This window comes from Medicago sativa, chromosome 5 (assembly GCF_051527215.1).
Source record: "Medicago sativa cultivar Bolivia chromosome 5, Bolivia_mono, whole genome shotgun sequence".
Taxonomy (NCBI): domain Eukaryota; kingdom Viridiplantae; phylum Streptophyta; class Magnoliopsida; order Fabales; family Fabaceae; genus Medicago; species Medicago sativa.
In genome coordinates this window covers 36,475,779-36,547,867 of record NC_140753.1, presented here as the reverse complement: position 1 = coordinate 36,547,867, position 72,089 = coordinate 36,475,779, and the positions used below count along the sequence as shown (strand labels likewise).

The 72,089-nt window shown below is 35.6% G+C and overlaps 3 protein-coding genes and 2 pseudogenes across 3 annotated transcripts; 2 read left to right on the top strand and 3 right to left on the bottom strand.

The window, feature by feature from the left end:
- The first annotated feature begins 1,380 nt into the window (after positions 1 to 1,380).
- On the top strand, positions 1,381 to 3,716 carry LOC146922048 (uncharacterized). The gene is made up of 5 exons (XM_085715184.1): positions 1,381 to 1,960; positions 2,141 to 2,198; positions 2,500 to 2,583; positions 2,678 to 2,819; positions 3,218 to 3,716. Exons 1-5 carry the CDS (start codon positions 1,597 to 1,599, stop codon positions 3,494 to 3,496), a joined length of 927 nt encoding a protein of 308 aa, XP_085571310.1. The 5' UTR covers positions 1,381 to 1,596; the 3' UTR covers positions 3,497 to 3,716.
- Positions 3,717 to 16,008: 12,292 nt separating this feature from the next.
- Positions 16,009 to 16,659, bottom strand: LOC146922047 (uncharacterized). The gene has a single exon (XM_085711442.1). It carries the CDS (start codon positions 16,657 to 16,659, stop codon positions 16,009 to 16,011), a length of 651 nt encoding a protein of 216 aa, XP_085567568.1.
- Positions 16,660 to 19,839: 3,180 nt separating this feature from the next.
- On the bottom strand, positions 19,840 to 20,749 carry LOC146922046 (uncharacterized; annotated as a pseudogene).
- Positions 20,750 to 61,293: 40,544 nt separating this feature from the next.
- Positions 61,294 to 63,177, bottom strand: LOC146922045 (uncharacterized; annotated as a pseudogene).
- Positions 63,178 to 65,343: 2,166 nt separating this feature from the next.
- LOC146922044 (protein TRANSPARENT TESTA 16-like) lies at positions 65,344 to 68,576 on the top strand. Its single transcript, XM_085710813.1, has 6 exons — positions 65,344 to 65,562; positions 66,746 to 66,830; positions 67,025 to 67,192; positions 67,623 to 67,664; positions 67,793 to 67,834; positions 68,053 to 68,576. Exons 1-6 carry the CDS (start codon positions 65,375 to 65,377, stop codon positions 68,182 to 68,184), a joined length of 657 nt encoding a protein of 218 aa, XP_085566939.1. The 5' UTR covers positions 65,344 to 65,374; the 3' UTR covers positions 68,185 to 68,576.
- Positions 68,577 to 72,089: the final 3,513 nt, after the last annotated feature.

Genomic DNA, 72,089 nt, shown 5'->3' with positions numbered 1-72,089 from the left:
ACATCTTGCATTGAGACAAACACTACAACAACCCTCACTATCTTTCTCTTACAAAAATTTTCTGACTAAAACGGAAAACAAACACCATATGAAAAGATTAAAGTTCTTGGGTGAAGATCTTTTAATACTGTTTTTTATTAACCTTGCTCTATTTAAAACCTTTTGCATAATATGAATTTAATGAATTTCATTGTTTAATCACGTTATTTTAACATGATAGTCACATTTGTCGAGCTTTAAATAAATTAAATATTATCTTTTTGAGCAAAAATTAATTAAACATTCATGTTTATACAATCTTTTGTCAAAAAAAATAAAATGATTATACAATCTTAAATTGATATATGCTTGTATTCTAAAGAGTAGGTTATACATTAAATTTTGTTTTCTAATAATGCATTTATAATATTTAAATAATTTATCAAACTTTTGTGTACCTTATCTTTTTTTAAAAAAATTTATGCGAAATGTTAACAAGTACTGTTAAGACACTTGTTTAAAAATCTAAAGAAGAAATATTTTCTTAGAAATTGTGTATTCAACACATTAAAACTTAAAAAAAAGAACTTTTTCTACATTAAATTTATAAATCATTTCTTCTTTTGAACCCTTAATAAGTGTCCTTCGAAAAATGACACTTGTTAGCGTAATCCATACTTTAAATTCAATAATTGGATTGTATCATATCATATTCCATACATAGTCAAACCGAGTAAAATTAGACTACAATGGAGTGGGTGTGGGTGTGTAGGTTGCTTAATTTGAGGTATAGATAATGATAAATCATGAGAAGGAAAAAGACTGGCTAAATAAATGGACTGCTGACTATACAAATCATGGCAATCCTTGTTTTAGTCGGCATATTCAACAAGAAAAGCAGCAATAAATTTGTTATTAGGGTATCATTTCTTTTTTGTTGCTAATTATGAGTATTGTTTAAACTACTCCCTCCGGTTTCAAATGTAAGAAACTTTTCACTTTTTAAATTCATTTAATAAATGATGTATGTGGTCTTTATTATAGACCACATACATCATTTATTGAATGAATTAAAAAAGTGAAAAATTTCTTACATTTGAGACCGGAGGGAGTATTAATTACAGACGAATGGAAGACATGCGGACAACAAGCTGTGCCCGTTAGACAATTTTGAATTGCAAAATGAATTTTCGTAAATACAACATTCATACGTTTAGGAGACATAATATTATTGTGCTTGACCTTTTAAACTCTACGAAGAAAGTCAACCATCTCTAACACTAGAAAGTCAAAAGTGTAAAAAAAAACATAAAATAATGTCGATAAAGATTCGAGAATATATGATGCTAATATTGTTATAATACATGTTGCCAAACATTGAAGTATCCTTATCAAGAAAAGTTCCATATCTTATAGACTTAAATATGTTTCTTAAAAACAAAGAACCAACAAATATTTGACAAACTTCTTTAAAAATAATATTTGACAAACTTGAAACTCACGTTTCACCAACCTCCTTTAAGAATTTTCCCCTACTTGATTTCAATTTCATAACCAACCCATACAAAATCATTCAACTTGATTATAACATTATAATTTTTCCTCATCTTCCCAAGCATGTCTAAAGTAAATGCAAAAGGGCATGCAATGGAGAAAATAACAAGTGACCAAGAATCAAAGAAATTGAACCAAATATTTTTCCACAAACACCTCAAAAGAGTGTACCCTATAGGATTACAAAAAAGTTCTTCATCTTCATCCATACCTTCATTTTCATCATCACTGTCACAAAATTCAAATGACTCTTCTTTCACAGATTCTTTAACTATAGCAGATGAACAAGTCTCATTTGCACTTCATTCGATTTCACCACGTCAGAGAAGAGAACATACACTTATTAATATTTCACAGCAACAGCAAAATCCACACGCGGCCGAGCTTGGTGAATTGAAAAGATGCAACTGGATCACAAAGAACTGTGGCATAAGCATTTTGAATATTTTATTTTTTTCATTTTCCTTTCTGTTGCATAAATATAATCAATTCTACTATAAGACAGTTACAATTTTTTGCATACAAAACATTAAGATAAATTCCAATAACATTTTCACCAAGAGAAATTACAATAAGAAGTAAGAAATGATAAAGAGGTATTGTGCAGATAAGGCATACATAGAATTTCATGACGAGTGTTGGGGAGTTCCAGCTTATGATGACAAGTAAGAATTGTTCAATATGTTACAGTTTTCTCCTTTTTCCTTCAAAAACAACATTTATTTGCATGTGCATTCACTATAGTCAATATGTCAGCACAGTTGGATAAAAATGAGACGGTTCATATTTTAAATTCGGTAAACTAGATTTAGAAAGCAACTTGAAATGTGAGATACTCAATCTTTTATCCAACAGCTCTGATAGAAATTACTCTATAGTGACTTGGTATTTTGACCGGAACGGAATCCATTTCCATATGTTCGTATGCATTTTCCAACAAGCTAAATTTCTTGAACACTGAGACAGAAAACTGTTCGAGCTGCTTGCATTGTCGGGATTGCTGATAGATTACAACTGGACAGAAATTCTAAAAAGAAAGGAAGTTCTAAGGTAAAATTCATTATGCTGCAAAAAAATTCTATATGCATGTTTGTTTCGTTCGAAATTACATTAACATGTTTTTATAATTTTGTTCTTGACGCAGACAAGTTTTTGCTGGATTTGATCCTTACATTGTTTCCAAAATGGAGGAGAAGGAAGTCATGGAGATAGCATCAACCACAGAACTTGTTTTAGCTGAATGCAGAGTTCAGTGCATAGTGGACAATGCCAAATGCATGATGAAGGTAAGTACAGAACATATATTTAATGTTTATATATCCACATTTTTGTTGACTTAATTTCTTTGGATAAAGAACCGTTGTTATCTTTGTTATCATTTTCAACTCAAGAAATAATCATAAGAAAACATATATATCAAATATTTTTTACACTATTTTCTTTTACAATTTTCAAAAATAGATTTGACATTTTCAGAAATTCTGAAAATACCAAAAGATTGTTTTCATTGTTTCTAAATATGTATTCTTCCTAATTTGCCTTCGTTATTCTCTCTATCACAATTTTTCACTACACGAGTCAACTATCTTCTCATTAACAATTTAAAACGAACACAAATTTTAGAAAATGAAAACTGAAAACGCTTTTCGAACCCTTATTGGCGATTGATTTTCTTTTTCTACAGATTAGGAGGGAATATGGATCATTCAGTAGCTATATATGGAGTTACGTGAATCACAAACCAGTGATTAACAAATACAGATATTCAAGAGATGTTCCATTAAGGACACCAAAAGCAGATGCCATAAGCAAGGACTTATTAAAGCGCGGCTTTAGATATTTGGGTCCTGTGATTGTTTACTCTTTTATGCAAGCTGCAGGATTGACTATTGATCATCTTGTTGGTTGTTATAGGCACAAAGAATGTGTAAACCTAGCAGAAAGACCTTGGAAACATATTTAATTGACATTTTTTTGTACGAACATATACTCAGTTTTGTATACATATTTAATTCAAGCCTTGAGGCCTTGTCTGTAATTTGCAGAAGACTTTATGTTTTGTATGGTATAGTGTATCAGACCAATATAGTCTGTAATTTGCAGAAGACTTTATGTTTTGTATGGTATAGTGTATCAGACCAATATAATAAGATTGAAAGTATAATATGATTTCAAGTTATAACTATGATAATTTCTCTCTTATTTTCTCCCCTCCCTGTTTTGTGATCCGTCAGCTAAAACCCTAATTTCTTCTCCTCAATCCATCAAAGACAGGTGGTTTAGGGTCAATTTTGACCCCAAATCACCCCTCTAAATCGTTTTTCTCCTTCTCTTTTATTTAAATAAGTGATTTTCACGTTGAATTAGGATTTTCTTTCGTGATTTCATTGTCTTAGTGCAACATTGTTTTGTTTGTCGTCTTTGTGCGACGTTGTTTGTCTTTTCCCTCTTGTTCACGTATTTGTTCGGTTCAGATTGTGAGATCATCATCGATCCATTGCAGATCCAACTAATAACTTTGGCATCATGAACGTTGTAGATCAGGAGGCATGACTTTTCCAGAGATTTTAATATAGTCATATTTGTAGGCTTATGTACTTTGCCGTTTTATGTTACTAGTGTATTTACCCGGTGTTGCCCGGGTTAGACATATAATTAATAGATGCACAAGCGGGTGAAAGTAATCGAATTTAGTAAAATTACTAACACATATAAAATAAAATAAACATTTTTAAGTACCAAGACTCGCAGAAATCCCTACCCGTTATTAAATGAGTAAAATTATCCAATTGTTGTACTTAAATAAAATATAACTGGGTTTCATAATTAATGATTTTTGTTTGAATAATAGTTTGTTGTCAATATGAAAGTGTGTGGTATAATACTTTGAGTTAAATATACTTTTGGTCCCTATAAATATACTAATATTTCGTCTTAGTCTCATTAAAATTTTCCTCCGATTTTTAGTCCCAAAAAAATTTCGTCGTCATTTTTGGTCCCTAATTTTAACTCAACTCATGTGTAACCTTTATAGTTTTTAATGGAAGAATATTATATCAATATCTTCCAAAGAAAAAACTTTTTAACCTAAAGATGAATTCAATATGAGTTTTAAGCGCCAAAAACATTTATATCTAATTCATGTTTTATTAAAAAAGTTCTTTTTTTTTTGGAAGAGATTCTTATAATAGTGTTTTACCCCCTTGTAATATATACAATTTCCGGTTTTCCACCCTGTAAAATGTTTTGTTTGGTTTTCGTCCTTGTAATTTGAAAATTTCAGGTTTTAGACCTTTATGAATTTTGACAGTACAAAATCGATGATATGGCAAAGGGGCTAAACCAAAATTTGCTCAAATTAACAGGGGGTAAACCGAAATTTGCTCAAATCACAGGGGGGTAAACCGAAATTTTCTCAAATTACAGGGGGCGAAATTTGCCATGAAGGTCCAAAACCAAAAAATCTTCAAATTACAAAGACGAAAACCAAACAAAAAATTTTACCGGGTGGAAAACCGGAAATGACTTATATTACAGGGGGGTAAAGCACTATTAACCCTAAAAAATATGAAGTCTACACATGAGTTGACTTAAAAGAATGGACCAGAAGTGGTAATGAAAATAGAAATTTTTTTAGAGGGACTAAAACAAAAATTTGGTATATTTATAACGATCAAAAACATATTTAACTCTGTACTTGCAAAAAGTACGGTAAGGGACTCTAGGGTTAAGAATCGTATGATAGGGTTTAGCCTGATGATTAGATGCCTTGAGAATGCTCTCAAGAGTAGTATGTGTGTGGACTGTGCTTAAGATACCCGTACTTGGATGGTTTCAAAGCGTTTTGGCAGCTTCCGGGGGTGCACGTATTGTGCACTAACGGTTCCTGTAGCCCTCAAGCATGAGGCTTGGGACAAGGCGAGATGGTTTGTACGCGGAAATGACGCTGAAGCTCAGTGATTTTTCTTGAGGCTCTTTGGAAAGTTGTCGTGATGTCTATGGCGCGAACGTTGATTCGTTGGGCGCCTTGGTCGGCTGCCGAGTGGATCTGTATTCCATTGCTCTTTGATGGCTACCACGTGTCCCAATCCTACGACGTGTCCCACTTATGAATCGTCCCAGGCACACTTCCCGAGGCGACTTTCACTCTTTTTTAAGAACACGTTTGGGTTACCAACACCCTCACTTACGAATCGTCCCAGGCACGCTTCCCGAGGTGACTTTTACTTTTTTAAAGAACACGTTTGGGTTACCAACACCCTCATTTCTCCACTCCCTGTCTTCCTTTCGTTTTGGCTCTCCCGTCTACCATTTTATTGGTTCGCAGCTTTTTTGGAGATCTTACGCTTACTCTTTCGCAGGTATTCATCGAATTCCTATCCTTTTCATTTTCGTACTTTTGTTTACTTTTGCATTTGTGCGAGTATAATCCTTAGGAGATGGTTCTAATTAGAGAGTGTGACAAGGATGGAAAATTGATCTATCCCACTGATCCCTTTGAGAGGGATCAGCTGAGGAAAGCGTGCTTGAGACATGCCATTGGCCCAGATGGGGTTATTGACTGGGATACTTATTATTTAGGGTTGCAAGGGGAAAAGTTGTTTAGTGACTTATCTAGCGAGTCCATCATTAATTCAGGTAGTGATAGTGATTGTGTGTTTCTGTCGGCTTCTTCAGGAACGAACCGTAAGGAGGACGATTGCTTAGAAATTCATCCGTTTGGGAATCCGTCGTCTGGATCGGTAGGAGGAGAGTCTTCTCATAGGTCACTACGGATGGCTTCTTTCGCCGAAGAAGTTTTAGTAGAAGATTCATTATACGTTGATGTGTCCGCCTTGGATATGTTTCGAAGCAAGTTTAACATCTCCTCCACTGGTCGAGAGGAGGACGTGGTGCTCTTATCTTGCGATCCTGGTGAACGCGCCTGTGACCAAGAGATGGCGGGCGAAGGCGATGAGTCCTACTTTATGTATACTGCCGTACAGGAAGAGTTTGGTGTGAAAATCCCTTTCTCGCCTTTTGAAATGGACGTGTTGAAGTACCTCAATGTAGCGCCAACCCAAATTCGTCCCAACAGTTGGGCGTTTATTCGTGGATTTGAGATTTTATGTAAGTCTTTGGGTCTTGAGCCTTCGGTTGGCTCTTTCTTCTGTTTCTATGGTACCAAGGATGTTAAGAAAGGCACTTGGATCGTTATTTCCGCTCATTCGGGAAAGAGATTGTTTCCCCAATACGCTTTTAACTTCAAAAAGGAATGGCGTGATACCTTTGTTAGAGTACAAGGGGCGCCAGAATGTTCTACTGCCTCAGTGATGGTAGCCGGGAAGCCCAAATTTCCTCTTCGTTGGACAAAAGATCCTCTAGCTGTGAGAGGGTACGACTTGGATGAGATGTCTCCTTATGAGCGGAGGCTAGTTCAATTTTTGGAGAAGGTTCCTCTTACCAACATCCATGAACTCTTGAATAGAGAAGGCGATGTTGTTCGCCTGAAGGCTTATTTGCATGAGTGTTTTTAACAGTTTTACGTTTGACTTGTGATCTTTCTGCGTCATTCTTTTTAACCATCTGACTAATTTTGTTTGTATGTTTTTGTTGTTTGTTTTTTGTAGAAGAGATGCTGCCCCTAACCGATGCTAGAGAAGAGTAAGAATCCGGACGGATATGTGTCAAGCAATCCGGTGGGCGTGTCGCTGAGGAAACTGAAGAGGAAGGAGTTTGTCAAAGGTGATGCTGGTGTTACCGAGGTTGAAGGCGCAAGTGATGGAAACATTCTTGTCCGTGCTGACTCACCGATACCAAAGAAGTCGAGGACTGGGAAGGGAGCCAAGCCTAGTGGAAGTCGCCCCTCGGCGAGCACAGGAAGTTGGCGGGATTTCTTTGAACGATGAAGCTATAGAGTCGTTCTGGCATTTAGAATTTGATTTTCGTCGGTACGTTGGTTGTTGTTTACCTAGTCGTTCGTCTTAGTTCGTTTGCTTGTTTATAGCGGGTTTATGAGTGCATTGTATTCCATGTGAGTCGTCCTTTTGTAACGCTGTTTTCTGGTGACTTGTAGGTATATGGCGGAGCAGGTGCTGTAACACCCCGTTTTCCCAACGTAAAATTTTCATAAATAAAATCAGAGTTTTTCATCATAAAATGGAATGCTACATTTCTTAAAAATCATAAATGGAATAAATAATAATTTATCCTTCAAAACGTTCAACAACATAATATTTAAAACTTCTCAGCGGAATAGTTTGACAACTTAAATAATCTTTGGCACAAGGGCTTCAATATAAAATCTCATAAAACTTAGTTCAACATCAATTCTTGAAAGATTCATAAAGTAATACGTAAAGAACAGAAAGTAAAGACACAATCCCATCCTGTTTTGTATCAGAGCACCTAAGACACACACACACACACACTTGTGAGGAGTCTACTCACGACCACAACTAATCTTGGTTACCTGCAAGTTACCCATACGAAAAGCAACATTTTCAAGCAGAAGGGGTGAGATTTCACAAAACAATAATATTAGGCATATAATTCAACAATTATATCTAACATCTTAAACTTCATTAACTAGCATCATTAATCTTCCTACATTAGTCATAAACTTCATCATACATCATCAAAAGTACAATCATAAACATCATCATATATCTTCATAAATATAATCATAAGACATCATCTTATAGCATCATAAGTACAAACATAAATGTCATCATATATCATCATAAATATATTCATAAAAGCATCATCACATATCATCAAATACTAATCGCAAACAATCATCACATATCATCAAATAATAAACATAACATCGTCACATATCATCAATTAATAATCATAACATCGTCATATATCATCATCTAATAGACATAGACATCATATCATAAATCATATAGCATCATATCATAAATCATATAGCATCAACATAACATCATCATCATCATCATCATCATCATCATCATAAAACCACTTCATAATCAATCATCATAAACAACTTCATAACCATTCATCATAAACAACTTCATAATCATTCATCATAAACAACTTCATAATCATTCATCTATAGTCACTTCGTTAAAACATCACAACTTAACATCTTGACTCGACAATGCATCTAAACTCGACTATGTAACTCTTAACGTCTTAAACCATCTCGAATCATCATGAAATGCAAATGCATGTGGTACCATTCTAGGGCATAAGCCCTCATCGTCGTTGAGCATAAATATACTCCTAGGGCATAAGCCATCATCGTCGTGGGTTGAGCAAAAGCTCCTAGGGCATAAGCCATCATCGTTGTAGGTTGAGCAAAAGCTCCTAGGGCATAAGCCCTCATCTATAAATGAGTATGCATGGACTCAACATCTTACGTCTTAGAAACTTCATGAACATCTATGACATCTTAACAACTTGACGACTTCATAACGACTCGACGACTTAACAACTTCATATCATCTTAACGTCTTAACATCTTAACATCTTAGCATCTTAAAACATCATACATAATTCACATTAATACTCATATAACAAACATTGATAATAATAACAGCAACATGACAGCACATAATTAATTCATCATATAACATCGTATTCAAGTATCAACAATTCATCATGCCTCTTTGTAAGAACATAAATAATCATGCACAACATATTTTCATGTCAAACCAAGGCTACTGGAAAGATATCACAATTATCAACAACTTTCATGTTTACAACAAAGATCAATTCAAAACAGAAACATATGAACAAAACGCAAATACATGAAACAGAGAATACCGTCACCGTACAATTTCGCTAAGACCTCCTTGGAGTATTTTCATCATAACTTGAAAACTAAAAATCATATTCACGTCAAACCAAAGCCACTGGAAAGCTAACAAAATTATCTAAAACTTTCATGTTTACGCCTAAGACCAATTCTGTACCGATCAATACCAGTTTTCATTTTAAATTCGAAAAAGTTGTGCTGAAAGTCCATAAAAATTCACTGTGGCCTACGTGCAGTATACTGATCAATTCCATTTTTCATTTTAAATTTGGAAAAGTTGTGTTGAAAGTCCATAAAAATTCACTGTGACCTACGTGCAGTAATTTGACCATGACTCAAGTTTTATAAATCCATTTGAAGTCAAACCAACGGCATTAGAAAGCTAACATCCATACCTACAACTTTCGTGTTTACACCTAAAGCCAATTCAAAACTGAAATGTGTGAAAAAGATGCAAAAACATGAAACAGAGAATGCTGTCAGAGATAGCTCTCGGGAAAACTCCATTTTTCATCCCAATTTTGAATCCCCTAAGCCCAAATTTGGTCCCAAAGTTTGTTTAAACGTTTCTAAACATGAAAAGACACCCAAATCCATATAAAACTTGAACTAAAACACCCTTTCAACAAAAATCACCATTTGACCCATTTTTCATGAAAACCTTCAAGAACAACATAAATTCACTTCAAGTTCTATGATTATGATTACCTATTGCATCATTCATTAACAAAAACATATCATAACAATAACAACAATAAGCAACCATGAATTCATCAACAACAACATTATATTTCATCAATTTTGTGTGAAACCTAATTTCTCCAATCATCAAAATCAAACAACAACAACCATTAATTCTCAATTCTTCACTTAAACCCTAATTCTCGATCTCTCAAAAACTCTTCCTACAACTCGTTAAATCTAATCGTTAGAATCATACACATAATAAGATTGAATGCTAGTCTCACCCTTACCTTAGAATTATCGATTCAGCCTCTTCTCTATTCTCTTTGTCTTCTCTTCTCTTCTCTTCTCTTCTCTTCTCTTCTCTTCTCTTCTCTCTAAACCTTGTTTTCTCAAAAAACTGATCGTACATTCTATGTCTTTCTAAACCTAACTTCTCTTATTTATAACCCCTCATCTAATTTCTCTTACACCTAAAAATTACTCTTTTCCTCATAATCTTATTTATTTCTAAATTAAATATATATCTCTCCCACTTAATAGTATTAATACACCAAATAACACATAATAACATATTCATCAAAATATATATGTATATAATATTTTAACACCAAATAACAAATATACCTCTTCACTGAATAACAAATATATTTCCACACCAGATAACATATATATTTCCACACGAAATAACAAATATATTTCTACACTAAATAACATATATATTTCTACACAAAATAACAAATATATTTCTACACCAAATAACATATATATTTCTACACAAAATAACAAATATATCTCTACATCAAATAACAAATATATTTCTACACAAAATAACCCCACAACTTAATATTTATTTTATTTTCGAATCTTATTTTATTAAACAATAAAATAAGTCACAAAGTCTCATAAATTTCTCTAAAATCATATAAATCACATAAATCTTATAAATCACACTAATCATATAAATATATTCTAAAACTCATTAAAATAATTAAATAATCGAAGCAGGCGTTACAGGTGCCGTTTGCGAAGGTTGACATCGACGCTGGCGTGGCGGCTAAGTTTAGCGACTTAGTGGCGGATGCTGGAACTGCAACTCTCCATGTTTTGTTGATGGGTCATGCCATGGAGGTGAAGCATTACCTTGTGGAGAAGAAGTACAAAGATGCCTCAGAAGATGTGGAAAATTGGAAGCATAAGGCTACTGTCTTGGAGGGGCGTTTAGCAGACGCTTTGAAAGAGAAGAAAGCCACAGAGAAGGCTCTTGAGGAGATGAAGCAGGCAAAGGAGGCTGCAGAAAACGAGAGAGATGAGAAAGAGGCGGCTTTGAAGAAATCTAATTTAGATGTGGACGAGGGGAGGCGTGCTCTGGCTGTCTACTTTGAGAATGTTTTTAAGCTTGCCAAAGAGCATGTTCTGCTATTCAACCCTGAGGCCAAGATGGAAGAGCTCGACCCCTTTAAGGTTATCGTGGATGGAAAATTGGTGGATGATGAGTGACTCTTGTTTTCCTGTTGTAATTTATGATGGAGACTCTGCGCAGCGCCTTTTGTTTTGAACAATGTTTTTTAAGTATCGTTTGATGCTTTAATTTGCAACCTCTGACCTTCTAATTTATGCCATTCTGCTAAGTTATAAACTGTCGTGTTTACTTGTTTTTACATCCTTATTTTGATGCGTTGCTTATTTGTTGGTTTATCATAACTCAGTGGCTGTGGTCATTTGATTTTCAAAAAACCGCCATTAACTTCTCCGATTGTTGGCGTCCTTGTGCGTTTATTGTAAAAAATTTAGCGACCTCAGTTGCCTAGAATTTTAATTACTTTTACGGTAACGGAAGATGCCAGACCCTTACGAGAGGGTTGGCGTTTTAGGTCGAGTTTGCGAGCTGAAGAATGTTCTTGCGATTTCAATTAGTCGAACCCCGCCAGAGCCTCGTTCAGAGGTTGACGTTTTAGGGTGATCGCATAGTGGAAAATTTTGTGGCGACTTCAATTAGTCGAACCCCTCCACAGCCTTTTTAAAGGTCGACGTTTAGGTTGGTCGCAGGATAATGTATTTTGGCGACTTCAATTAGTCGAACCCTGTCAAAGCCTCTTATAAAGTTTTACGTTTAGGGTGGTCGCAGCGATTTCAATTAGTCGAACCCCGCCAGAGCCTTTTAAAGGTTGACGTTTAGGGTGATCGTGTAACACCCTATTTCTAATAAGCAGTGAAATGCGCGAATATACAAACATATTCTAGAAATAGATGCTACGTCTTCAAATCAAACCACAAAAATACATGCATAAAGATCATGTTGACACAACATAGCAGCGGAACAACATAATTCATAAACATCTCTGGATCTCCAAACTAAATACAAATGTATCCTCCAAATCTCAAATAACAGAATATCTCAACAACTCCGAAATACAAAGTCAAATAAACAACATGCAAAGAATATCCTAGATCAGAGCCCTAATCTAGACACTTGCATGAAAAAGAGGAACTCCACTCCTCGGCATCATCAAGCAAACAACTAAACTACACCTGCACGCCGTCTACCCATCCATACAGAGAGGTAGGCGGTCCACCACAGACCACTGAGGGTTAGCATTACATCATCATAATCCATATGAAAAACATAGCATTCAAGGAATCATACATATTACATATACAAACCATCCCTCCTAGAATACTAGCATCACATGATTATTATCCCCCATCACTTACATTTCAAGCTATCACATTATTATAATAGCATAGCATGCATATTCAACCTCTAATCAAGCCATCAACAAAAGCTCATCATTTATCAACATCAATCAATGAAAACATTATTCACTTCATTACTCATCTAGCATGCTTATCTCAACAAGTACAATTCATCATATCGAAGTTATAAGCAAGCCATCATCATTATCAAAGAACATCACCACATCATATATGTATATATACATATACAAATCTCACCTCATCATTATTATTAAAATAACCATCATCAATTGATTCACCAAGCGTATAAGCACAAACAATTAAGACATGCAATTAGAGCATAATACAATTATTCACAACCATCAACAAAATCCACCAATGTACATATACACCAATCCACACAATCACAACATTCACCAAATTTCACCAATCCACAAATTCACCAAGTCATATATTCAATTATAACACAACTCATCAATTATTCAAATGCATATAATGCTCTAGACTCTTCTAGATGCATGTGGTACCAAATCACTTCAAGGTCGTCACCTTAACTAGACCACCAAAGGGTCTCTGCAAGGTCGAAGCCCAAATACTAGATCACAATTGATCTCTGCAAGGCCGCAACCCAATGATGCCAACTGAACATCATAATCACCTCAATTGGATATAAAATCCGCCACCATCAGTCATGAATGCATGAACATATGACTCGACTCAATGCATATGTTCACACAAACAATAATCACCTCAACGTCACCAATACTTGTACATATGCAATCAACAACAATTCACCACCACTTCACATATGTACAATCACCAACAACATCCATAATTCAAGCAACATATAGTTGTCACATATATACACCACCAACAATCAACATTTAACATGTTCAACAAATAACATAACATAAACATGTTCATCACCCTTCAATTAGTATATATGCATCGACAAAAATTCACCACCACTTAACATATACATACATCATTAATCATCTCCACATAAATCAACATATAGTTGCCACATTTCCACATAATTTCTTACAATCCAAATAGAGGAACAAATACAACATATGATCACAAACTTCATATTCATCACTCAACAACCATTCATACATCATCTCGTAATCATATTAATCTATTCATAAAGGGTTCATAAGCAATTGGTTCTAAAAAAAATCATTTTTAATCAAATTCGTCTCTCAAAGTCAAAATATTTCAAGTAATTGAGCATTTAAGTCAAAACCAAGTAAACAAGTTCAATCGCCTATGCCATGTGTTCTCACAAGTCACATATATGTGCTGTAGAGGTTACATAAGCATTTCATCTGCCAAATACGATAAATTCATGAAAAACTCAAATATCGTCTCACTTTATCACTTTTCACAAAAATTCTCATCTTCAAAGCAAAAAAAGTTACTACTTGATGAAACCAATCACAACCAATTTTAGAAATCATATGAACAATATACAACTTTAATCCCACCTCAAAATCCGGAGAAAAACGAGTTTTCGGAAAGATCGACGTTTGGACCGTTTTTATAAAAGTTAGACGATTTTCACCAATTCAAGTCCAAACTAATTCAAATCATGTTCCAGTAGGATTAAAGGTATAAACAGAGGTTAATTAAATCCAAAGAAACATTTTAGAAGTATCGGATTGGTCCGCAAATACCCGAAACTTGCTGTTTCTGCGAATCCTGCCCGGCACGCCAATGTCGCCATGGCGGGAAATGCACAGAACAGCAACTCTGTTCTTGTGTCTTCCCCTTACGGGAATCCACTATTTTCAACCCCAAATCCCCAATTTTGATTCCCTTGACCCCAAATTTGTCCCAAAAGTTTGTCTATACATTTATAAACATAAAAAGGCACTCAAATCCATATGAAACTTGAATCAAAACATCATTCTATCACAATTCATCAACCAACCCATTTTTCATAAAACTTCCAAAACCAACTCAAATTCATACCATAACTCTATAATTATGACTACCCAATGTTTCAATCATCAACAACACATGTTAAAACAACAACAACAACATTTGAACATGAATTCATGCACAATTCAACACCACAACTTCATTTCTCATCAAATTTGCTCAAGAACACAAAATACCAACAATTATGCATTTCAACATGTTAATTCACATACTAACGTGCAATTATCATACAAATCATGTTTTCAAACATAACAACAATAATCATGCACGAATTTACAACAATTAGATTCAATTCATCAATTTCATAAAATGGGTAGAAATGAAAAAGTTAGGGATTATGGTTGAAACCTAATCCTCTTACCTCTAGCACAAACAATCTCTAACCCAAGCTTCAATTTAGCTCCTAGATGATGAATCCCCTCTTTTAACTCTAGCCCTTGTTCTTGTTCTCCTCTCTAGCCTCTAACTCTTCTCTTCTCCAATGAAATGAAATGTGAAATGTTTGTAAAACCTAATTTCACCAACAACTAGAGTTTATATACATGCTCTACTCAATTGGGCTTATCTCTCAAACCTTAATGGGCCTAACCCATTTCTATTCTAATACCCAAAATGTTACTACTCACTTAATGGTAAATTATAACACTAACGGTCACTTAACGGTAATTAAAATAATTACTACACCCTCTCTAGTAACTTGGTGAAATAATAACTCTCACTAAGCATTAAAAATAATCCTCAACCAAAATTACAAAATTACCCCTGCTCTCAAAATGACCAAAATGCCCCCAAGTCCAAAATGACTAAAATACCCTTCTAACATCGAATTCTACAATTCTCAACCAAAAATACACACAGAGGCAAATAATCACACATGAGCACATATAATACACACAAATAAATAATAAAATAAATCTAGCAAAAAATCGGGCTGTTACAGATCGCGAATGATAATAATTTTTTTTTGGCGACTTCAATTAGTCGAACCCCGTGAGAGCCTCTTATAAAGGTTGACGTTTAGGGTGGTCGCAGCGATTTCAATTAGTCAAACCCCGCCAGAGCCTTTTGAAGGTTGACGTTTAGGGTGATCGCATAATGTTAATTTGTTGGAGTTGAACCTTTCCAGAACCTTTCACGGAGGTTGGCGTGCAAGGCGCCTCGTTGTATTGTCAGTTTTACTTCTCGCTTTCACACTGATTTCTGTCTGTTCAGGTAGATAATGACAAGTAATATAATAAATGTAATAGGGTCAATCATATTTGAAAAATGAGAGGGCACCTACTCTCTCTTAGAGTCTTAATCATGTGCTTGAAAATGTACTTCGGCACATTTGCTTTTTCATTAGTAATGAAGTATTGAAGAAACATCCTTTGCTCCAAAGAAGGTTAATCTCCACCACCACCTTTTGGTAGAAGATTCTCATTCTGAATCTTCAGAAGCAGTTTCTTCTCCATGCTCAAGTCACTGTAAGCACCTTTCTTCTTACTGTTGAACATAGACTTGTTGACAACTTCACTCCAGGGACTCTTCTTGTTGTTGTCCAAACCATCTTTGAAACTACCTTCTGATGATCTCCTGATCACATAAGCAATCACTTCCTGAGAAATGAAGACTGGAATTCCCCTGATGCTTGACCTTATCTCTGTACAAGTGAAGGGTTCCAAACTCATTTCTTCTCTTGTTTTTCCAGCTAGAGTCGGATCAATCAGTACCTTCTCATCCATCTCCATTTGAGTAGCTTTACGGTCATAAACATGTGCTCTAACCCAGATGTGCCTTACCAGGTTCACGTAAGTTGGATCATTCAACATAGTGAAGTAACCGTCAAGATCTTGAGAATGATAGTATCCTCTGAGCTCGCAAACATGATGAGCAAGGGAGATAAAATCAACAGGATTCTCAACTTGAACAGTCAGTTCCCATTCTTCTAAAGACATAGTTCTTCCCTTGATTTCATAAGCAGGAGTTTCTTGTGCAATCATTTCTGGAACTGCTTCTTGCATGGTTGATTCTGGAACTAAGCTTGAAGACGCCATTGATGAGAGTGAAGTTTTAGGGTTCTAGGGATTTGATTGAGGAAGATCATCTTTCTTCGCAGAGAATCAGTGTGAAAATAGAAAGTGTAGTTGTGAAGTGAGTAATGTGTGTTTTTTTCTAAGTGTTTTGAGTAAAAACGATTGCAATTCAGTAGGGGACAAACAAACACAACATTAATGACATATGGGGCGCGAGATAATACATTCAAAGCATAAGTCATCACCGCCATCTTACATTATACACCAATACGGTTAAGCCACGTTGAAATTCTTCAGATAAACTGCCAAGTTAGTGTGGGACAAGTGTTACTAAAAAGTAACTTCCAACGTTTCCACTAACTCTACTATTCAGGAGCAAAGAGTCTAGCTCCTAGAGTTCAGATGCTGATGTCATCTTTAGAAGCACATTTTCCTCAGAACCTGAGTAAAGAGCTTCTGATGGACCATAACTTTTGAACAACTTCAGAACCTAAATTCCTGTTCAGGAGCAAGCAAAATTAATCAGACACAAAGTGCATGTTCAAATTTTTCTTTATAAAATCAAATCTTTCCACAGTTAAAAGCTTAGTAAATTTATCAGCCCGTTGATGTTCAGTACCAATGAATTGTATATCTAGAATTTGTTTTTGAACATAATCTCCAATAAAGTGGTGTTTGATTTCAATATGCTTGGCTCTTGAATGTAGAATTGGATTCTTTGACAAACAAATAGCAGCAGTATTATCACAATAAATGGTAATACTGTTAGCATTAATCTGATAGTCTTTCAACTGATGTTTCATCCAAAGTAGTTGTGTACAACAACTTGCAGCTGAGATGTATTCTGCTTCTATTGTAGACATAAAAATAGTTGATTGTCTTTTGCTAGCCCAGGATATCAGATTCTCTCTCAGGAACTGGCAGTTGCCACTAGTTGATTTTCTTTCAATCCTATCACCAGCATAATCAACATCACAAAATTCAACTAACTGGTAATCTAAGGATTTCCTATAAAGAAGTCCAAGATTAGTTGTTCCTTTCAAATACCTGAAGATTCTCTTAACAACAGTTAAATGAGATTCTCTAGGATTTGAGTGGAATCTTGCACACAAGCATACAATGAATAAAATATTTGGCCTAGATGCAGTGAGGTATAACAAAGAACCAATCATACCTCTATACAATTTCTGGTCAACTTTTTTTGCAGTATCTTCTTTGCTTAAGGTGCAGGTTGGATGCATTGGAGTATTCATCACCTTACAATCTTCTAGCTTGAACTTCTTCAGAAGCTCCTTTGTATACTTTGTTTGATGAACATATACTCCATCTTTGCTTTGATTGATTTGAATTCCAAGGAAGAACTTTAATTCTCCCATCATGCTCATTTCAAATTCATCCTGCATTAACTTAGAAAATTCCTTGCAAAAAGATGCATTAGTAGAACCAAATATTATATCATCAACATATATCTGCACAACAATAATGTCTTTCTCATGAGTCCTTTTGAAGAGTGTTGTGTCAACCTGACCTCTTTTAAAATCATTTTTAATAAGGAAATTACTTAGTCTATTATACTATGCTCCGGGAGCTTGTTTCAAGCCACATAGTGATTTCTTAAGTTTATAAACATGGTCATGATGCTTAAGGTCCTCAAAACCAGGAGGTTACTTGACAAACACTTCTTCTGTTATCACTCCATTAAGAAATGCACTCTTTACATCCATTTGATATAATATAATGCCATGATTTATTGCATATGATAGAAGTATAATGCCATAATATTATGCCTTCTTGTTGACTGTATCCTTGTGCAACAAGTCTTGCTTTGTTTATGACTACTTCACCTTGTTCATTCAACTTGTTTCTGAATACCTATTTTGTTCCAATAATGTTCTTCTGCTGAGGTTTGGGTACCAGATCCCACACATCATTCTTTTGAAACTAATTGAGCTCTTCTTGCATAGCTAGTATTCATCCATCATCTGGAAGTGCTTCATCAACTGTAGCAGGTTTAATATCTAATAATAGTCCTATCATAGACTCTTCTTGTCTGAAGTATGATCTTGTTCTTCTAGGAATCTCTTTGTTCCCAATGATTTGATCTTCAGGATGTGAAGACTTGTACTTGAATGTATTCTTGGATTGATTAGCTTGCTGAGAGCCATCTTGAGCTTCATCAGAAACTACTTCATCTTGAGCTTCTAAAGTTGGTTCAACTTCTGGACTATCTTCAGATTCAACAGTCTGATCAGGTTCTGGAGTGTCTCCAGTAACCTGTATATCTGCAAAACTTTCATCTTGCTTTGGAGTTTCACTTCCAGGATCTTTATCATCAAATTTAACATGCATTGATTCTTCAACACAAAGTGTTTCTGAATTATACACTCTGTATGCCTTTGACCTTTCAGAGTAACCTAAAAAGATTGCTCTTTGGGCCTTGGCATCGAATTTCTTTAGATAGAGCTTGTTATTTATAATGTAACAGGTACATCCAAATTGATGAAAGTAAGAGATGTTGGGTCTTCTTCCCTTAAAGAGTTCATATGATGTTTTCTCGAAGATAGGTCTTATATAGATTCTATTTTGGACATAACAAGCTGTATTCACTACTTCTTCCCAGAAATGTTTAGCCAAAATATTTTCATGAATCATGGTTCTAGCCATTTCGTGTAAAGTTCTATTCTTTGTCTCTACAACCCCATTTTGCTGTGGAGTTCTAGGAGAAGAGAATTCATGGACAATTCCATGTTTTTCACAAAAAGTTTCAAATGGCTCATTTTCAAATTCTCCACCATGATCACTTCTGACTTTTAAAATATTCATTTCTTTTTCAGACTGTATTTGAGTGCAGAAGTTACTGAATACATCATAAGTCCATCTGCTGTAATCATCAAAAATAACTAATCCATATTTACTTCCAATTAAGGATGCAGTGCTAACTGGTCCAAATAAATCAATATGGAGTAATTCTAAGGGTCTGGAGGTTGAGAAAATGTCTTTTGTTTTAATCAATGTAGAGTAATTCCAAGGGTCTTTCGTTCCCTTTCTGGCATGCACCACAAAGTGCATCTGAATGATAGTCAATGTCTGGTAGGCCTTTAACAAGTTGTAACTTACTAAGCTTAGAGATTAATCTCCAGGTAGCATGCCCCAACCTTCTTTGCCACATCCATTTCTTATCATTCACTGACAGAAGACTGATTACCTTCTAATCAACCAGTTCAGAGAAGTTAATTTATAGACATTCTCTATTCTCTTTCCCTTGAATACTATGGACTTGTAATCTTTGTTGATTACTCTGCAGTTGGTCTTTTCAAACATCACATCATAACCATTATCACAAAATTGACTGATACTCAAAAGGTTATGTTCAAGACCATCTACCAACCGCACATTATTGATTGAGATAGAGGAGTTACTAATAGTTCATGTACAAATGATCTTGCTAGATTGGTTGCCTCCAAACTTCACATTTCCTCCTTCTTTCATTGTGAGGGTGAGGAACATAGACTTATTTCCTGTCATATGTCTTGAGCAACCGCTGTCTAGGTACCATGATTTTTGCTTTTCCTTTGCTCTTAGACATATCTGCAGCATTGACAATTTCAGATTTAGGTACCAATTGTTTTATGGGTCCTCAGAGGTTAGTTCTGGAAGTTTTACTTTTCACTTCTTGCACCTTGTGCTGTAAGTTTGATAAATTCTGATTAATCATTACCTTAGGTTTAACACCTTTTGGTTTTGATTCCCTAGAAGCAATAACTGTTTTATTCTTCTGAATCTTAGACTTCAGAACCTCAGATTCAGGTTTCAGAAGACTCTAAGGAACAGGTTCTGATCTCTTCAAAATCTTGATCTGTGAAGTCTTAGAATCAGAGTTTATCATTGCCTTTGGCTTAGAGTTTTTTGGCTTTGAAATAATCTTAGCCTTAGAGCTGGAAGCTTCAGGTTCAGACTGAAAAACAGTTTCAGACTTAGCACCTTCAGGTACAAAGAAGGTTTTCAATCCTTCCTTGATGCATTCACAACATGCTTTAAGACTGATTTCATTAGGTTTCCCTCCAGAAAATTCAATCCCTTTACTATTGTTTCTGTATATACCATAAATCATTGAAGCAACTTTGCTTTTGTCAATACCAGATATAATAAAAACCTCAAGAGCAATTCCATGTTTACTTAAAGATTTTGCATTACACTTTTCTTGTAGCTTCTAACAAAGAAACTTGAGCTTCTCTTCATAGGTTTTACAAATGAAGTCAAAGCCTCTAAGTCCTTCTTCAGAAACTTTTAGATCCAATAAAGATGATTTTTGTTGTTTCATTAAATCAACATATCTTTCTTTTAAATCTTTCAACTCATTGGTTCTAAGTTCAAAGTGTGTAAGGAGTTCTTTAAGAGACTCAATAAGTTCTTCTCTGGGAATTTTAGAGTATACCTCATTTTCATCTTTAGAATCTGAATCAGGATCTGCTTCTGAAGTCACAGTAGCCACTAACCCCACAGCTACTTTTGCATCTTCTTCAGCTTCTTCCTTTTCAGAGTCTGATTCACTGTCTAAATCTTCCCAGGCTGCCATTAAACTCTTCTTAATCTGCTTCCTGAATTTCTTTAAATTGAAGCTTGATTTCTTTGACTTATCCTTTGATTTCTCCTTTTGAAGATCAGGACAATCAGCAATGAAATATCCATGCTTCTTACCGTTGAAGCATCCCTTCTGATCTTCTTTCTTGGAGTTCTTGAAACAACCACTCTTACTAAGAAACTTCCTATTCTTCCTTGCCAGATACTCAAGCTTGTTGGAAAGCATAACCATCTTATCAGTAGGATCTTCATTAGAGTCTCCATCAGGTGACTCTTCTTCAGATTCAACAACTTTAAGAGCTTTTGATGACTTCCCTTTAGATGGAAGAGCAATAGATTTACTTGATAGGATAAACCGCAAGTGCACGGTTTACCGAAGTAGTAATAAAAGATATCGTTCCAACCAGGAGTTATGAATTCAATTAACTTTTGACAATGATTAGATTGAAAGTTCTGAGATTTAAGTTTTGATTTTTAATTAAAAGAAAGTAATAAAAATAAAAGAGCCTTGGGATTATTGGTTTATCATAATGACAAATCCTTCACAAACAAACCCTTAAACTTATAACTTTACGTCAGTCCTAATTTCTAAAGACAATTTTCTCTTTAGCGTATCAAAGCTTCGCTCGAAGTCAGTGAGTGTGTTCCTCCAACAACCATACTTATTCTCATGGGTGATTTCCTTTGGAATCCTTGAAGCTCGAAACTTTATATGTCTCAAGGTTTGCTAGACTATTCTCATGTTTCACAATCCTTGTCTAAATTCACTTGTTCCAATATCAAAGCTCCGCGTTCGCTTTATGAATTGATATTTGAGACGATGAATTAACAATTATCAAAGCCTCTGCGTTCGCTTCCACAGTTTGATAATGGTTAATTCATGTTAAAACGGTGAATTTAGATTAGAAATTAGGGTTACATAAAATTAAGGTTTAAGGCTTTGGTTTAATTTGGATTACGTCATTAGACTTATCCAACAATCCCAAGACAAAGAAGTCTACTCACTAACGTTCATTGTAGACATAGAAGAGAAGAAGAAGAAGAAAAGTAAATAACAATAAAATAAAGATGAACTTTTATTCCAAGAACAAAAGATGAATGTTAATGATAGATGACTACTCTATTTATAGTCTTATTGTCGACTTAAAACCTAAGTAACTTTTTAGTAGAATGTTCCACAAGAAACCACGGGCTTTTTGGTCAAAACAGGTAGCTTGCACATGAAGCAAAAGCAGCAAAAGTGGCATTGGAGGGTGGCACGGCCGTGCCAATTGTTGGCACTGCCCGTGGCAAGCTTATGACTTTGGGGAATTATATTTTTGTCTTCAATCTTCGTATTTTTCACCCGAATCAGCTCCTAATCCTCTTTCTTTTGCTCCAAGGCTCAATCTATCAAATATTCGTTCCTGAAATATAATAATATACAATTGAAGTAAAATAGCTCAAAAAGGAAATAATACTTAAATAAAATAAACTTAAATCTAAATAAAACAAAACTAAATATTATATAAAATTAACTAATTATTGACTCATCATTACTCTTCTTAGCAGGCTCATGTTCATTTAGACTAATCTCATGAACTTTGAGAAAGCTGACAAGATCTTCAACACTTAAAGTGTTTAAATCTTTAGCTTCCTCAATAGCAGCAACCTTAGGTCTCCATCTAGCAGGTAAGCTTCTTAGTATCTTGCTCACATGATCAAAAGCAACATAACTCTTCTTCAGTATTTGTAATCCAGAGACTAGGGTTTGAAACCTTGAGTACATATCCTCAATAGTTTCATCATCCTTCATCTAGAACAACTTATACTGATGAACAAGCATAAGAGGTTTTGCTTCTTTGACTTTCATGCTACCTTCATAGTTTGCACAAAGAGAAGCAAATATTGCCTTAGCAGTAGATTTGTCACTCATCTTCATATATTCTGCTTTAGGTATAGTAATGACAAGTGATTCTCTGATAATATGATGCTTCTTGTAGAGTTTCTTCTGAGCAGGAGTATGTTTCTTCTATCAATAACAGCTCCTTCTTCATCAAGGACTAAGTCACCAACACCATCTTCTAGAATGTCCCATAGTTCTTCATCTAAACACATGACATAAATGTAGAAGTTGTTCCCATAGTTCTCCACCAAGAAAATTCTTCATGATCTCCATTGAACTTAGGAACTTTACCAGAGTCAGCTTTCTTGTTGTTTCCATAATCATATAGAACATCATTGTTGTTCCCAAATCCAGAAGTGGAGTCTTCGCCAGACATGTTTTTCTCAGATCTTTTTTTGTTACATTGTTAAGTGTTAAGACAACATACCAAGGCTCTGACACCAATTGAAGGTGAGAAAAACACAAGAAGGGTGGTTGAATTGTGTTTTCTTTTTTTTCTTTTTCTCCTAAGTTGAAAACACTGATAAGAAGTAGATAGAATTCCACTTTTGAAGTGATGTTCAGGACTAAATGCATCGGATAAAACAGAGAGAGAGATGAAAGACACAAAGCAATTATACAGGTTCCTTCCATAAACCGGTAGTAGTCCTGTCCCCCTTGCACTTCCAAGGAGAGTTCACTAAAATGTAATATCTGATTACAATTGCTCACTGCTAAACTGAACAAGAGACTTCCAATTACTCAAGCACAACTGCAAGAGATTTCCTATGCTCCTGAACACAATCAAGGGTCTTCCTATGCTCAAGCACAACTGCAAGAGACTTCTATTCAAATAGAATTACAAAGAAATTTTTTTGAGGTTGAACACTTGATATACAATCAGTGGTGTTCACAATACAAATCAGATACAGACTCTTAAGACTCTAGAATTTATAAGATATGAAAGTTGCTAAGAAATTCTAAGTGAACTTTTGATGCAGAATAATTTTGACAGAGTTTTGGGACATGTAAATTGTTGTTGAATCCTTGCCATTCTCTAAGTCTTCACTCCTTTATATAGAGGTGTGAAAGAGACATTGTGAAATTGCCAGCACATCAAAATTGAGTCGTTTGAAGCTTTGATCAATCACCAATGATCTTTTGCATGATATGGTTATTGTCCTATGAAGGATCAATTTCAAATCCATTCCATGTTTGAAGAGACATCGTTGCAGGCATAGTTGTTTTTCTTGTCCTGTAGCAGAGATAAAAACAGAGTAGTGGAGGTAGTGTCTGTACACTTCGTACAATTGTACTTTGTCAACGCTTTTAAAAGAACAAGCATCCAATGCTTTCAAATCCTTTCAAAAATAGCCGTTGCTTCACTCTTCTGGTCTTCTGCAATGCTAGGCGTGATTAAATCCTTTGAACAACCTTTGAAGATTTAAGTCTCTCATCTTCTGATGAACTTCATCTTCTGGTGATCTTCAGCTTCTGATGAGGTGCTTCTGATGAGCTTGCTTCTGATGACGTCACCACATCACTTCAGGAGCACTTTGACTTTAGGAGCACTTCTCTTCAGATGCTTCAAGCTTCCTTCTTGTTGATTCCTTTGCTCTCCTTTGTTCCTTCAGAACCTTATAAGATACCAAAATTTGTTTTCTATGGTCCTGTACACTTGAACAAATATTAGCATATCCAATTGACAATTTTTAATACCTTGTTATCATAAAAACTCTAAAGAGTAGTGTTAAACACATTTTGTTCCAACACTCCTCTCTTAGGGTAAATGAGTATCATTCCGTATCTCATTGTAAGACTTCCAAAGATATGTATGATGCATTGGAAACCCTTCACAAAGGAACCGATGAAGTGAAACAATCAAAAGTTAATACCCTTCTGCAACAATATGAGCTTTTTTGCATGAAAGATGGTGAAATCATCTCTTCCATGCAAATGAAATTCACTCATATTGTAAACAAGTTGCAAAACCTTGGTAAGACAATTTCAAACCAAGATTCCATTAATAAAATTTTGTGATGTATGGCAAAGGAATGGCAGCCCAAAGTTACCGCCATCAAGGAATCACAAAATCTCAATGCTCTAAGTATGATTACAATCTTTGGAAAATTAAAGGAACATGAGCATGAGATCAATCGCTTTAAGTCAAGTGAAGATGACTCAAAGAAGAAGGAGAGGAAGTCAATTGCATTAAGCACTACCTCGTTCGTCTATACCTCTTTGGTTAAAAATGATGATGAATCTGATGATGATGGTATAATTGAAGAGGAAATGAGTATATTTGTTAGACGGTACAACCGTTATATCAAGAGAAATGGGTTAAAGCACAACGACAAGAATCTAGTGAACTTTAGGAAGGCCTTAATGAAAGGAAGAGAGTCAGATAATGATGAGAAAGTGGTCAGTTGCTATGGTTACGGCAAAGTAGGAAACTACAAGAATGAATCTCCGAAACTTTCTAAAGAAAGAGGAAGATCCGGAGCCAATCGAAATTCAAGAGGAAGAAGAGACTACATTGCTTGGCAAGAAGATGAAGTTTCCTCCAATACTAGTGATGCCAAAAACAAGGATGATGATGACTTATGTTTCATGGGTCAAACGAAGAAAGCTAAAAATGAGGTAATATTCTCGGACTCCGACTCCGACTCCGACTCTTACTCTGAATTTAAACCCACTTATAAGGATCTACAAGATTCCATTGAGGAAATTCATGTCGAATCTCTAAATGCTTTTGATACACTAATTTCTCAAAAGAAAACTATTTTGAAACTAGAAGCCGAAATTTCTAAACTTAAGGAAGCATTTGAAAGTTTGAGAGATGAGCATGCTTTACTTGTTAATGAGAAGATTGTAAGTCCCACAATTAAGTCACCTAAAACAAAGTCACCCAAGTATGATAATTGGATGGACTTTGCTAGTTGTGAGATTTGTCTTAGTCTTCATGAAGAAGTAAATTCTCTAAATAAGAGCTAGAACGTGTCTCTAAGGGAACCATGACTTTTGCTATGAATTCAAAAGATGAAAGAACTCCTTTTAAAAGACCTTACACTAAATACTCTTATGTGAGGAAAAACATGTTTCATAGCAAAGATTATGTTCCTACAATTAGGTGCCATTATTGTGGTATAAGTGGCCACACCACACCTCATTGCCACATTAGGAGGGTAGAAGTTCCTAAAGGGGTAATGGTGTGGGTGCCTAAATTTACTTGTTGTGAAATCCACCTCAAGGCTCCAACGTGTGTTGGAATCCAAAGGAATCCTAATTGATTTGTGTAATTGTGTCTTGCAACTTTGAAGGATTTTGTCCCTCTAGGTTGTCCAAGACACTATTAGTAGGATGTGCTCTCTTTGTCACTTTTACATTATTAAGTACATGTTACTTCTCACAAATCAACATTGGTATTCCTTGTTTTCCACTTACTCCCAAAAGATTGGGAAAGGTTTGTTTTGTTCTAGTGTGTGTAGGTTTGGTGATGATTGAAGCATGTCAAGGATGATGCTCCACAATAAGCTCCTTAATTCTCAAGGACATCATGAGCAAAAGTGTGATGAAGACGTATTCGAGGACTTTAAATACTTAACCTCTCCATTTGTCTTATCTTGTTGGTTGATCACGAGTGACCTCTCAATCATCACTCTCATTGAAGCACTCTAGCAAGGGAGTAAGTTTACTTTGATAGTAGGTAAAATTTTCATGGAAGATCCAAATGCGTTTTAATCCTTCCTTGAAAATATCTCTTTTGCCTCTCTCGTTTTATTTTAATATTCTTTCAAATTGTTTGAATAGCAATTGTGATTTAAGTGTTATGTTCATCAATTGTGATTGTCTACTTGCTCTTGTTTTGGATGTTCTTTGATGACCTTCTATTACATCTCTATTAATATGATCATATATATATGCATTCATGAAAATTTTTCTTTATGAATCGATTCACTCTCAATTAAAAATTTAAATGAATCGATTCATATTGAATCGTATCATTAAAATTGTGAATCGATTCTGTCGCGTCATTTTTCGGAGATCAAGGCTATTTGATTAGCGTTTGACTCAATTTTGATTTCACGACTGAACATTTTAATTTTTTAAGAAAAGGGGAAAAAAGTTCAAAACACGCCATGTTGAAAAGATTTAGGGTTCGGGGCTTGGTTACATAAAGGGAAGGTATTATCACCCTTTATGTCCGTAGTATCCTACGGGAACCTCTTGGTTTTATTTAACTTTTCATGCTTAAACTTGCTTGCTTTTAAAAAAAGAAATTTAGAATAATGATTAAATAAAAGAAAAAGAAAAATTTTTATTTACATTTTTTATTGATTTGGAAGGACATGATCCTTTGCCTACGTACCCGTAAGGGATCAAAACCTCGTAGTTCGGGGTAGAAATTGACGTTTGATTGGTTTTGTGTTTTTTATTAGTTTTGAAAAAAGTTTTAAAATAAAAAGCTAAGTGGCAAATAAGAATTGGTTTGCATTTTTTATATTGAAAGAGAATAGACTTGAAGTATCATTAAAATTGAATTGAAATTTGATTAAGAAAGAAAATAAAAAAAAACGATCACTTGATTGAGAAATCAAGGTTTATTATGAAAATATTTTTTATGATTTTTGTTATTTGAATGTTTTTGTTATTTGAACGTTTTTTGTTGTTTTGAGTGTTTTTTTTTTTATTTTGAATGATAAATAAAACCTATAACTAAAGCATGAGAATTTCATAGTGAGGTTGGATCACCACAAAATCTCTTAGCCTAATCTAATTTTTTGCAATTTGTATAACATAAAGCAAAATAAAATAAAATAAATACCTTGAAACCGAAAAGGAGTAGAAAAAGAAGAAAGACTCGTCAACACAAGTCGAAGGAGGGAGAAGGGAGGAAAAACACATGAAGCATCAACTGTGAATTTCGGTGTCCAGAATGCATTGTGTGAGCTCTCTATTTATAGAGAAAAATTCACAACTAATAAGTGAGAAACTTTGGCAACAAGTAATTCATCTAGCACAAAAATATCTCAATTGCGTACCAAAATATATCATATTGAGTACAAAAATATATTATTCAATACATAAATATATATTATTGAGTATCAAAAATATATTTCAGATCAAGCACTAAAATATATTAAATTGCCTACCAAAATATTTCAGATTGTGTTCCAAAACATTCTAGATTGCATTCTAAAATAATTTAGCAAAACTTGGGGAACAAGAAAACACTTTTTAATAATGACCAAATAAAATATTTAATTTATCATTTCCAAATAATATTTTTCTAGTGCTTACTTCGTTTACACAATTATGTACCCCCATTAATTAAAGACACACCACCAGATGCCCCTATTTAAGTTTCTTCGTCTGGAGATTTGAAGATGGAATCTTTGATTTGACGGACCGAAGAGACTTAAATACAAAGTACACCAATTTTGGACCTAAGATGATATGAAATGCTCGTGATGCAAGTATGAATGTGGCAAAAATGATTTGATTGGAATGGAAATAACAAACGGGATACCCAAGTTCGTTAAAGAAAGGGATCCGACTCCGCTGGGGAATTACAGTTTCATTGGGGAAGAGATTGTCTACTACCGTATTCGTTTGGGACAATAGCTTAATGAAGACAAAACTTTTTAGCGACATCACTGGAATAGCTAACGCTGGGGATGACACTTTTGAAATTGAAATTGATTGGCGACGTCTGTAGAGCAGATAAACTAGGGACGACACCATTGAAATTGAAATTGAAATTGAAATTGATTAGTGACATCACTGGATTAGCTAACTCTGGGGATGACACTTTTTAAATTGAAATTGAAGTTGATTGGCGACGTCTCTAGAACAGATAAACTGGGGACGACACCATTGAAATTGAAATTAAAATAGAAATTGATTAGTGACATCACTAGAACAACTAACGCTAGGGATGACACTTTTGAAATTGAAATTGAAATTAAAATTGATTAGTGACATCACTAGAACAGCTAACGCTGGGGATGACACTATTGAAATTGATATTGATTAGTGACATCACTAGAACAGCTAACGCTGGGGATGTCACCTTTGAGATTCCGTAATCCAATAAATCAGGTAAAGACACATTTGATATTCCGTAATCCGATATACCGGGGAACGACGCATTTGAGATTCCGCAATCCGATATATCGGGGAAAGGCACGTTTGATATTCCGCAATCCGATAAACCGGGGAACGACGCATTTGAGATTCCGTAATCCGATAAACCAGGGAACGACACGTTTGAGATTCCATAATCCGATAAACAGGGGAACGACACATTTGAGATTCCGTAATCCGATAAACCAGGGAAAGACACGTTTGATATTCCGTAATCCGATAAACCGGGGAAAGACACGTTTTATATTCCGTAATCAGATAAACCGGGGAATGACATACTTGACATTACGTAATCCGATAGACCGGGGAATGACACATTTGACATTTCGTAATCCGACAAAGCGGGGAATCGAAACACTTGACATTCCGTAATCCGACAAAGTGGGGAATTGAAACACTTGAAATTCCGTAATCCGACAAAGCGGGGAATTGAAACACTTGAAATTTCGTAATCCGACAAAGCGAGGAATTGAAACACTTGAAATTCCATATTCCGATAAAACAGGGATTGATACACTTGATAAGATAAAGGTTGAGTGAGGACCGACCTGAAAGGATACAGCCAAATAAGCCTTTGAGTGACTGATGCAACCATGTATGAATGATGTGGTGTATATGTTGTGTATGAATATGTGAAAGTATTGATGTATGAATGTATGAATGTGTGAATGAATGTATGAGCGTATAGACTGAATTGTGACCGATGAACTCGGTGAAACGAGACAAGACAAGACAGGTAAGATGGAAAGCGGACTGACATCGCAGTACAAACACTCGGCAAAATTCCTTAGAGATGATATTATTGTGAACAAAATCGAGTCGTTGACGGGGTGAAGTCAGGAACAAGGTAGCAACTGATGCCTCCTGGGGATAAATCCCATTGTTAACCAAAAAGTCTGGAAAAATTCGCCATTTGCAAATCAGCACAGAGTGTCTTTCCACTGGTACACCTCAGTAGTCATTTTTGTATTTTTTTTATATATATTTTTGAAAATCCCTAACTTTTGCCTGGACCGCCCTTTCGGGTTTTCAGTGCACCGGGAGTATATTCCTTTTTTGCTCCTAATTTTTGTCTGGACCGCCCTTTCGGGTTTTCAGTCCACCAGAACGCTCTTTATTGCCTAAGCTGCCTTTTCAGGTTTTCAGCTTAGCGAGCCCTTTTTGTATTTTTTTTTTGTATTTTTGGACTATGACAGCATCTCGCTCAAGGCAGAAGTCCTCTCCATAGTGCTTAGCCATGTTTCTCTTTTGGAGTGTAACCGTTCTCAAGGCGCATGCTGATGTATGCTTCAAGTACTCACAAGTTCAAAGAGAGTGAGTTTGTTGTTCACATTTTTCAAAAGATGTAGAAAAAAAGTTTTGTATTTTGAAAATGAGAGTAAATGAGAGTTCCAAATAAATGGGCACAGGCTCAAATTTGATTAATTGAGTAGTGGCCTGCCAATGGCGTGGCCCCACGGATCTTTGGAAATGTTGGAAAATGGTAAATATAATGGGAAGGTACATTGAACACAATAACCATTATACTCCCTAACAACTTTGAATTGCCCATGTTCCGAATCTTTGATCTGCAGACGCTTCGAATTAGAGGTTCTTTGATAACTGGATGCCCCAAGTGGATTGTGCCTGACTGATGCAGTTACTTTGTCATGATCCCTAACTTTTGCATAGATCTCCCTTTTCAGGTTTTCAATCTATCAGGATAATCATTTTTGTTCATGTCTCTAATTTTTGCCTGGACCGCCCTTTCGGGTTTTCAGTCCACCGAGACGCTCATTTTTGCCTAAGCCGTCTTTTCAGGTTTGCGACTTATCGAGATTTTATTTTTTGACAGAGTATTTCTTGACTGCACCAGCATTCATAGGACGCGTGTGTTTGTCACCATCCATAGTTGTAAGAGTCATTGCACGACCCTTCGTAGTTAGGCTGAAGGGATTTTAAGAGGGGTTTTTCAAAATTTTAATCCTCTTTGCGGAAGAAATCCCATTGAAACAGATCTTGATTAAATCATTAATCACAAATCAAACAGAAACTTAAACACTTTAAGATTCATGTGTTTACCTCTTGAAGAGCAGAACCTTTGTAGCAGAAATCTTTCTGATCACGAGCAAAGCAAAGCAGCGATGCCTCTACTCAGTCCACACGAACAGAACTTCTCCGATGACCGGTGCTAGCCAATTCCAACGGAGATTCAGAGAGACTAGGTTTAGATAACGGCGGCTAGGGTTTCTAACTTTTAGAATTATATTAAGTGTTTCAACAAAAAGTTCTTTTATGCTTCAACACAAGGGTTCTATTTATAGAACCACTTGTGTGGTCAGCAAGTCAAGCACTTAAGTACACCGTACCTTACAGTGCACCGTATCTCACTTAAACACACCGTACCTTATGGTGGACCGCGTTTCTCTATTTTTCGTAAATTAAATAATAAAGTCATATTTAATTATTTAATTACTAATAAGTCTTACTTATTATTTTATAAATAAGTCTCACTTATTTATTTTATAAATAAGTCATACTTATTTATTTCTCTCATTTATCTGTTCTTTGTGTGTGACCCTATAGGTTCTCATAACGTTGGCAATAATATTAAATCACATATTTAATATTATAAACAGTGAACGGTATCTAGCAACACATCACTGCTACCCAAGTGACGAGAATGTCATGTGATCTGACGAAACCTTTCTGTGATAATGATCATGTGTATAATTACCCTTTTGCCCTCACGTCTATATTGAACACAAGGCATAGACCGTGTCATCCTTGTCTAGTTCAATATTGGGCCCGTAGACATTTCTCCTGTTATGTAGGAGGGGAAAATTCCCTCTAGGTCACTCATGTCCCTCAGCATCATTCAAGGAGTACCCATCAACCAACTTTATAGTCATCCTGTTACGGACAACGTTTGAATGGTGACAAAGCACTCGACTCCAACATCTAGGGTACATAGTGGTTTCAAGTCGAAGGGTGGAATACACCACTATCACTATGAGAATATCTTATGACACTTTTCATAACTTTTACTATGTAGTATTCTCATGGCGGGTCAATCCAATATAAATATTACTCCTAATATTTATATCTATGTGAAGACTTGATAACTTTTTATCCATGATCTGTGAGATGTGATCATCAATCTACCCACATAATAGTCTCTATGCTTTAATGATATCCCATTTCTCAATAAAGCTTGACTACGGATACTTTAAGAATAGTTTCCTTATGTTTAACGGGGTGTCACAATTAAGTTATACTTAATGTTCCATTAAACGGACTAACTATTCTAGGGACTTTATTATTTTGAAACAAAACAAAATCAATAAAGAAATGCCTTATTATTTATATATTCACAATATATATTTATATCAATATCATGATACGAAACCAAACCCAATCAATATAGATTGGCTATTAGGGCTTATTCCAACATAGGCGTCCACTTGCCCCTGGAGTCTGGTTTGAAGAATAGTACCTTTTTGGGGACGAAGTCTCCTTCTTGAAATTTACGGGGACAAACCTTCTTGTTGGAAGTTTGTTTCAACCTCTTTTGCTATAGTTGTATAAGGTCGTCATGTATTTTAAGTTCAATCAAGCTTGGACCTTAGCGAAACTCCTATTGACGGGACTTCGACCTCCGCGGGAAGCAGGGTCTCCATGTTGTATACTTGAGAGAAGGAGGGGGTTGCCCCTGTTGAAATGTGTAATGAAGCACGTTACTCCTGTGAGGCAACGGTAACATCCCATGCTACTCTTTGTAAGTGACTGCCATCTTTTGACAGTCTTCTTGATATTTTGTTTTGTAGCTTTGATGGCCAGATGCCCCAGTATGTGAGAGATCTCGTTGGGAATTTCTTCATTCTCTTTTTCTTCATCTTCAGACAAAGGAACCTAAAGTCGAGAGAGAGTATGGGGTTAATGTGTTCAACAAGTTTATTAATGCATGATTTGATTATTGATTTTGACAAGTAAGTATAAATTATGATTATGCAGATATTTGAGAATGATTAAAAGTTTTTTTTTTTTGGTTTTTTTGTATTACCATTTTTCCAGAATAAGCACAAAATAAAAACAAAGTCGGGATCAAAACGACTTTTTCATTAATGATGGAAAACACATGAAGCAAAAAGCCCTACACAAGTTCACTTCGTCTTGGGCGAGACGAAAGGATTTTTTTGAAAAGCAGCAAACAACAAAACAACACATTATTTGAACAGATAAGTAGTAGAAGGAACTCAAAAGCAACCCAATTGTGGTTATCCACTCCATGTGTCACATTACTAGGTAATATAATTTGGCAGTGGATTAACCTGCATGTCCGAATTCAATCTTCGAAAAGCAACATATTGGCTTCAATCAACTTCTGGACTTCAATCTTCAAAGAGAAACAGGTCTCGATGTCATGGTCGGGTGCTCCTTGATGGAAGGCACAAGAGAGGTCAGGTTGATACCAGACCGACAACTCATTAAGCACCCAAGGACTAGTTTGGACAAGGTTCTTCATGAGCAAGATGGGAAGCAGCTCTGCATATGTCATTGGGATTGGGTCAAACTGCATCCTTGGAGCCTGTTGTCGAGGCTGTTGATATTGGCATTCGAGCCCTTGCTGGAGCTGCGAAGCTACTAGTGAAACTACCAGGGTACTCAGTCTCTCTAAATCGGCCTGGAGTGTTGTGATCTTTTGTTCAAACTGATATGTTCACTCCTTTTGTTTGCACGGGTGTTGTAGGTGCGAGTTGGCCTTGGACGAGGACAGTCAGACCACTTTTGAAACGGGTTGACCTTTTATGGAAAAGAAGAATTTGTGAGACTCAGAATTGAGACTATAAAATGCAAAATGATGCATGATGCTTATGCAAATGGACAATTTTTATTTACCGAAGGGCTTGTCAAAGTGATTTGTAAACATTGTAGAAGAACATGGTCTTATTTGAAGATTGTAAAGGTATTGCAAACGGTTTTCTCTTCAAAAGTAAGAAAGAAACCAATGAAGAAGTTCTTAACAAAAGCAAAAGTTTAGTTAAGAGTTTTTTTTTTTTAAGTTGTATTTCTTGGTGTTCCTTCTTACAAGGTCCATATTCTTGATGTTTACAAAAAACTTATCTAAGTCCTTCGGTATTTAATGAGAAAAAGAGTTGTTTATAAATGAATGCATGTATGCATGATTATGCTAACATAAACGGTGAAAACATGGTGAGGTTTAATGTCCATGATGTTGGAGTTAAGGGTAACAACGCCATTTGGTAAGGACTATGGTTTCATTTGCATTTGTATCACGGGTTCTACCAAGTTCCCAGAGTTATCAACCACTTCCGAACACTATCGGGTTACGGAAATACTTCCGATCCAACAATGTTCGTAAGAAAGTCTTGTCTGAGTGTAGTATCGCGTATCAACTAAACCAAGATTACTCATGATTAGCCACCGCACTACGTCCTAAAAGGTCAAAAGGGGTTTAAAGGTAACTAAAGGTCCTCAACTTCGACGGTCAATTAAAAATAACAATGCCAATCACGACTACTCATGTCGACATAGTATTACCTCCAAGAGACCTCCATTGAGCGGGGTTATCACATGTACCAAAACCCGAAACTTACTCTCGGTATGGAACTTTGATTATACCACCATCTTATCTTATGTTTCCCTCAAGCCCGGGTGTAGGACTTATCTCACCACTCACGTTAAGAAAGAAGAAAGAAGAAGGAAGAGCATATATACACGTATTTTTCATCTTTTGTTATTTTATTTTTTTTATAAATATTTTTAAGCAAGTTTGAAGCACAAAATTTTAAACAAAGCCAAGTTAGGCTTAACCCTCTTAAGTGGCCCCCAGTGGAGTCGCCATTTCTGTCGCGTCATTTTTCGGAGATCAAGGCTATTTGATTAGCGTTTGACTCACTTTTGATTTCACGACTGAACATTTTATTAAGAAAAGGGGAAAAAAGTTCAAAACACCCCATGTTGAAAAGATTTAGGGTTCGGGGGTTGGTTGCATAAAAGGAAGGTATCAGCACCCTTTATGTCTGTAGTATCTTACGGGAACCTCTTGGTTTTATTTAACTTTTCGTGCTTAAACATGCTTGCTTTTAAAAAAAGAAATTTAGAATAATGATTAAATAAAAGAAAAAGAAAGTTGTTTATTTACATTTTTTATTGATTTGGAAGGACATGGTCCTTTGCCTACGTACCCGTAAGGGATCAAAACCTCGTAGTTCGGGGTAGAAATTGACGTTTGATTGGTTTTGTATTTTTTATTAGTTTTGAAAAAAGTTTTAAAATAAAAATTGATAAATAAGAATTGAAACAAAATAAAGAAAACGATCACTTGATTGAGAAATCAAAGTTTATTATGAAAATATTTTTTGTGATTTTTGTTATTTGAATGTTTTTTGTTGTTTTGAGTGTTTTTTGTTATTTTGAATGATAAATAACCTAAAATTAAAGCATGAGAATTTCATAGTGAGGTTGGATCACCACAAAATATCTTAACCTAATCTAATTTTTTGCATTTTTTATAACATAAAGCAAAATAAAATTAAAAAAATACCTTGAAACCGAAAGGGACAGAAAAGAGTAGAAAAAGAAGAAAGACTCCTCAACACAAGTCGAAGGAGGGAGAAGAGAGGAAAAGCACAGGAAGCATCAACTGTGAATTTCGGTGTCCATAATGCATTGTGTGAGCTCTCTATTTATAGAGAAAATTCACAACTAATAAGTGAGAAACTTTGAGAACAAGTAATTTATCTAGTACAAAAATATCTCAATTGTGTACCAAAATATATCATATTGAGTACAAAAATATATTATTCAGTACATAAATATATATTATTGAGTATCAAAAATATATTTCAGATCATTAGATTGCCTATCAAAATATTTCAGATTGTGTTCCAAAATATTCTAGATTGCGTTCTAAAATAATTTAGCAAAACTTGGGGAGCAAGAAAACACTTTTTAATAATGACCAAATTAAATATTTAATTTATCATTTCCAAATAATATTTTTCTAGTGCTTACTTCGTTCACACAATTATGTACCCCCATTAATTAAAGACACACCCCCACTATATAATCTTAGGTCAAAAATTGGGGTATGACAGATTCATTTGCATAAAAATCTGACAACTCCTTTGCATCCTGGCCATTTTACCAAAATTAGACTTTCCCTCTTCTTGTTCTCTGAACTCGACGCATAAACCCAATTAACCTAATTTCACAAAAACCTTTCACTCGCTCAAATTAATCAATCAATGGGTCCTACTCACTCAAATTTCACTCACTCAATTTGCTATTATATTTTCAATTTTATGATTAGATCTGTCAAGTTTGGAATCTGTTGAAGTTAATCACATGTGTGAATAGGGTAAACATTGTGATTTCTACTAAGTTATAACATGTATTCAAATGTAGACATCAAATACAAATAATCAAAGTGGCGCTAAATAATTTCTATTGGTTGATTGATTCCGCATAATAAAGCAGTTGATTCATTCTGAAATAATTGCATCTGTTAACCCTTTAATTTTTTTTTTAAGTTGATTTTTAGGTTTATCTCTTTAAGAATCAATTGTTCCTTATCTCTGTTCTTACTTTTCTATCTTTGTTTTTGTGCATTTTATTCTCAACTATCTCTTACCCATTCCAACAAATTAATATCAAGTGAGACACTAAACAAAAACCAAGATTCTATCCAGTATAGTCTATAGATGCTAAGTTTTAGTCGTGGCTATTTTCCTGCATAATTTTTCAGATTCTATCCATTCTTATCCTACCATATTTAGCCATTTGCTTTGTTCTAACTTTTTTTATCGTCAATCTTGCAGTGTAATTGTATTGAAGGTCTCATTATTGTCAAAACATGACACCATACGAGGATGAAAGGATGAAAAAAATGGAAGATAATCAAGAAATGTTGAAGGCACTTAATATTCCAATTCTCTCTCGAACCCTCGTAAAATCCTATTCTGCCACTTCAAAACACTCATCGGTATGATTGAACATCCTTGATAGACATTCATTCGAGTCTATCTACGAGATTAAGGATAATGGTGCAACATGATTAAGGGATGCTTAGATATTTTTATTTAATTTTAATTCTGTTATAGTTGTTTTGAATGCTTAGCCACTAGTGTAGTGGTTTTTGAATGTTTTAACTACGCATTTTATCCACTGTTTTAATTAAGTTGATGCATGGATCAATGTAGTTACTCTTGGATGAATTATATGAATGAGATTTAGTCATTTAAAGTTATATATTTTTGCATTTTAAGTATTTGATAATATATTATGTTAAATTGGCTTCTAAAGAGACTAAGATTAAAAAAATTAAAAGTAATCATTTGCGACTGTTATATGTAACAGCCCAATTTTTCGTTAGATATATTTTATTATTTATTTATGTGTGTTATATGTGCTCATATGTGATTGTTGCCTCTGTGTGTATTTTTGGTCGGGAATTGTAGAATTCGATGTTAGAAGGGTATTTTAGTCATTTTGGACTTAGGGGTATTTTAGTCATTTTCAAGAGTAAGGGTAATTTTGTAATTTTGTTGAGAATTATTTTTAGTGTTTAGTGAGATTAGTGTTATTTTACTAAGTTGCTAGAGAGAGCGTAGTAATTATTTATTTACCGATAAGTGACCGTTAGTATTACATTTTTACCGTTAAGTGAGAAGTAACATTTTGGGTTAGAATAGTAATGGGTTAGGCCCATTAAGACATTGTGAGTTGAGATCAATTAGGTGGAACCCATATAAACTCTAGTTGGTAGAGAGAATAGGTTTTTACCAACATTTTTCACAATTGGGAAGAGATAGAGATAGAGAGAAGATAAGGGTTGAAGAGGAGATCTAGAGGAGGCTAGAGGGAGCTAGAGATTCAAGCTTTGGGAGCTAAAGTGAAGCCTTAGAGTTGATTTTGAAGAATTAAGGTAAGGGGGTTAGGCTTTAATCATAATCTAGTAGTTTAATTTCTACCTTAAATTCTTTGCATAATTGTGGTTAACTGGTCAATTTGATTTTAGATGTAGAAATTCATGTTTAATGTTGATGACATGATTATGTACATGAATTGGATGATAATTGTGTTGTTGTTGTTGAATTTGTATGTCAAAATGGGTTTATATGTATATGACATGTTCTTGAGTGAAATTGAGGATGAATGATGTTGTGGTTGTTGATTTGTGGAGAGATTCATGATCATATGTTGTTGTTGTTGTTGTTAGATGTGTTGTTGTTGAATTGATACATTGGGTATCATGAATTTGGTGAATTGATGATGAAATTGTTGTTGTTGTTGAAAGTTGAAAAAGTTTTGGTGAATTGGTAAATTATGATGAATTGATGTTTTAATCTCAAAACTTATGCATGTTTAAGTGTTTTGAAGCATATATGACCTATAAACATCTTTGGGATTAAGTTTTGGGGTTTGGAATGATCAAAATTGGGATTTTGGGGTGAAAAGGGTTGGAACCAGTAACATTTTTGCTGCAGAACTATGAAGGTTCACTTAAGCGAACGCGTAAGCGAACCAACATGTAGGTTTTGACTTCAGTTCGCTTAAGCGAACCAGCCCTTCGCTTAAGCGAACCTGCACAGGTTCAACCACTCTTGATTTTTCGTTTCGTGCAATTGGGGACCAATCCGAGCCTTCTAAAATGTTTCTTTGGATTTGTTTAACCTCTGTCTATACACCTAATCCTACTGGAACATCATTTGAATCGAATTGGACTTGGTTTTGTGGATTGAACTTAAACTTTCGAAAAATGGTCCAAACGTCGATTTTTTCGAAAACTCGTTTTTCTCGTGAAATTGAAGTAGGATTAAGGTTGTATAATATTTTTAAGACTTCTAAAAACGGTTGTGATTGGTTTCATCAAGTCTTGACATGTTTTCCTTTGAAAATAACATTCTTTTGGAAAAATGAATAATAGAGACGAACTTTGTGATTTTCATGAATTCGTCATGTTTAGCCGGTGAAACGCCAAGGTATGCTCTACTGCATGTATATGTAGTTGAAAGGTATACTTAGTTGAGGCATTGGATCTTGTTACTTTTGGTTCATTAACTTCAATTATTTGAAAATGATAGAAAGATAGACGAACTTTGTTGAAAATGCTTCCTTTGAACCAATTGTCTTATAAATCTTTCGTGATTAGTTTCATATGATTAATTGAGGATATGTGGATGGTTGTTGAAGGTTGAATATGATGTTTATCATGAAATGTTGTGTTGTTCCATCTTACTTGGTTTATGAGGAGTACATGGATTGTTGTGATATGTTGTGTAAGTTGATGTTAATGTATGTGATGATGACTCTCATTTGAAAGATGATTTGTTGAACGTGTGGACATGTATACTTGATAATGCAATTGTTGTTGAGACAGTCAATGTAATTGGAGGTGTACTTTTACATTGTCGTTGGTAGTTGTTGTGCATTATCGGGTTGTTGTTGTATGTCCATGCATCATATCATATTGAGTCATATGTTGAAATGTAAAAGGAGGTGTACTTTTACATGGTTGTTGTAAGAGGAGGTGTACTCTTACATGTAAGAGGAGGTGTACTCTTACATAGATGTGCGGTTGGCATCTAATGACTGTTGTTTCGGTTCCGCATGCATATATGTGTCAAGTTTAGGCGCATTGCATATTGATATGAAGCCTGGTTGTGAATGCGAATAATGTTGTTGGTGATAAACGCAATGATGGTTGCTTGTGGTGATATTGGATTCGTTGTATGAATGTTTATCTGGAGGTTAACTGTTTATGTAAACTATTTGGAAATTGAATTTGTTTTATTCATTTCAATTATTATTCATTGATTATGATTAATGTAATGCTAACCTCCAATGGTTTGACTGCCTACCTGCCTGTATGGATGGGTAGACGCTGTGCAGGAGTAGTTGCTTTGGTGAGTGCATGGATAACGGAAGCTTTCTCCATTATCATTCGTTGGCGTCGTAGTCTACGGCTCTGATTAGGTTGAGTCGGTGTCCTAGTTTTGTTGGATTATTTTATTTTTAGGTGTACTCATTGTTGAGATTTGGAGATTTTTTTGTTGAGGTTGTATTTGACCATGGCATGTATATGTTGGAGATATATGATTTGTATCCGCTGTAATTGTTGAAATATTTTATATATGCATGATTGACTTTGATTTTTACTGAGACGTAGCGTCTATTTCTTGAATATTTGTTATATTCGCGTGTTTTATCTCTTTAATAGAAATAGGGCGTTACATTATAACCGTCGCAAGATCTATTGAAACTATTTTACAGTGCTTGTTTTGCGACTGTTATGAACTGTCGCACAGGAGCAATTGCGGCTGTTGGCAAGGCTCGCAATAGCCATTGCGACGGTTGGTATGACTGTTCTCTAAACTGTTACAAAATGCAGTTGCGACCCCAACATTAGCGCCTGTTGGGGAACAGTTGCAAATGTACATTTGCGACCCTTCTAACAGTTGCAATCTGTCATTTTAAAAGTCACAAAATGCTTTTTTTTTCTTGTAGTGAACATTTTTTATGAAAAAGTTTTTGAAAATCAATTGCATAAACATGGTCCCACCAGGCGTTCCAATTTCTTTACCGGTGTTTTCGGCAAATTACGGGATAGTTCTCATTATTACAAGTGAGATCGAACTAGAAATCTCAGGACAAGTTGTGCAAAGGTTTTGATCGAAAATGGTTTGATAAAAGCCACAAGATGCACTCAGGTTACTTAGAGAGTAGGACAAGTTTTGAAATAAAAAGGGCACTGTCTCTCGACAGGTTTGAGATTGCAAGTAAAAGCAAGACAAAATTAAAGGAAAGAGTCAAAAGTTTAAACGCATAAACTTAAAATGCATTGCATTAAAAGTAAAGTGGTCTACAAATCAGTTTACATACATTTTGTATAACGATCGTTTCCCTAGACGCCAGTAGTTTGAGTGTTGTAGAATTTCTATGAATGATTTGCGACCCATTTTTCGACTTGGAAACTCTTATTTATACTAAAAGAAACTAACTGGAAAAACACTAATCACATGATCAACACTTTCTCCATCTTGGACAACTGCTTGTCCCCACGTTTCCACTAAGGGAACGGCTCTTTGAGCTTGAAGTCGTGATTTCCCGCCCTGAATGCTTCAGTTCTACGCGATTGCACTCTCAGCCTGGTTCCGTCGAACTTCTGACTATGCACGCAAAGATTGCCATCTTGTTGAAGTCTTCAAATTGAAATGAGAAAGTGTTCGATTCCTGCAAAGTTAAAGGTCAACCAAGTGTTTGACCATATTAAATGAGCCTTTCGAAATTACATGCTAACAGATGGGTCAACTTCCATAACAAAGTATAAAGGTTTAAATTAATTAGTTACAACATAGTATAAAGTTTTAAATTAATTAGTTTTGTGAAGAATTTAATGACAAAAAATTTGTAGCAGATATTTAAACTACTTCATCACTAATTGTTGGAACATGTGTGGAGATTGAGTAATTGATTAAACACAAATTCTCATAATCGGTAGAATTAGTGTAGTGTGAATTAAAAAGTGGAAGTCCCACATCGGATGGATCACACATATTAATATTGTTTATATAGTGAGGGTATACCTCTAAAGGTGTGCATAATTAAGTGAACAAAGTAAGCACTAAATAATATATATATATATATATATATATATTATTCTTGTAAAAAATAAATCTATATATTTTATTATTTGGAAATGATAAATTAAATAATTAATTTAAACATTATTAGAAAGTGCTTTCTTATTGATAAGTTTTGCTAAAATATTTTGGAACGCAATCTAGAATATTTGGTACTCAATTGAGATATTTTTGTACTAGACCTAATATGTAAATTACTTAATATCAAAGTAATGTATTACTTGTTCTTAAAGTTTGTCACTTATTAGTTGTGAATTTTCTCTATAGATAGAGAGCTCACACAGTGCATTCTAAACACCGAAAATTCACAGTTGATGCTTCTTGTGTTTTTCATCTCTTCTCCCTTGACTGGTGTTGACGAGTTCTTCTTCCTTTTTTCTACTCCTTCTGTCCCTTCGGTTTCGAGTGGTCTTCATACCATATAGAGTGGTTTATTCAAAATATTAAACCATATTTGTGGCTGTCATACTTCCTACTCGTCTTAAGAAAGCTTATGAAGATAGCCCTATCGAAGGTATTGGTTTGGCCATGCTACAATATGGCAATAGGAATTCTCAAGACCTATTCTCTATTGCTTTTAATACCCTTTTAGAGTGTAATAATTTTACTCCTGCTATGGCTCCATTCACTGTCAGACTTCGAGGACCAACTTGGTTTACAAAAGAATTTCCAGCAACTTCTGTCGAAGATGAGGCAGAAATCAATGCCATTTGGGAAGCTTATTTGACTCCTACACTTTTGTCTAGCAGGCTCACCACTGGTGGTCCTTATGGGTTATATGGTTACCAACCAAATCATGTTGCTAGACAATTTGGGTTAGTTCAGCCTAAGCCCACTTCTTTGTACCAAAGCGTAGATGACCTGAGGCAGCCAATGATAGAACACCTTTGGAGGTCAAATTTACGTAAGGCTGAAAAACAAAAACTTGTTTTCAAGCCTATTCCATTTGCTTTATCTACAGCATGCACTGAAGCATTCTTTCGATGGTGGCAGAATTATTATGAACGCCAGACCAATCGAGTAAATCTTGATCAAATACTTCCTCAACTAATCCTTGCTTTTAACACTGTGCAGAGCAGGACTAAGAAGACCAAAGGTACGCATATTCGAGAAATTCAGGCTTTTCAAAAATACTTTCAAACTGTATATGATCCTTTACACTTAAAAAGGACTGTCAATTATGCCGCCCAAACTTTAAGAGATAAAATTTATGATAATCTTCCTTCGATGAAGTTCCTGCCTTTTACCTCCAGTAAATACCCTTTTGCACTGCACCTTAAAACAAAATTCCCACCATTGCCAACCAGTAAACTTGCATTAACTTTTAGGCCACCATATCCAAAATGGTTACCTTGTATTTCTTCACTGGGAATGAAACAACAATTAATAAAGAAAGATGAGGATAAAGTGACTGCATCGAAATTGAACCTATACACTTTTAGAGGTCATCTTGGCTTAGACCTTGCTCATATTCGAATCACTTCTCCAATAGGAATAGGTAATGAAATTACCAATCAATTTTTAGGCAAAAAAAAAAAACAAATTTTAAAAAGAAAAGCTATTGTCACTTATCTTGTATCCTGTCTTGCAGCTATTTCCTTGGATTCCAGAGATGGAAGTGATGATGAAGATGTTCCAAAACCTTCGAGGTCTAAATCGGGAAAGTCGTCAAAGAAGAAAAAATCATCGAAATCAGAGAAGAGACAAATTGTACCCTCTCCTGAACCATCTCCCAAGGAGACTGAAGATCTAAATCCTGAAGGTCATGTAAGTCTCATTTATCTTGATTTACCTTCAAGTATTACTTTACATGGTAATCTCTTATTTGTTAATGTCTTTTCAGCCTGATTCTACTTCTGGGGCTATCGAAGTCACTACAACTTCAGAAATGCCAAAAACCAAAAAAAGCCGAAAGAAAAGGAAACATAAAGTCCAAGAGATCACTATTGAGACTACACACACTGAGGGATCTCCAGTCAAATCGAGCCCAAAAAGGAGGAAGCACGGACACAAGAACTCAAATCCTAACAGCGCTCAATCTTGTGTAGGTGACAACGTTTCGAAGGTAATTTATCGATCTAATGCCAATTTTAACATATTCTATTTTATGTTATTTTAAATAACCTGTAATATCCCGCCTGTCAGTATCGGTATATTACCAGTCGACCGTGTCAGAGGATTTAAAATCATGGAAAGTAAGTTAATGGAAATATTTTATGAGATGTCAGCTCATTACGGATAAAGTAACAGTGACGTATTAAATACGCCTAAGACAAGGGCAATTTGGTAATTGCGCGTCCGTAGGATATTTATTTGGTTCTATCCCAAAAATAACACATTTTTCCCTTATCCTTTCTCTCTCTTGAAGGCAAGGCTTTTCTCTCTTCCTTCTCTCTTCTCTCTCTCGCCACTCTCTACTACTCTTCACCATCAATCTTTCTATGTTTTCCCTCCTCTCCCATGATAAGATTTCACCCTTGCTCTCTCATGTTATCACAAGTTGTGTAAGCTAGCTTTAGGATGAATCTCTTCTTTGTTTTTCTCTCATGAGACACATCCATCTCTTTCTCTTCTCAACATCATTTCTTTCAAGTTGTTTAAGTGATGGATCAAGCTGGGATGTGGCAATTTTGTGAGCAAGAAACAACTATGGTTTTGGATTTAAGGCTTCAAGGTTGCTAAGGAAATTCTAGGGTTAGGGTTTGGTGAAGTAGTGAATCAATTGAAGATTTATTCATGAAGTTTCATCAAGAATGGTTTAACTCCAACTTCTACAAAGACTTGCTATTCTTTAAAAGGAGTTTTATGCTCTAGAGTTTGGATTGAATTCCTTCTTCACTTTGGGTTCTTAAGAGTTGTGATCATGGAAGCTAGGGTTGAGTATTGATTAAGAGGTTAGGGTTTTGATGAAAGTTATGATTGGAGCATGAATTTGAGCATGGTATGGTTCCTTGAAGGTTAAGAATCAAAGAAGAAAAGATTCAAAGTTGGAAGCAAGAACTAGGGTTTGATGGCTTGAGCTTAGAGCTTGAAGAATTAGCAAGATTATGTTAAGGTGAGTTCCATAGATAGCTTTCCCACCCTTTGGGATTATGATTATGCCATGTATGTTTAGTATGAATAACAAGAAAATTCTAGGGCTTATGTATTAGTTTAGTTGCCCCTTTTCTTGCCATGCTTACTAAATGTGTTAATACTTACCATATGAATGTTTTACAAGTTTCCTACGATCAAATATGTACTAAAACACTTAGAGACACTTGGTTTGAGGTTTTTGGGTCAAAAATACCATTTTTAGGGGTGCTGGACTGTCCTAACTCGCCACGGCGAGTAAATAGCTCGCTAGGCAAGCTAGAAGGCCGAACAGGGGGTTCTGCTCGCCTTCTACTCGCCATGGCGAGCAGCTCCACGCCTCCCCCTTGAACTTACTCGCCTAGGCGAGCAAATGGTGCATTCTGCACTGTTTGCTCGTTCAGGCAGATTTTGGCAGTTTTCGCGAGGGATTTTCTTATGCAGTCTTTTATGAAAGTAAACCCCTCAAACCATGGTCCTAAATGATGATCAAAGAAAGCATGATTCTTATGATGTGAAGCAAGTATTAAGCATGTTAGTAAGGCATGGTATACGAGAGAAACGAGTCATGAATCGGGTAGTAAGTTATCCATTAAGCAAGGGGAAAACTAGAGCCTCGACATAGTCGTCGAGAACTAGCAAGTTAAGCAAGAATCCCTAGAATGATAAGACGCGAAGTTATCATCTTCGCACATGATTAAGAATAAGATAGTAAGCATGTTAGTGTGGGTTGATTGGTTAATCTCTCCACCATGATTAGGAACGTACAAGCATGAGCAAGATTAAGATTACCGCTAATCGGATCAACTCAAGGGTCCGAGGTAATAAGCAAGCAAGTATGAATATGTTTAAGTATATGAATGACAAGACCATGACATGAATAAGTAGGTGGCATGTCTCTTGCAATCCATGAAGGTATGGATTCAAGGGGTTCTCATTATGAGAACGATTCAAGCCGTAAGGGACCCGCATGTGATCGAAAACGCAAGACTAAGTTTATAACCGCATGTCGGTGTTCGTGTCTCTTGCAATCCATGATGGTATGGATACAAGAGGTTCTCAACTCAAGGGGAACGATTCAAGCCGTAAGGGACCCGCACGACACTGAGGGAGTCCGATGTACGTACATCAATCATGATGGGATTGTTCTCGGGGTTACTCCACCCGAGACTATCCGTAAAATGAACCAAGATAATGATTGTTTGTTCAACGCTAACATAATAATGAATGAACTTAGATACGTTTATTCATGATATGAATACAATTATGTTTCTTATGATCATGAATATGTTATGACAAGTAAGAATAAGTCAATGCACGTTTACGTTTAAGAATTAGAGCACTAGGTGCTATAAGACAAGTACAAGGCATGGAATAGAACAAGTAAAGAACATGATGCCGATGACAAACTTAGGTTTCCCCTAATCGTCCGGTTTAGAGTCGTGCCATGATCATGTTATGTTTAGGCCTCGATACGTAAGCGTATTCTTGGTAATGCGGTCCTAGGTTCCCTCGGCTGCCATGACACGTATAGGAAGTGAAGCCTATAACAAGTTAAGATGAGACTATGACGGCCCTAGTATACACGACCGTCTAGTATGCAAGTCCCCACACACGTATAATCAACCGTCAGGTTGTAATGTAGACACGTGGTGACCGTAGGTTTCCCCTGAGGTTACCTATAGCCTAGGATTTAGGGGAACTCACTGAGACATTATGTCTCATCCCAATCCTTATTTGTTTCAGATAAACAGGTTGGATGGCAAGCTAGTAGCCGAATGGATGTTTCAACAAGTGATCGTTCGTACGCGCAGCATGATGTTATGGACTACAAAGATGTATTTTGTTATACTTTAGAAAAGATGAGTAGTGTATCTTTGTACGAACGCATGTTGTTGTAAATAATATTCATTCGTAATTTTATTGTTGTATATTTTAATGTATTCAGTACTAAATTCAACGCACGTGCTAGACTTTCTAGATACGTCTGGTATGGGTGTTACATTTGGTATCAGAGCAGGTCGATTCAGACCGTGCCTTGGGTCATTAAATTACAACAAAGGAAGTGGGACCATTGGGTTCCGGGTAAATGTTCTAGTTGTTGTTGTTAGTTGAGCCTGATCAACTCAATTTAGCATTCAACGATTAGAATAAATGCCTGAGAGCTGAATAGGACCCAGGAGGAATGAAGTATGTGATGAAGTAGTTTGATCGTGCCAAAAGGTGGCCGGTGAACTAATCAAGTAGAAGTGTGAATCCTCCGGGAATGTAAGACATGTTAAGAAGGAATGTTCCAACAATGTCGGGTAAGATGTTAGCAATATTTCATGTACCCGTAAGTGAAGAAGATGGCTATATATATATATATATATATATATATATATATATATATATATATATATATATCTAAGCATGACCGAAAGTTCGGTAAGAGTTGTTGTTGGAACGAGTTTAGGATATTCTGGAATGACAAAGTAAGGTTACAAGATAGTTAGAATTCGACGTATGTTGACGGAGTCAGTAGGCTCTCAGGAAGGGTATTATATGGATGAAGTTAAGGACATGTATGTTTGAAAAGTTGCGTAAGTGGCAACGTGATGATGTAAGCTATTCGTAGTAGAGGAAGATTTATGTTATCAGGATTAAGGCATTGATTTCCGACGTGCCAAGAATTGTATCGAAAAAGGTTGATGTTGCCATGCATATGATATAGAATATTTCACGATGATAGGAATGAATGATGTGCATTGTATACTTGAGAATAAAAACTCTATGTAAAGAATGTTTTTGAAAAATAGAGTTGGAGAAGCTCACCAATAGCAAGCCTGGGACGAAATTTTCTGTTTTCTACCAATTCGTTCCAATGGTTTGCAACCATTATTGGGGAGATGTCTTCACAAAAATCTTTTATATGACGAAAATAATTTATGACATCAAGTAACCAATGCATATCACATCCTAAGATTTCCAAGGAAAAAGGCTTGGACAATTATCAACGAAATCGATACGGTTTAAGGCAGCTTTGGAAATTAATGTGTTAAGAATCAAGAACAAGTCAAGATCAAGAGTATAGATGTTCCGGCATTTAGAAGGAAAATTACAGATGTTTATGCATGAGGTATGAAGTAGGAAGTTAAAGCGGTGCAAAGTTATGAGAAATCACAAGGTTCACGGATTATGTGGAATTATGACGTATCTCTCAAACCTATGTTTTGCTTAATTGACTTGCTAAGGCTCATTATGAAGTTGAACTATAAAGTTTAAAGAATTTTAAAAGATTTATGCGTATGGGTGATTGAGGTTGATATTTTGAAAATTTACGAGATTTTCTAGGAACCGGTTTGCTTCGACACTCGTAGAGCGAGCTAGACTTATAAGAGTTTAGGTTTGATGGCACGTATGTGTTATCAACTCGTTCTATGATTTTAGAACAATGAACAGGGCCTAAGCTCAGTATTTATATAGTAGAAAATCACCAACGTCAATAACCCGTGCGTTAGTTTACGAAGTTTTTCTTTAAAAGAAAAATTAACGAGCAAGCATTGGTATGATTAAGCAAAATATAGTATGCGAGAATACGAAGCTACTAGGATTAGATGTTCAAGAAGATATGTTCAAGTGCTAGATGAGTTGTTAAAGGGATTTGAGTTTGTTTGGAAACAAGTTCAAGTATGTTATGTATACCTCAGCAGGTAAATGCAACCAGTAAAAACGTAAAGTTTACCCCCAAGTCAAGTATTATGAGCATAAGATAAGTTATCACAAGTTTTGAAATTACAAGACAAGTGTAAGGTTGTGATGTTGGTTGCACCATGAAAGATTTTGAGGATATTTCAAGAAGTAAGTATTCAAGTGATAAGCATGAATGGAAGTCTCAATTGCTCTAACGGAATAGAGTATTAGTTTAAGCCAACCGGTGGGAATCAGAGTAGCGCCATGGAAGCTAATCGTTGATCACGAAACATGGAATTTAGTATGAAAGAATTTTTGGTTGGTAAAACAAGTTTAACAAGAATGCATTATAAGACATGTGAGGAGTTCTCAATGTGATAAGTAAGGATGAATTCTTATTCAATCAGTGTTGGCTAAGGTAAAAGTTTCAAGTATGTATCTCCACCAAGATAAGAGGAGAAAGACAAGAGTTGCCATATATGAATTGGACAAGGATGCATGAATGATGATGATGGGAAGTATGTAAGGTTCAGAAGGTTACTTTTGTGCCTCAATTAAAGAATCATACTTTCGTAAGCAATACTTGTTGAGTGAAAATGACACTTGTTAAGACATGTCAAGCCATGATTTTATAACTTTTAAAGCTAAGATTGGTATTATGGAACTTGGGAACGATGTTTATTATAAACTCATGGAATTATACATTTCCGAAACCGATGAGATACGTTTTAAGCAAACTCACTTAAGACGTACAAACTTCAGGACCAACTTGTTGTGGACAAGTTTGGGGCGGGTTGTTAAATCTCTTTCAAAAATATAGAAACTCGTCCGGTGGTTCTGTGGTACCATTACAAATTCAGTGTTGGAAATGATAAAATCTTTTTAACCATGTATATATATTCGTTCCAAGAACCCGAATACCAAAGTTTAAGAAAATTTTCTTCAAGAAAGATTTTAGAACACGTATTGTTATCATTTAACAAGAGGCGGCACTTGAAAGTATGCACAAGTTGTGGAAACGACAACGTTCGTATGAAGCCCATATCATACAGGATGCATGGAAATGTGTTAAGAATGTTTGATGTATGAGCAAGTAGATTTGCTAGAAAGTTTCAAGAGCGTGTGAACCACGATGTTAGTGATTAATTGTCAGATGAACGGTATTGTTAAATTACACATCTTCATGTCAAGCAATATGAGTTACCCCTTAGTACGGGTGTGATAAGATGCAATGAGATTGCAACGAAATCAGAAGATTTCCTAAGGCTCTGAAAAGAGATAAGAGATTCATGGAACCATTTATATGAGTAATGCATGTGAGAGGCATGCGTCTTAAGGTACAGTAAGTAAATTGATGCATGAAGTATATGTTTACCCGATAAGATTATGTATGCATGAAAAGATGTTTAAATGTTGCAAGTAAGCACTGCAGGGCAAACCTGGTTTCCAGTAGGATTCCAGTTAAAAGGCAAATCCTGAGTGTTCATGTTTATGATAAGATAACTTTATGAAATGGTTCAGGTTAAGCGGGTATGATACGAGACCGAGACAATACTTCTATGTGTAGCAAGGTAAATTCCAAATCATGATGCACTAAGATAACTCAGAGTTTAAGTGATTATAAGATCGAGAAAGCTATATGCTTATGTATATGAATCAAGAAACAAGATGAAGCTCGAGCAATGATGAACTTCTTGATGATGTATGAATAGAAAATGAATGGCTCAAACCATAGATGGTAAATTTTGGTCATGATGATTGGTAGTCGGTCTCTAAATTTCGAGGACGAAATTTTTTAAGGGGGGTAGAATGTAATATCCCGCCTGTCAGTATCGGTATATTACCAGTCGACCGTGTCAGAGGATTTAAAATCATGGAAAGTAAGTTAATGGAAATATTTTATGAGATGTCAGCTCATTACGGATAAAGTAACAGTGACGTATTAAATACGCCTAAGACAAGGGCAATTTGGTAATTGCGCGTCCGTAGGATATTTATTTGGTTCTATCCCAAAAATATCCCAATTTTCCCTTATCCTTTCTCTCTCTTGAAGGCAAGGCTTTTCTCTCTTCCTTATCTCTTCTCTCTCTCTCGCCACTCTCTACTACTCTTCACCATCAATCTTTCTATGTTTTCCCTCCTCTCCCATGATAAGATTTCACCCTTGCTCTCTCATGTTATCACAAGTTGTGTAAGCTAGGTTTAGGATGAATCTCTTCTTTGTTTTTCTCTCATGAGACACATCCATCTCTTTCTCTTCTCAACATCATTTCTTTCAAGTTGTTTAAGTGATGGATCAAGCTTGGATGTGGCAATTTTGTGAGAAAGAAACAACTATGGTTTTTGATTTAAGGCTTCAAGGTTGCTAAGGAAATTCTAGGGTTAGGGTTTGGTGAGGTAGTGAATCAATTGAAGATTTATTCATGAAGTTTCATCAAGAATGGTTTAACTCCAACTTCTACAAAGACTTGCTATTCTTTAAAAGGAGTTTTATGCTCTAGAGTTTGGATTGAATTCCTTCTTCACTTTGGGTTCTTAAGAGTTGTGATCATGGAAGCTAGGGTTGAGTATTGATTAAGAGGTTAGGGTTTTGATGAAAGTTATGATTGGAGCATGAATTTGAGCATGGTATGGTTCCTTGAAGGTTAAGAATCAAAGAAGAAAAGATTCAAAGTTGGAAGCAAGAACTAGGGTTTGATGGCTTGAGCTTAGAGCTTGAAGAATTAGCAAGATTATGTTAAGGTGAGTTCCATATATAGCTTTCCCACCCTTTGGGATTATGATTATGCCATGTATGTTTAGTATGAATAACAAGAAAATTCTAGGGCTTATGTATTAGTTTAGTTGCTCCTTTTCTTGCCATGCTTACTAAATGTGTTAATACTTGCCATATGAATGTTTTACAAGTTTCCTATGATCAAATATGTACTAAAACATTTAGAGACACTTGGTTTGAGGTTTTTGGGTCAAAAATACCATTTTTAGGGGTGCTGGACTGTCCTAACTCGCCACGGCGAGTAAATAGCTCGCTAGGCGAGCTAGAAGGCCGAACAGGGGGTTCTGCTCGCCTTCTACTCACTATGGCGAGCAGCTTCTCGCCTCCCCCATGAACTTACTCGCCTAGGCAAGCAAATGGTGCATTCTGCACTGTTTGCTCGTTCAGGCAGATTTTGGCAGTTTTCGCGAGGGATTTTCTAATGCAGTTTTTATGAAAGTAAACCCCTCAAACCATGGTCCTAAATGATGATCAAAGAAAGCATGATTCTTATGATGTGAAGCAAGTATTAAGCATGTTAGTAAGGCATGGCATACGAGAGAAACGAGTCATGAATCGGGTAGTAAGTTATCCATTAAGCAAGGGGAAAACTAGAGCCTCGACATAGTCGTCGAGAACTAGCAAGTTAAGTAAGAATCCCTAGAATGATAAGACGCGAAGTTATGATCTTCGCACATGATTGAGAATAAGATAGTAAGCATGTTAGTGTGGGTTGATTGGTTAATCTCTCCACCATGATTAGGAACGTACAAGCATGAGCAAGATTAAGATTACCGCTAATCGGATCGACTCAAGGGTCCGAGGTAATAAGCAAGCAAGTATGAATATGTTTAAGTATATGAATGACAAGACCATGACATGAATAAGTAGGTGGCATGTCTCTTGCAATCCATGAAGGTATGGATTCAAGGGGTTCTCATTATGAGAACGATTCAAGCCGTAAGGGACCCGTATGTGACCGAAAACGCAAGACTAAGTTTATAACCGCATGTCGGTGTTCGTGTCTCTTGCAATCTATGAAGGTATGGATACAAGAGGTTCTCGACTCAAGGGGAACGATTCAAGCCGTAAGGGACCCGCACGACACTGAGGGAGTCCGATGTACGTACATCGGTCATGATGGGATTGTTCTCGGGGTTACTCCACCCGGGACTATCCGTAAAATGAACCAAGATAATGATTGTTTGTTCAACGCTAACATAATAATGAATGAACTTAGATATGTTTATGCATGATATGAATACAATTATGTTTCTTATGATCATGAATATGTTATGACAAGTAAGAATGAGTCAATGCACGTTTACGTTTAAGAATTAGAGCACTAGGTGCTATAAGACAAGTACAAGGCATGGAATAGAACAAGTAAAGAACATGATGCCGATGACAAACTTAGGTTTCCCTTAATCGTCCGGTTTAGAATCGTGCCATGATCATGTTATGTTTAGGCCTCGATACGTAAGCGTATTCTTGGAAATGCGGTCCTAGGTTCCCTCGGCCGCCATGACACGTATAGGAAGTGAAGCCTATAACAAGTTAAGATGAGACTATGACGGCCCTAGTATGCACGACCGTCTAGTATGCAAGTCCCCACACACGTATAATCAACCGTCAGGTTGTAATGTAGACACGTGGTGACCGTAGGTTTCCCCTGAGGTTACCTATAGCCTAGGATTTAGGGCAACTCACTGAGACATTATGTCTCATCCCAATCCTTATTTGTTTCAGATAAACAGGTTGGATGGCAAGCTAGTAGCCGAATGGATGTTTCAACAAGTGATCATTCGTACGCGCAGCATGATGTTATGGACTTCAAAGATGTATTTTATTATACTTTAGAAAAGATGAGTAGTGTATCTTTGTACGAACGCATGTTGTTGTAAATAATATTCATTCGTAATTTTATTGTTGTATATTTTAATGTATTCAGTACTAAATTCAACGCACGTGCTAGACTTTCTAGATACGTCTGGTATGGGTGTTACATAACCCCTTGCAACATTCATTTCGTTTTTCAGGGTATCGAGCATGGCATTGTTGACACCTCTCAACAGGGTCAGATTCTCTCCACTGATAAGGATATTCCAACTCCAATTGTTGAGGAAGAAGAAGGGGAAGAGACTAGCTCTCCTGATGTTGCTAATACTTCTCCTAACCAACCATTGAAAACAAATGATGAAGGTTTAAACCTTGGCAAGCTGATTGAGGAGGAAGGGCCAGTTCTTGAGAAGAATGCCTTTGATCAAACTGACCCTTCATCGGAGAAGGTCACATCGATGGCTAATTTAGACTTGGCGGATGCTACTATAAGTCAAGAAGAACTCGATCGTCTTGAACAAGAGGACCCTCTTAATGTATTTGCTTTCTTGATGAAGAACGATGCACTCTTCTCGAAGAGTAGTGGTAAATCTTCGAACGTTTCCACTGATGCTCCGTCAGAGACATCAAAAGAAAATCTCTTAGTGGAATTTCGAGAAAAAGTCTTGAAAGTCAATGTATTGGAAGCTATCGAGCAAGATGAGAGCATCATTGGTGAAGTAAAAGGATTGCTTCAGAAACTTTGTGAGCTTCCTTCTAGTTCTAAATTTCAGAACCTTTCTCAAGCGCTAGGTCCTCTTCTTGATAACATCAATCGAAGTTTTCAAGAAAAGAAGATTGATCAAGCCCAACTCGAAGTGCAAACGCAACGCTGCGATCAGCTTTTGGCAGATGTCTCAGCCTTTAATGTCAAGTTTGAAGCATTTCGACAAGAAACTCCAGTTGTTTGACAAAAGGTAGAGGAAATTGATGCTGCCATCGCAAAACACAAGGCAGAAATCCAAGCATTGGAAACCCAAAAGACTAATCTCTTATACAAAGAGAAACTTATGAAACAAGAGGCTCAAACTGCCCTTCAAAAAGTCAGGGAATCACAACGATCTCGACAGCAAATACAAACCCTCATTGAGAATTGCAATGCTCTCGATGGAAAGCTTTTGGATTTTAAGAGCCAACTCGACAAGCTTTTGTCCGAATTTGTCATTAAGTATAAATATTTCTGTAATAATTTTATTTTGAAACACTTCGTTCATTTTTATCTTTACCTTGTGTTTCATGACGGTATTCCTACCGTTTAAATGACATTAACACTCTTTATTGCTTAGAAATTTCACTTGCCAAGTTTATTTTCTTTAAAATATTCCAAGAATATTATTTAGCAACAAGTTTCAAGAAAAAGTAATGATGAGAAACTAAAAAGTTTCTTTTGTTTAACCAAACAAGTTAAACTAGTCTAGGAAAACGTAAAACATCTTGTCAATAATGACATTTAGAGGAAAATAAAATAAAGATTAAATAAGTAAACTTTTCAACTTCCCTCTTTTTCCAAGGCAATCTATAGTTGCTAAAGCCACGTGTATGCATCTGAACCGGTTTTAAAAACCGTAAAAAAGTAACTCCTTATAACTTCTACCTTTATTATAAATATTAAAACTTCTCTTGAAAGTTCCATCATCTTCTTCCCATTTTCCATTTCCTTAAAACTTTTTAACTTTCTTCCAAGTTTCCTCTCTTTCAAAAAAAAATGGATTTTTTGAGCGATGATCTTCTCATCAACATAGCCAAGAGGGTTGCTGTTGATGATGCACCTTCTTTTTGCTACTTCATGAGAACTAACAAACGACATTGCTCTCTCTGCCGAACCCATGAAGTTCTAAGAGTTCTCCACGTTCGCTGTGTCAAGTTGCTTATTGAACTTGACCTCACTTGTGATACTTTAAGGTTCTCATGGCGTTTGTTGAATGCTGGCCATCCTACTTTCTGCATTGTCTGATGTACCCAACAACTGATTCATCCTTATCCAAAGCTAAATGTGGTGAAGAAATTGCTTGAAAATGCCTTGGTTACTGGTTCCAACAGCGTCAAATACTTCGACGTACTAATTAGAGCCACAAGCTATCCCTTTCCTGACTACCAACAAGTGTACAAGGATTTTGAGAATCTCCTGATAACCAGAAATATATTTCAATACCGTCATGATATTCTGGGTTTTGGCACCCCTTATCGATTTCATTGTGACGAGTATCACTGGCGGCTTCCTCTTGGAATGGTATGGCCGCTTTTTTGCTATAATCGGCACAACTGCCTTGGAGACGGATGGATGAGAGGTTATCGAGGATTTCTACCAGATAGTGATGAAAATTATTCTTATCAGGGCTACTGCATCCGCTGCCGCCTCGATACAAAAAACAAGTGGATGATGGACCCTTTGGCTTTGATAGTTATGCTTAGAGTATTTATAGCCTTAGTTATTTCAACTTAGCTTTACTTTATTTGCACTTTTTGTAATGGTCAATTTATCCATTTTGGGACTTATGATGTAAATTGCCCATTAGTTGGCACTATTTTTTAATGCCATGTTTCGTTTTATTTCAAACTACTCTCGTGCAATTTTAATTTCTTGCAACATCGGCTTATATTTTTTCAAATATTTTCCGTTTATGCGCATAACTCTTTGATCATCATTTAATTCTTTGATTTCATATGTATTATTCGAAAAAACTCTTCGAATTTCCTATGGTCCTTCCCAACTAGGATACCATTTCCCCAACATTCGACTTTTCTTGTCCATTGGTAAAATAACTTTCCATACCAAGTCTCCTTGAGCAAAAAGTTTCGACTTAACTTTTTTATTATAAGCCTTAGCTATTTTTTCCTTTTGCTTTGTGAGAACTTCTAGTGCCATTAATCCTTCTTCATCTAAGTCTACCAACTCATCTAAAATCATATCCCAATAATGATTCGTCGGAATCTCAAATTGTCTTTGGATTATAGTTGATTGAAGTAAGATTTCGACTGGCAAGACAACGTCATGGCCAAATGTAAGCCTGTAGGGTGTAGTGTTAGTCGATTATTTGGGAGAGGTTCGACATGCCCACAAAGTTTCACCAAGAAATTCATGCCAATTTTGGGGTTTACGCTTGGCTTTCCTTTTAACTATAGAAATAATATTTTTATTTGCTGCTTCAACTTGACCATTTGCCTGGGCATAATATGGTGTCGAAGTTAATAGTTTGAAACCTGTTGTTTCAGCAAATTTCACCATCTTTCGACTAGTAAACACAGATCCTTGGTCTGTGGTGATAGTTTCAGGAATGCCAAATCTGTATATAATATGTTTTTGGATAAAACTTATCACTTCATCCTGTGTAACTTCCTTTAGTGGGATTGCCTCTATCCATTTGGATAAGTAATCTATCCCAACTAAGATATATTTATGGCCTTTTGATGATTTAGGTTTTACTTCCCCAATTACATCTAAAGCCCAACCTCTAAATGGCCAAGGTTTAACTATCGAATGTAGTTCACTTGCTAGTACTCGTTGGATTCCAGCATGTTCTTGGCACCCTTGGCAACCTTTGGCAAATTCTATGCAATCTTTTAGCATGGTTGGCCAATATAATCCTTGTCGAAATAAAAGCCATTTCATTTTATGGCCCGCTTGATGCGTACCACATGTTCCACTGTAAGTATTGGAAACGGCTAAATATGCCTCAGTTTCTCCAAGACATTTTAGTAAAACTCCTTCTGGAGTCTTTTTAAATAAATCATTCCCCACAACCACATAACTCAAAGCTTTATATTTTATTTTTCGACAAGTTGTACCATCGGGATTTTCCAGATAATTAACAATGGGCTTTCGCCAATCATCGTCAGATAAATTGTTAACAACCAAAATTTCGATCAAGTTCGTACCTTGTATTTGTATATGAGATGCTTCCATGCCCCCAAGTTTTGGTGTTGACAATTTATTGGGGAGAGATTCTGTCGAACTACGCTTATTCCTAATCTCAATTGGTTCCTCCTCTTGATCTTTCGAAACCTTATATCCAGAAGCTATTTGAGCAAGGTCATTCGCCTCTTGATTCTCCATTCGAGGAATGTGTTTTATTTTAACATGAACAAAACATTTGAGCAACGCATTTGCTATGGTGAGGTATAGAATTAAACCTTCCTTGACACATTTATATTCTTTGGTCAATTGTCTCAACACTAGTTCTGAATCTCCATTTATTTCAATATTTTTTGCCCCCAGTTTGAGTAAGATCTCTAAACCGGTAATTAAGGCCTCATATTCAACCTCATTATTGGAACAAAATTGATTAATACGAAATTTATACTTAGTTATAATGTTGTCTGGCGAAACAATCACTGTCCCAATTCCGATGCCATTTTTATTACTAGAACCATTGAAATACAACTTCCAGCACTGGTTTTCAATGCCCCCAGACAAAGGTTCTTCCACTGAATGATCAGCAATAAAATCAGCTATAATTTGGCCTTAAACGGATTTCAAAGATTGATAAGTCAATGAATATTCCGTAAGTGCTAAAGCCCATTTTCCCACTCTGCTGTGCAAAATAGGTTTTGATAACATATGTTTAATTATAGAATAATGCTTTGTATCCCGACAGGTTGCATCCCGAGAGCTTCCCGACATTACGTGGCGCAACTGTATTGTGGTATAACCCCCCTGAATGGTAAGTGGGGCCTGTGTGTTTTTTTTGTTAGCAAAGCTTTTTCATAGTCGGGATGCATTCGCGAGAATTTTTTTGGGATTATAGCACCACTGTTAATTATATCAAAATGAGAATAAACACAAACATCAAAAGACTTTATATAATGCTTAATTTTGTACATGAGAAATACAAAGAAAGACATAATTTTTCACTGGGGTGATATCTTGTTTCAGCATCATTCAATACCCTACTAAGATAATAAATGGCTCTTTCTACACCATTTTCATCCTCTTGTGATAGCATACTTCCCATAGTACTTTCAGATGTTGCTATAAACAATTTCATCTTTCTATCTTTTAAAAGAGGTGACAAAATAGAAGGGTTCATCAAGTAAATGCTTGTGGCGAAGCAGTGGCGTAAATGCTTGTGTCCTATGCTTGTGGCGTAGCAGTGGCGTAAATGCTTACGTTTCTATCTTTCTCCAGGCGAAGCAGTGGCGTAAATGCTTGTGTCCTGCCACTTAGGTTTGATATGAACCTCCTAAGTTGATTTTTCCCAACAAAGACTGCAATTCTTTCTTGGTCGAAGGGGCTTTAGTCTCCATTATTGCCTTGGTTTTGTTTTGATTGATTTCAATCCCCTTTTTGTGGACAACAAAACCTAAAAAATCACCTGCACAAACACCAAATGCACATTTTAACGGATTCATTTTTAATCCATATTGCCGCATCCTTTCGAATGACTGGCGCAGGCGTTCTAAATGTCTATCCTCTGATGAGGATTTGACTACTATATCATTGATGTAGAACTGCATAAAGTCTTCTATGAAGTCATGAAACATCGAATTCATTGCCCTTTGATATGTAGCACCAACATTTTTCAGGCCGAATGGCATTACTACCCATTCATAACAGCCTAATGCCCCTGGCCATCGAAACGCTGTTTTAGGAATATCCTCTTCAGCAATAAAAATTTGATTGTAGCCTAAATATCTATCAAGCATACTTAGATATTCGAATCCTGCTGCTGAATCTACTAGCATTTCTGCTACAGGCATGGGATATTCATCTTTGGGAGTAGCGAGATTTAAATCTCTAAAGTCAATGCAGACTCTTATCGTCCCATTTTTCTTTTTAACAGGCACTACATTTGCTAGCCAATCTACATACTTGGCTGCTCTGATGAAACCGCATTTCAAGAGTCTTTCGATCTCTTCTTTAATCTTTGGTAAGATTTGTGGCGCGAACCTCCTAGGAATTTGCTATACCGGTTTTTTATCTAGTCGAATTGGCAACTTTAGCTCTACCATTTTTCGATCTAAACCAGGCATTTCATTGTAATCCCAAGCAAAACAATCTTTATATTCTTTTAGAAGTTCCACTATTCGATCCTTGAACTCTATGAGAATCTTGGTGCTCACATAAGTTGGTCTTTTGACGGAGCCATCTCCTAAATCTACTTCTTCGAGAGGATCTTGCGCCTTCATTTTAATGGTAGAACCCATAAGATCTTCTTCAAAACCCAAAGGTTCATCGTCATAAATACAATCCAATTTTTGATCATCAAGGAGGTCATTAGTAACATCTTCCGCCAGAGTTTTGATCACCTCTTTTTGTGAATTTTTGGCTTCTTTAGCCGTTTTGAATTGAGTTTCGGCCACATAAGCCGTAATTTTATCCCAAAAATTGGGCTTAATCATGGATTACTTTTCGACGTCCCACCCAGTTGGTGAGATTGCATACCCTGTTGATCCTGGAGTGAGGTCGTCAGTAACCTTCTTGTATGCTGAGGCCCTTGTTCTGAGCACACTTTCCTCTCTTAGGGAAATCTCTTCATGATTTACCATTACGTAATCATGATCCACATGCTCTCTTTCCCATACAAGGCAATCCGGATGCAGTCTCATGGTGTACATTTCATCTTCTGAAACTACATATTTAGGACCCAAAGAAAATACTGGAGAAATTTTTGCAAGTTGTTTATCGAAATTCTTCTTGGTGATGGTATTAACTTCAGCCAAAAAATAACTTTGATCGGCCTCGACATTTTCTACTAAACCATCTTCTCTCCAGATAGCAATCCTTTGATGCACCGTAGAAGGCACTGCCCCCACACCATGGATCCATTCCCTGCCTAACAACACATTGAAGTTAGCCTTAGACGAGACAATCATGAACGTGGTTGTTCTTTTCACACTTCCAACTATCAAATCAACTTCGACAGCCCCAAGGGAATTGCCAGTGGTTCCTTCATAGTTGGTGAGGACTATGTTATATGGTTTCAAATCAGAATCAACAAGCCCAATTTTCCTTAAGAAGGATTGGGGTATCAAATTTACCGTGGCACCCACATCCACCAATACTTTATTCACCCCCACACCATTTATCTTGGCTTGGATAAATAAAGGTTTAAGATGATGCATCATCGAGATGCCAGGCCTCTCGAACACTGCATGCTGATCCTCGACACATCCATTGTTCATAACGTAATAACATAATGGCATGTGAATAGCCATTTCTTCAGTGAAATCACTTTCCACTTCATTAACCTCAGAGGGTACGTCCTATTCAGACGGTAGCACTGACACAACATTACATACTATGTCAAGACTTGGATCGGATTCAGAAAAATTCGAAGTCATTTCCTCATCCTCCTTTGGAAGATCCTCTTTCAAAATTGACAAAGGAGGAAATATTCTCTCGGTGGCTGGTCTCTTGACCATTTCGAAAACAGTTTCCTGTTTTTCTTCCCTTTTCTCAGCATTAGTAATGTCCTTTAACACATTTGTCTTTTTCTGGCGTTGATACCTTCGCCATTGTGTTTTCATCATGGGGTTTTTACCCTTATAATTGTTGTTGTAGGCATATTTATTGGAATTCGATGTCTCCTGTTGATGAGACGTTGGAGCCACTCTTTTCACCCACTTCGTTGGTGGAGCGGAGTAACCATATTTCTTGCCCCCAGAAAAGACCCAAGTATCTGTAGGAGCTTTCGAGGAAGGATTGAAAGTTTTCCTGTGGTTTTTCCCTGGATTTTTCTCTGAGGCTTTCATCTTGTAAGGAACCCCTCGTTTGTCGAAACCGAATTTTGGCCGGTTATCGACCCATCCGCCTTTACGCTTGGTTTGGGGTCGAAACCCCTCGACGGATTTTGCAGCTTCTTTGTCGAAAATTGCACTGCATCTTGGACAGAGCATGGCATGTGCATTGGAAATTTTGCATATGTTGAGAAAATCGATTAAGTCTTCCTCAGCCTTTGGATATGCCACCTTCATTTTTCAGCAAACTGGTCTTCAGTAACCATTGTGTTTTCTGATTGACGGTCTATAGTAGCCATATCCTCATCAATTTTTAGACTTTCATTCGAGACTGGGGCCAACGAAGGGGATTCAGTGCCCAACTATTCAGAGATATCTACCATGTTTATGGCGACCACATCAGCATACATTAAATCAGCTTTCTTCAAAGGATCTTCATCTATTTGCATTGGCTGTTTGGTTTTATCTCCAAATTTCAACCATCCCTCATCGAGAGCTTTTTGAACAGAATCCCTGAAACGTGTACAACGAGATAAGTTATGGCCTAAAAATCCATGGAATTTACAAAACACTCGTTTCTTTCTTTGCTCTAAAGGAGGTAGTTTCATATTTTTTGGCACTAATAATATGCCATCTGCTACCAATAGATCAAAGATCTCTTCACATTTAGAAACATCAAAAGTATATGTTTTAGGGGGGTATTTGTCGTTTTTAGGCTCTTCGGGATTTTTCCCATTCGATGGCCTTAACAATTTACATGTGTAAGGCGGTCAGTCTTTTAATTCTGCCAAGTTTATCTCATTTTATTCGACAATGTCTGATCCCCAATCGAATTCAGGATCATTGTCTCCTGCCTCTACATAAGCAATTTTTTCCTTCTTGGGAAATTTGTTCGTCCGAGCTTTTTCAGCCTTAAGCCTTTCGACTTGTCGGACTCTATCTGCTAATTGTGCCATGTCTCTAAGATATTGGGTATCCAATTTCTTACGAACAGAGTAATCGAGACCACCAGCAGCCATTTCGACCAATTCATGTTCGGGCACTGAAGTGAAACATCTGCCTTTGAGAAGACGGAATCTATTCAAATAATCATCGATTGATTCATGCGTCCTTCGACGAACGCTGGCCAATTCCTTCAAACTGATTTTGGACTGGCCCATGTAAAATTGTTCATGGAAGGCCTTTTCTAATTGATTCCAACTATAAATGGAATGAGGAGGCAACGTAGTAAACCAAGTGAAGGCATTATTCGTTAAAGAACTTGGAAAATATTTTAATTTTAAGTTCTCATTGTTTGCCATTTCGCCTGCCTCCATCAAATATCGAGCAACATGTTCGACTGTTGACTCATTGGTTTCCCCAGCAAACTTGGTAAATTTGGGGACTTTCCAATTCCTTGGTAAGTCAGTCTCTAAAACATATTCAGATAAAGCTGACATAAAATTTGGCCTATGTAAACCCATATTAAAACCATTTTGGGCCAACAAAGTTTCGACAACATTTGCTATGTTATTATGGCTCTCATAATTGTTTCGACGGGCTTGCATGACCACTTGGTCCGCATCTTGGTGCCTATTCACCAATATTGGTGCCCTTTCTGGTTCTTCTTGAACCGGCTGTTGCAACCTTAGTGGTTGGGTTTGAGTTTCAGGCACTTGATTATTCTGACTAGCTGTAAGATTTTCTACCGATCCAACGTTTGGGTTTCGATTCACAGGCCTGTGTGCGGGGGAAGCGCCAAAGAAATCGGTTATCCGTTCCATTTGGGCAGACAGTGCCTGGTAACTATTAGTCGTGTCTCGAATCAAAGGATTAATTACTGCACCCATTTGTTGTGTTACTAAATTGGCCATATCATGGTTGGCCTCATCCATTTGTTGCCTTAATGCCATCATGGATGCATTTGTTAAAGACTGTTGGGGCGTTGCAATCGGAACGCTCACCCCAAGGGCGAACAATTGGGGCATTGACACATTTAAACTCTCAGAAAATGAGGATGAGTTCTTGTGTAAGCCATGCATTAAGGAAGTTGGCATGCTGTACTGCATATTTCGACGACTCGTGCCAAGATTAAACAATCCTTGGTTCGATGTACTAGGATTGGCCTGCGAAGTCTGCCCGGCCAATGTGAATGCTGGACCGGCCTGAGTCATTTGGGTAGTCATAGTGGAACCCGTTGGAGCGGCCTGAGTTGTTCGCGTGGCCGACGTAACCACCGGCGTGGCCTGACTTGTTTGCATGGCCATTGTCGATTCGACCGGTTCTATCACGGTCGTCATGGTACTAGTTGGTACCGCTTGTGTACCACCAAACGATGTGGTTGTAGACGTTGTTGTTGTTCCTGACGAACTAGCGGCATTCGATCCCACTGTATTTGGAATGGGCGGAGGGCGTGTCATTTCAGGAAGTACTTTTTTATTCCTCAATAACATGCACAACGCTAATCAACAACATTGAACAAGAAAAATGTAAAGTAATTAAAAAAACAAGCACAAAACGGTCCCACTGGGCGTGCCAATTTGCTTACACTGATTTTTGGTAAACAACCGCTGGTTTAAACATGGTTACTTGCAAGATCAACCAGTAAATCTTAGGAGCATATTTGTACTTCTTTTTATAACTTTTGATAAGGATTTGTATTGTTCTTTGAAGAACTTTAAAATAAATAAAACAGGTAAAGTAATCGAATTCAACCCAGTTGAACCCAATCGAAATGCGTTAAGTAAAATAACTTGAATTGCTCAAAAGAAACAAGTAAAAATGTAAAAACATTTAAAGTGACAAATGTAAATTGCATTGATTGAATGTAAATTGGTGCACAGATTCATACATTGCAACTTGTAACTCGTTTCTCGCTTCCATACGGATAATTTGAGTGTAAGTTTTGTATGATTGAATTGTGACCCTTTTTTCCTATGAAAAACTACTATTTATACAAGTAGAAATAACTACCTACATTCGAATTCAAACCTATAACCACAGAAAAACTAACAAGTCTTATCCATCTAATTTGAATTTCGAACGCGCCTTTTTGGAGATATCTGTTGCTCGCCCTTATCTGAAATAACCGTCCTTCGATGGATTTCGCCTGTCGAACTGAAGCACGTGCTCCCAGCAAGTCCAACTTCGATAAAACTTTGGGAACAGTTCTTTGTTTCCTTGATGATAAGGTCAACTCTCCTTTGACTGCATTTAATGATAGCCTTTAAAATTTACAGGCTAACACCCACATGCAACCATGAAATCTTAACCCTTGTAGCAGTTTCACTCAATCAACAAGCTTAATCCACCTTTTTATTGTTCTGGTCGAAAAACCCCTTCATCCCTAGAACTTTTAAGTTTTGGTCACTTCTGCCATGTAGACGCATGTATGTGAGATTGACTAGTTAGTGGGTTTGAGTTGCTGCACGAACAAGACTTTGAGGCTGTTGTGTTTTGTTTGAGGCAAGAAACTTGGTGTTTGATTTTGCTTGGAGTTTAACAAGGTAATAAAAAAATAAGCTTTTCTTTTAGAAGTTAATTTATAGCTTCCAAAGTAAGTAGTGGGAAAAAAAAATCCTGAAATTTGTGAAACAAAGAGATTAAAATCCAAAATTTAGAAGGGGGAGACTTGAATCATATTTCAGTTAAAATTGAAGAACTAAAAGTGTGTTTAGGCTTAGATATTGTTAATGTAATAAGTTGTTTGATGGATTTTGTAACATTATTATATTTTGAATCAAATTAAAAGTCATTTGTGTTGAGAATCTTTTACTGAAAAAGTTTAAAATAGTCCATGTAATTTCTTGCTTATAGGAAAATTATTCGTGTACAAGGTAACTATTTTCAAGAAAAGTGTTCCCAAGATGTAGGAATGGTGTTGCATATATCTACATAGAGTTTTTATTTTTTTATTTTTTTATTTTTTATTTTTTTAAATAGTATCTACGTAGAGATGTTGTATATGCATTAACGTACATCATAAACCTCTAATGAAAAAATGTGACAGACAAACTAAAATGATCGACATGTTTTCACCAATTTATTATATTATTTACCACATGGTTGTAACATATTTTGAAAAGCAAATAATGGTTGCAACTAACAATGTGTGGCACATATGACCAAAATCTACATGTACAAATAAGCCATATAGATTGCATATATGTACTTTGAAACTATGTTCTTGAACACTTAATTTCAAAATATGTGATGATTGGTCTCTTGTTGGCACATGGCAATGAATGTTGCACACAGGGATTCTTATTCATTGTGGTTTCAAAACAAATCTACAAAATTCCATTTATAGCAATTTTAATATTTTCACCTTTTTCTTGTTTTAGCAAATTTCATATATTTCCCTTCATGATACAAACCAAACAGCAAGTGGGTTTTGACAAGTTTGAAGGAAAATAGATCAAAGGAAAAAAAAAATTCTAGCAAGCTTGAGGTTTGTTCTATGAGATGGGGCGTGCTAAGATTCAGATTAAGAAGATTGAAAACAAAACCACAAGGCAAGTGACATTTTCAAAAAGAAAAACTGGATTGTTGAAGAAGACTCGTGAGTTATCAGTGCTATGTGAAGCTCAAATTGGCCTCATTATTTTCTCAAGCACGGGAAAACTCTCTCAGTATTGTTCTGATTCCACCAGGTATATGTATTTACGCTTCATTTGGTTTTATATTTTTCTCTTAGATCCCTAGAATTGTAAAGTTGTTTGATTTGTGTGATGTAAACTCATTTGTAGAGGAGAACTGCAGTCTAATTGTACATCTATACCTTTCAATATTTCATTTTATATTTTTCTCTAAGATCTTTTTTTTTGGTAGTGATTTTTCTCTTAGATCTCTTGCATTGTAAAGTTGTTTGATTTGTTATATGTAAACTCAAGTGTTTTAGAATCTTCAATGTAAATTTTTTAATTTGTTTTGGGGTTACTTTTCAAAATTTTGATTAATTACTTTTCTCTAGGAGATTTGATTTACACACACAAAAATAGATCAAAATACTTTTCTAATTTGTTGTGTCTGTATGAGAGAGAAATCAATGTTCTGGTTTACATGAACATTTCGAGGGAAGTTATATATTCTGGACTAATTTTTTTGAATTTTGATTAATTGTTTTTCTTTCTTCAAAATTAATGTAAAAAGCGTTTAATTTTTGGGGTTAGAAAATATATATGATACTTTTGCTTGAATGACGATGCACCATAAAGGCATAACGGATTCATTTTGGTGTTTTCTTCTAAGTTAATATGTTATATAATTTCTCTTTTTTGTGTGTATATGAGAGAGAAATTGTCATTACAAGAACATAAAGTGAAGTTATTGGTCTCTTTCATTCGATCAAACTAGGTTAACCAACTTTAGTGTGGTAAGATATGGACAGTTAGTTTATTATTCTGATGATAACGCAAGCCAATATCACAAATATGTATATGATGATTTCATGTTATAAGCCGGAGATTATGTACATTTCACTTTCAACAACATATTTATGGAGATAGATAATGAATATGAATGTAACTTCAACTTTCCTATAGTGATTTTCATAGGGCTACAAATTATAGAATCAAATTACAGTTGTCTCTTGCTGCATCAATTATTTCATTTACATCAAAAGTAACAAGGTCAAAATTGAGAGTTTGTGGAAACATTTGTAATTTCTTGTGTTGTTATTTAACTTTGGTGTTTAGAGAATTTCTTCGACCAACATGTTATACTTGTTTTTGTGAATTTTATTTAATTTGTTTTCTGATAGTGGAAAAAAAAATTATAAAGTATGATATTATTTTATGTCATGGATTTTGATCTAGTAAGTGAAATTTTTTTCAGGATGGACCAAATCATTGAAAGGTACAAGAGAAGTACAGGTAAACGCATTATGGGTGAACATGATGATCAACAGATTCACCCCAGGGTATGAGCCTCAATCATATGTTAAATTTTCTTTAATGTTAATTATGAAAAATTAATAAAGCCTTGTTTGTGTGAGAGAGTTCAGTTATATGCACAAATTATTTATATTATTCTTTTTTTACAAGATCGATACCCATATATAAATAAATTAGTAGCTAATGTAATTAATTTTGTTGGTAAAATATTTGTTTATAGGAAATAGAAATGTTCCATGACATACCAATGCTAAGGCAGGAAAGTCTTCGTCTTGAATTGGGAATTCAACGTTATCTTGGAGATGACATGAAGGGTTTACAGTTTGATGACTTGACTAAAATTGTACATGAATTAGAATTATCTCTTGCTAAAGTTCGAAACCGCCAGGTTAGTTAAAATTAATTTATCTATTCTACCTAGTAATTAGTTTATTTCTTCTTCAATATTCCTGAACTTTGATTAATTTGGCTTTTGTTTTATTCAAAAATAAATAACTTTCATAGTTTTTGTCGCATAGGAATGAAAATGAAATTAACTTGATCAAAATGTTGAATGAAAACAATATATCAATGAAACATAGGGTCTGGGTGTATTAATCTTCAAGATTGTTTGCAAGGGTGTAACCTTTATGGAGTCTTCATTAGTTATTTAATTTTCTATATATGTAATTAGATTAGAGTGTACTTCTTGTTAATTTTAATCAATATTATCTCTTTTTCTGTTAAAAAAAAAAAAACTGACCAATTTGTAATTTACCTTGTAATATTTTCATGACTATCCTTCAACAAAAATTATTGACACATTATTTTTAATGCAGAATGAGCTCATGCAGCAGCAAATGGATAATCTGAGAAGGAAGGTAACATATATAATTAAACTAACCCTCTCTTTAGTTAACATGTACTCAAACACAGTTCCCACCTTTATCATTGACTATTAATAGACACATGATCCATAATTGTATGTATACATGTTGTTGTGATTCAGGAAAGAATCTTGCAAGATGAAAATATCAATTTATCCAACTGGGTAAGAATATTTACTCCTACTAATGTTATTACCACCTATTGAATTTGAATCTGGATTTATATATAAACATACATTAACTATGTATTAAACTTCCTTAAAAAACAAACTATGTATTAAACTAATTAATTTTTTTTAATGACATATTAAACTATTTAATGTTACCAATCAATTAGTAATTTGATGGAATACTAATTTGGACATTTAATTTAATTGATCAGGAGCACAAGGCAATGATGGAAAACATGGCTGTAATGGATCAATTTGCATTTTTTGAGGACCAACCTCTTCAGCTAGCTCAGCCAAATTTTCATGATTATGAACTCAATAATTGGGACCTCGATCAGCCATGAAAATAGTTAATGGTATATATTATTAAACATCATTAATTAATTTCTTATATTAATAATATAATATTATGTTTAATTATTGACATGTCTTTGGAATTGTGACTTGCAGAGTAACATGGAATTGTGGAATATCGATCATGCCCTGCCATATATCCTGCAGCTTGATTCTGGACACTATTAATTTTACTTTTCATGTTAAGTGTTGGAGCTGTACTCCATATAACAAGTATACCTATATTTGTGTGTTTATTTATGACTTAAAAGGAAGTATTAATTAGGTATATGTAGCAGATACCTAGATATTCACGGATAACTTTAATTGATTTGCGTGTATATACTATATATCTTAATCATAGTATATAATATAAGAAGGGCTATACTATACGTCTTGGTAATATATTTATTGTCATCATTATAGTTATTGTCGTTATAGCACTAGCCTCTATATATATAGAAGCTTATTATAGCATCTCAAATGCTTGAGTCTGCAAAATGGACTATTCGGTTTGCTTCTCTAAGGCCCAAATCAGACTTCGGGATGGAAATTTTACCCTACACCCCTACATTTATACCTTGATCCCAACATTTAACTCAAACTACCTAATTTACCCTTTCTATAAAATAAAACGCAGTCAGTTTTCACTTGTTCACCCCACTTTTCTGGAAAACGCTCTACACCCTTCTTTGACTTGCGATTTTGTTTTTCTTTTAGGGGAATCCACTCTTGCAATCTGATTGTTACCAGAATCATTGTCTCTTGGTTTCAACCAGTTTGTTACTGTAATCGTTGTGAATTGTAGGTTTATGATGATTGTATCTGTTCTCTGAATCATTGATTGAGGTTTTTGGGTTTTCCATGGTTACTAAGAATTTCATAAATCGTTTTCTAGTATTTGTTTCACGGAATCGCTTACCACCGTGATTGAAACTGTTGCCAATTCAAGTTATTATTATGTTTTTTTAATAAAAGAAAGGCAGCAATGGAAGCTTTTGCCGATTCCAGTTGTTATTGTTTTCTAATTTGCTGCTGTTTTTTAATAATTCTTTTTTTATTAATTCTTTGTCCTTTAATCAAGTTAGTTTGTTATTGTTTTTTAATCAAGTCAGAACCCCATTGTTTTTCTGATTCAGGCTGTACGGAAAGGATTTCTTGTGGTTTCCGGTATAGATTTGGTAATGTAAACATGGTTGTTTAAAATATTTGCTTGATTTCCGAAGAAGAAAGATACAAGTCAGAAATGTTTAAAGTGGTTGTGGGGTGAACTCATTCTAAATTGAAAATAAGTGAGGGGTGACAAATTAATGTGTAAAAGGTTAAATAATAAGGGTAAAAATGGAATTTTCTAAGATTTGTAGGGGTGAAAGTATATGTGTAGGGGTATAGGGTAAAATTTCCCTTTGGGATTTATAAGTCGGATTCGAACTCGGTCAAAATGTTCGGCCGAGTAAATTAGAAATTAAAAACAACCGAGTTTGAGCTCAGTCTCCTTGTATGGCCTAATAATTTGATATTTTTACCAGTTAAACTAAAATTTATAGATGGACGTATACGAAGTTCATTTTATCATAAAATATAAGTGCACTCAATTATATTTTAAAAAATTATGCATAACCTTAAATAACATTTAATACGTGATTTGAGATAAGTAGATCATATCATTAAAAAATTTAAATAAAAACCAATCAATATTTTATTTTAAGGAAAGGTTACACTTACCTTTGAGGTGTATATAGTTAAATGACACATATATCCTCATTTGCCCAACACTTACGTATCAAATAATGAGATCTTTGATGGAGGGTGTTTTCTCGATCACAACCTTAATTACATGGTTGTTGTGGATTACTTTGATCTAGCCCCTCTAAATAAAATTGGACCAAGTCAGTAAAAAAAGCCCAAAAGTGCATGACTTTGTGAAGCTTGCTTTTTTGACATCCATTGTTTCCTAGAAACATATGGAAATGACCAAAAAAACCAACGGTGGTTAACTACGGCTAGTTTTCTAGTTATAAGCAAGTGGTAGTTAACTACCGCTAGGTGTTTTTGGTCATTTCCATATGTTTTTAGGAAACATTGGAAGTAAGAAAAGCAATTGTCTGACTTTGTTCATCACACATTCCTATATCCTAAGGCTATCTCCAATCCTCCATTATGTTAGCATGCTTTGCCGCTTTTTCTTTTTATTTCATTTAATTATATTACACAAATGATTATATGTCAAATATTTTGAAAAAAAAGAGTCACTTCTAAAAGCTGACTTGTGTTGTATATACGTAATGTACAAAACCAAACAGATTATATGTCAAGAAAAAACAAAGACTTAGGCAGTGTTTGGATCAACTGATAGTGGAAGGAAAGATGCTACTCCCTCCGTCTCACAATAATTGTCTATTTACCATTTTTTTCTTTTTCTCAAAATAATTGTCACTTTACAATACCAATGCAACATTTATTATTATTTTCCATTAAATATACCCTTATTTATTGAATTTCATCTAAGTTAACTACTCCATTAACAACAATTAATAAGGGTGTTTTAGTAAATGATACTAATTTTAACATCAAAATCAACACAATTAATCATTTCCTTAATAATCATGCATAAACCTTAAACGACTATTATTTAGAGACGGAGGGAGTAGAAAGGATTGAAAGTTTATAGGAAATTGAGCTTCCCTAGTTTGGTTCCCCAAAAAAAGAAAGAGGAATAATCAATTTTGGTGGGCCCTATACCATAAATACTTTCCGTCCAAAATAGAGAAGAAAGCTGGAAGATTGTTCTTGTAACGCTCATACTAAACGTATCTAGAAAGTTTAGCATGTGCATTAACTTGATATTGGATACATTAAAATTTACAACTTAAATTCATGATAAAAGAATATCTTATACAATCATAAGCGTTCGTACATTAAAAATATACATAACTTATCCGAAACATAGTAGATGCATCCTTGAAATCTTGGTCATCCGGCAGCGGTACGTACGAACACTTATTGAAACATCCATCCGGCTACTAGCTTGCCATACCAACCTGTTTATCTGAAACAAATAAGGATTGGGATGAGACATAATGTCTCAGTGAGTTCCACCTAACCCTAGGCTATAGGCAACCACGGGGGAAACCAACGGTCACCACGTATCCACAATACAACCTGACAGTTGATTATACGTGTGTGGTCATGCTTTCCTAGACGGTCGTGTATACTAGATCCGTCGTAGGTTCATCTTGCTTTCATAGGTCTTGCTTATTATTACGTGTCATGGCGGAAGAGGGGAACCTAATTCCGCTATGCCAAGATATATTAAATACATTGAGGCCTAAACATAACATATTCATGACACGATTCCTATACCAGACGATTAGGGGAAAACCTAAGATCGTCGTCGGCTCATCATTCATAACTTGTTCTATTCATAAAGTTGTACGTATCTAACGTCATATCATAACATACATATTCATAATCATAATCATTCATGCATATATGTTAGCGTTGAACAAACATTATTATGTTGATTCATTTTACGGAGAGCCCCGAGTGGAGTAACCCCGAGAACAATCTCATTCATAACCGATGAATACCTAGCTAAGGCACCTCGGACTCCCTCATTGAAGTGCGGGCCCCCCCTTGCAGGGCTTATCCCGTTCTCACAACACCTACGTCTTACATACTCATTTACCACGAATCCTTAAGCGATCCCATAAACATATGTGGTAAACTACGCATACATCATTGTCTTAATCATACATACGTGTAGGGTTAAACCTATACATGCTTACTCGTTTACCACGGGTCCGTGATCTACCCGTTTAGCGGTAAACTACCTACATAGTCATACTTATTCACAATAAAGGGTTTAACTTATCTAATCACGGCTTAACATGCTTGCATGGTAGTTCTTATTCAT

Excerpts from the sequence above, each read along its gene's own strand:
- LOC146922047 (XM_085711442.1), bottom strand. The coding sequence starts at position 16,659 with ATGGCGTCTTCAAGCTTAGTTCCAGAATCAACCATGCAAGAAGCAGTT.
- LOC146922044 (XM_085710813.1), top strand. The coding sequence starts at position 65,375 with ATGGGGCGTGCTAAGATTCAGATTAAGAAGATTGAAAACAAAACCACA. Across the intron at positions 65,563-66,745 it reads TATTGTTCTGATTCCACCAG|GATGGACCAAATCATTGAAA; the intron begins GTATATGTATTT and ends AATTTTTTTCAG. Across the intron at positions 67,835-68,052 it reads ATATCAATTTATCCAACTGG|GAGCACAAGGCAATGATGGA; the intron begins GTAAGAATATTT and ends TTAATTGATCAG.
- LOC146922048 (XM_085715184.1), top strand. The coding sequence starts at position 1,597 with ATGTCTAAAGTAAATGCAAAAGGGCATGCAATGGAGAAAATAACAAGT. Across the intron at positions 1,961-2,140 it reads CTGGATCACAAAGAACTGTG|ATAAGGCATACATAGAATTT; the intron begins GCATAAGCATTT and ends GGTATTGTGCAG. Across the intron at positions 2,584-2,677 it reads AAAAGAAAGGAAGTTCTAAG|ACAAGTTTTTGCTGGATTTG; the intron begins GTAAAATTCATT and ends TTCTTGACGCAG.